Here is a 72,089-nt window from a genome sequence, read left to right as displayed (position 1 = left end):
TCTGAGTTATAGTAAACTTTAAATTGTTAATATTCTTTAGAAGTTATAAGGGCACTGGTTTAATTAATCAAATCTGTTTTAGGCAGATTTGTTAGTCTTTACATATTCCACTGTTTAAGTGAAAGTGATGATTTATACATATCAGCTACTTTGTTTCATTGAGTTGCCTCCCACATTTTTCTTTTCTTTTAATCATTGCTATACATATCTCCAGAGCCAGAATCTTTCAAGAGCAAGCCCGTATCCAGGTCTGCATCACACATTATTGACGAAAGGGTCAGCTAGGTACTAACAGCTGAATATTTACTATTGTCCATGGTGTCAAAGAAAGAAAGAGAAATTGGGTTTTCAAACCACCACTTGGGTGGACAGAGGGAGATTTAGATACATCATCTTTTTTTTCTGGGCACATCTGATAGAGTTTTTGGTCAGTTGAAAATATATTTTTCCTGTGAAGTCCTTAATGAAAAACTAGAAAAAGTTTTGATTAGTTAGCCCTTTCTGTTTAACTTAGATTTGCTCTGCAAAGGCAAACATTAAGTATGTTTACCAATTGGGGCAAAATAACATGATAGACTCCAGAGTAGAATTCATCCTCACCTTATAGCTTTACACCCATGGCTTGGGGCTGATCCCCTTGACTTTGGGTCTGACTCCGTTGGGACATGTGGATGGCAATGTTTGATTGGGTTGAGGTGTGGCAGTCTGGAGTAGTGTGGGTGGGATTCTGAACTAACCTGGGCTCTTAGATGTTCTTTTCTCCCATCGGATTTTTAAAAGGTCAGTGTGTGAACCACTTCAATGCCTCCCGCTGTTTTCCTTTGCATTTTACAATGCCTGTGTGAGCTCCAAGAGGGACCACGTTTATTGTGCATACCATTCAATTTAGATTCTACTAGAGCAAATGATTACAACAACTCAGAGGAAAACACTGGAAAATAAGTCCCTGATGTAAAATTGGTCATAGGGCCAAAACGGTAGTGCCAATTATGATTTTAGTGCCTTACACACGTTAGTTTGCCAACAGCCTTTTAAAAATATATAATTTATTGTTGGTTTGGGTGAGCATATTAAACAATATTTTTTTCTCAGGCAGCCGGTTGTCTTTGTATTAAAAGTTAATATTGAAAATTTCAATTCACTTGTGCTAATTTTACTAATTTTCACTAATTTCACTTTCAGTGAAGTGTGTTAATGGCAATAAATGGGGCAAAAGAGAAAGGATGTCTGGAGGGCTGACTCATCATGGGTGTGGCCTGGGGTATATATAGCACTTTCTATACTTTTCTGGCTAATGTTCCTTTCCTTGATTACGTGGATTAAAAGTGGTAAGCCAAGCACTAAAACAATAAAGCCTTATTACATTCTTCTCATGCTGAAGTCAGGGATCCAGGTCTCAGGAAAGCCGTGAAATAAAGAACATAATACCTGCTCCTACATCAAGAAGTTTTGGAAGAGATGAATCATAATCAAGTAAATGTTGTCATGATACAATACAAATACAATTGTCCATTATATAATGACGAAAATATTTTTGCAAAGCAGTGCCTGATTGTTAAATAAAATGCATGTGCAAATATTAGTATAAAATTGAAAGTATATGGAAGGTAAATAATTCTGTGAAAATGGTCCCTGTCGTTGGCTGTGTCAGAGAAGAACCAAAGTGAATTTATGGATGAATTACTTAATGCTGTGAAAATAAGCTCCAAAGTTGCAGGAAAACTTTAGCTTTTGTATAGTAGTTACCTATGAGCATTCATAAACTCTGAAATTTCTTCTTAAACCAGTGCATGAATTCTCTTTTTCTGTTTCCCAAACCATAAGAGGAATCTGCTGGAGTGACACAATCAGAGTCAAGAGAACACAGGGTCATTTCAACCACAGCTACTCATTAATACCCCAGCAACATAGCACTCATTTATTCATATCAAAATGTACCCATCACATAAACTTGGAACATTTTCCAAAGAGCTAATGACATGGGAGTTGTGGCCAAAGTTAATAACAGTAACAAAATAACCTGCCAGCCTTAGCCATCGCTTATCTACTCAAGTACAGAGATTAAATAACTCAAGCCTGAATGAAGTGCCGGTAAACACAGTCTTTGCCAAACCAAGAAAGATGAAATGTGGACAGGGTAGGCCTCTGCTTATTTGTTTACTGTAACTCTGCCTAGTGGGACCTGGGAAATGAATATCCCTTAAATGCCTCGTGTTTCAGGTCCGCTTGTGGTGTGCCACTTATACCTCCTTTGCTTGTGGTTTGTCGTTTATAGGCAATCCCTTTGAGAGCCTCTGATCCATCCATTCATGCTACCATTTATTCACTAAACATTTGTTCCCACTTTATAGATAAGGAAACAGACTCCTAGAGATTAAGCTTCAACAAGTTTGCCCAAGATCACCCAGTCTGCTAATAAACTGCAGAGAGGAGATTTGAAGCTAGATTGAATGTGCCATGTTCTTTCCATCATTCAGGGGCTCTCAAATAGGGGCTCCGTGAGAATCCTCTGGGGCCCGCACATATATTTCTAAACCTGACTCTAGATCATTTAAACTGAATTTCTGTGGGAGGACCCAGGAATCTATTTTAACCAGGGTCCCATGTGATCTTGATGTGTAGCCAGGTTTAGAAACAACTAAAACACAACGCATCAACTTCTAATACAGTAACTCACCCAAAAAACTTAATAAATTTCACTCAACAATTCATTTGGCAAATATTTACTGAGCACCTACTCTGTCCCTGGCATTGTTCTAGGTATGGCAATGAGCAAACATTCCTGACCTCACAAAGCTTACGTTCTAGCATAGAGGTGGAGGCAGGGTGCGGGGGACAGACGAAAATATGATAAATAAGCAAGTTATGTATTATATTAGGAGATCGTAAGTGCTAAGGAGAACCACAGAGAAGTATAAGGGGTCAGAGGGGGTAGATATTAAATAGGATCGTCAGGATTGTCTTCCCTGTGAAAGTAACATTTAAAGGAGGTGAGGAATGAGCCGTGTGCATATCTGGAACAAATAACCAGGCAGATGGGACAGGTAACATGGAGGCCCTAAGGCACGTATGCGCCTGGTGAATCAAAGAACTAACAAGGAGGCCAATGTGGGTGGAGGAAGGGAGCAAGAAAAAGGAGGAAAAGTGAAGTCAAAAAGATGAGAAAGGGAAGGGCAGGTGAGCTCATGTTAGGTCTTATAGGCTACTATAAGTACTTCATTTATTCTAAATGAAACAGGAAACAATTGTCAGGTTTTGAGCAAGAAAGTTATATGAACTGATAAATAAACACCAAAGAATTCCATTTACAAAGGCCAGAAGAAGATTTTGAAAAAGTTCCAGTCTAGGCTCCTATGAAAATGCAAGTGATTTTCTACATTACTCCAGGAAAACTTACAATTTTATGTGAAAGAGGCTTCGTTATTCTTTAGTCACCCATCTACTTCATTCAACCATTCATTAACCAAATATTTATTAAATCCACAGCCCATCCTTTGCTAAGTGCTATGCTAAGTGCAGGGGGCTTTATAGGATTTATGGCATGGCCCCCAAAGTGCTCATGGGCCTCAGTAGCAGTGTATGTGGTCCAGGTTGCCTGTGAAGTAATTGTTTATTCCCAACCTGGTTACTTCCATTGTAATTAAACCTCCTTTCCTTTGGCTGATTGTCAATAGATGACGTAGTCCCAGTGATCACCAGCTCGATGTCTGTGACAAGCTATGGCTGGCAGTCTCTTCCAAAGGTTTATTGGCTGGGAAAGGTGTTGTGTGCCCAGGTGTATCTGAATGGGAAGACTGGAGATTATTGGCAGAGAAGAAAGAATATCAGAAACTGGAGGGCATGGGCTGTAGAAGCTGAGAAATTTCTCTTGTTTCCTGGGTGAGAGGGAGAAGGTGTGCTTAGGGCTTTGGGGAGTAGGAGAGAAACTTAAGTCAAACTAGCTGCTTTCACTTATGTAGTACATATTTTGAACGTATTTTATTGCCATTGAATAGGAAAATGCTTTACAGCAAGAGCAAAACATGGAATGGAAACATGCCAAAGAAAGAAATCTCAACATAGTGACTAATTCTTTTAAAATGATTCAGCTTGCAGACTTCACAGGTAGTGGAAAGAGTGCAGTAATGCACAACATAACATAATAATAGTCACCTCAGTTTTCTTACTCAGAAGGGATAAATAGGCAGGGACTAAAAATCTGATTAATATCTTAACTATGCTTTAATGCAAGGACATTTTAGTGGCCACATTTGAAATATTTTTCTTAGTGCTTTACCTCCAGGCCGACCAATTTATGCTAACTTTATGGCACGATGATTTTGTTTTATAAATATGTCAGCCTAAGGGATAATTGGAGCACATCCTATCTCCCCCATTCAGCTTTTTATTCCTAAAGATTTAAGCTGATAAACTGAATTTTTACTTTTTATAAGGCATCTTTATTATAAACAGATCATAAACCATAATTATAAATGTGTCATACTATGAAGAAGCAGAAAATCTCTTTGGGAGAGAAACCATCATTTTCTAAATATGGTCTTGCCATTTCATTTTCAAAAATAAAGAAAAATAGAAATGCAACTAGAAATCATAAAGGCACCAAACTATTATCTCCCCAAAGTGGCAAAGGTATATATTATTTTTTTAAAAATATTATTTAGATGGGATATAATGCTTGGTTGAGGATTCAAGTCCAATAGAGTATAAATCAAACTTAGATATTGCTGATGGGAAAGGGAAGATAAAGGCTAAATTCAGACCTCCTTCAAGTCACCTGCAAAGTCCAGATGGAAGGGCGGCAGCGGAAAAGCAAAGTAGGCACTTCCCTCAGCCGGAGATGCTGAGCAGTACTATGATAAGGGAAAAGAGATAAGAAAAGAAAAGCTTACCTGTCTTGTAGACACTTGGTGCTGCTTTTTTTCACTTATTAGGTACTTTTAAACAACATTTTACAAAGATTCTGTTGGTTTTTAAAAAAACCAGTGGGACCAGAGGAGTTTTCTCTTGGGAGCTAACCTGTGCTAATCCCTTCAGCACAAGCGGAGTTGAACGTGTGTTCTGTTCGCTGATTCATGCTTGTTAAAGTGTCTCTTTTCTGAAGGCATTTTTTTACAGGTATTTTCTATATTCCTAACTAGGAGTCCAGCTCCATGAGATTAAAAGATTGTGGTTTTTTTTCTTTCTGACTCTCTGTGCATAGAAAAGCATTTGAAAAATAGTGTCAATTAAAAGACCATACAGGTAATTTAGAAATACGGAATTGATTAGCTAATGTTCATCTTTAACATTTTGTAAAACTAAAATGCCTAGTCCTTTTCTTCCCTTACTAGACTCATGGTAAGATAATACTGGCCTGTTATCCGACCATTTTCCCCAGTGCAGTAACAGGTGTCACCTGCCGAGTAACAATGCCCAGTACCACAAGTAAACCAAAGGTAAACCTTTAAAATCTCTTGAAAAGAGCAGGATTCTAGTGTTAAGAAGGAGGTGGAACTTCAGATATAGAGGAATGAAGAGATCTGCAAATCCTCTCTCCCTAAAACAACTATAAAACTGGACAGATTTGACAAAAACAATCTTTCTAGTGATCTGGAAATCTACCAACGCAGTCTGTGAGAACCAGCAGCTTTGCTGTTGGAGGGGGTTGACTTAATATGGAGTGGAAGGAGGAAAACCCACACCCAGAAGCAAATGAGAACAGCCTGCAGCTCTTCTACTCTGAGGTTGCAGTCCCTGTTGGGATGTGAGTTGAATACCAGAGAACCAGACAGGGAGATCCTGGAAATGAGATAGCCATTGAGGGCCTTGATAAGCGTCCCATACATCCCTGGCTGTCTGCAAGCCTGTACTCATAAAGTGGAGATCTGAGAGGGCCCAGCAGAAAGGAAGAACTGGAGCAGACTTGAAAACTGCCCAGACTTGGAAAGCATTCCCCAAACCAAACACAGATCCACAGATTCCACCCAGAGAGTGGAAGCCTTATAGACTGGAGGTGTTTGAGCACAACCTGCCATCAATTATTGACTGACCACTAAGCTATGTAGACGTAGGGTTTCCCTCTAGGAAGCCAGGCCAAAAAATGAAAATCAGAATTTTTTTAAAAATCTGAGCAGAGACATCAGTAGTCACATATTACAGGAGTGATAGGTTCTGCCAATTAAGTCTGGGATAGCTAATTTTTAAGAACGAAATAAGGAAAAAAGAAGTAAACAAAACAACAACAACAACAAAAGCCCTCAGAAGAAAATGAAAAAGAAAATTAGAACAAGAGTGGTTATCATGTATTATCTAGAATGTCAATTTTCAATAAAAAGTTATGAGACATGCAAAAAAGCAGAAAAATATGAGCCATACTCAGGGGGACAAAAACAGTCCATGAAAACAAACTCTGAGAGACCCTATAAGTTGGATTTACTGGATAAAGACTTCAAAGCACCTATTATTAAGATGTCCAAAGAACACTTTAAAGAATCAACAGAGAATATACTGGCAATGACTCAAAACATGGGAAACATCAATAAGGAAACCAAATTTATTAAAAAGTACCAGATGAAAATTCCAGAGTAGAAAAATATAATAATGAAAATAAAATAGTCGCTAGATGGGCCCAAGAGCAGATCTGAGATCAATGAAGAAAGAATCAGTAAACTTGAAGATGGAACAATAGAATTTATCCAGCCTGAAGAACAGAAAGAAAACAATGGCAGACAAATTAAACAAAGTCTCTGAGACCCATGTGCCACCATCAAGCATATCAACATATGTGTCCTGGGGATTCCCAGTGGGAGAGGAGAGATAGAATGGAACAGAATAAATATTTGAAGAAATAATTGCTAAAAACATGCCAAACACTATGAAAAACATTTATCAATAAATCTAAGAAGTGTAATGAATTCCAAATATGATAAACATAAAGAGATCCTCACCTAGAGACACCATAGTCAAATTGTTGAAAGCCAAAGAAAAAGAGAACATCTTGAAAGCATCAAGAGAAAAATAAGTCCAGTATCGGAGCTTAGATGCCTAGCAGACGCATCATTGATCAAGGAGGCTGGAATGGATCTTACTCTATGAAGCTGTTTATCTGGATTCCTAGATCTTGCACTAAATACAAATGAAGACTTGGAGTCCTATCTTTCATCCTGTTGCTTTAATGCATATCTCTGAGTAAGAAATTCTATTTACCTTCTTAGATATGTTTGAAAAATAAATGAATAAAAGGATCCATAAATGAAAGAGTCTATATCCAACTTGACCTCGATCGAGTAATCTGATCAATAACAGCATTACTGATTATTTTGGCAATGCTCCAAGGAGTGGAAATTCTACCAAGAGCTGTGATAGAATCCTAGGGAGAATATCTTGATAATCACAGCCATTCCATTCTCCCAGGAATGATAACAGACAGACAAAAATTGATTCTGGATGGTCTAAACAGGTGAGAACAGTATAGCCACGCCTTTTCCCACCTTGGCAGGGTTTGATGACCCCAGCATTTGAACACCTGCATTTAAATGGGTGGATGGATTATGAGAGCAAAGTGTACAGCTGGTTTCAAATAAAAAGAGAAACTTTATAATTAACAAAATGCTCAAGTTCAAGTCTGTACCTCTTTATTCAACATGAACAAGCAAACAAACAAAAAACAAAGTTTCTCTGATTTTTAATATTATGTGTTCAGATTCTTTAGTATATTTTTCTCTCCACATGAGCTCACTTTCTGTATGACTGGAAAGTTGAGTAATTGCCTAGGAAAGGTAAACATTTGTTAAAGTCCTTAAGAGGAGGCTTAATGTATTTGATAGAACTGCAATAAAATAGTAGTTTGTATCAACATAAAATCCTTCTTGTATCTATCTTATGATGTCATGTGGAACTGCCAACACACACTTTTTGATGTAAGACTTTTTCAATATACTTCATTCATAATCAGAACACAGGTTGTGATATCATTTTTTCCTTAAACTCTGAATAAATAAATAAAAGTGTGTTGACTTTGATTTATTTGTGTTTTTCTTAGGCACCTGATGACGACAGCTTAGGAAGATTCAATTTACTGGTGTGATAGAATTAAATGACTAATGACTAAAGGGGTGACGTATTTTTGATTCTAAACGAAGCAGCTTAATTTCTTCAGTATTTATGCTCTTTCTTTGGGCTCATGATGCGCCACTGAACATGTATTCCAAAGTATTCTTCCCTTTGTATGTTCTTTCTTCTCAAAGAGAACTTTTTCTCTGTGAGCTACAGCTGTACATTTTTCTCCCTTTCTGTATCTCCTACCATGCTTTTAAAATGTGTTTTGTAAGTGTTGCTGACTCGCTGAAAGGGAATGGAGAGGAGCTTGGGTGTAGAATTTGAGCCAGATCTTGAAAATGGAAGGACTTTGAAGGAAATGCAATGAAGTGGCATGGTGGAGTCAGTCATTTCAGGCACTGAAAACAGCATGCCCAAATAGCCGAAAGAAGGAAAGCACACAGCTTCCGTAGGGGACCAGCAGCCTGTCTAATTCATCAGAGGGTGAGAGTTGGGTACAGGAGACCCAGAAATTACAAAATGGACAACGTGGCCCTCACCATTTACCAGAGGAAATCTTGAAGCATGAAAGACTTGCTATTTTATTTTTTAGACTGTAAGTGGAATTAATTGGCACATCTCTATCTCCTATGTTGAGTTTCAAGGCTTCATAGTCTTCAAGAGCAGGCAAAGGGATGGATTTTCCTGATATTATCATATGATAATGATCCATAACAACCCTCGAAAGTTCACATGTCCTTTTCTATCAGGCTTTAAAAAATGATTTTAATTGTTATCCTGAGTTTTATATACTATTCTTCAAAGGGTAACTCTCTTTTCTTCAGTATTGTCCCATTGATAAGTTATTTTTCGTAAATCATTCTTTTTGCCCCTTCAGTCTCATGAAAACCTTTGCATAAATCGAAAGGCAAATATTGGGATTTCCAGAGATGGTTTTCAACATGGATTCTCTATTCTCCTCTCCTTCCCTTCCTACAGTTGGACCTCAACACTATTCCCTGCCTTCACCTACTCTTCTCTTCTTTATTTTGGAAAATTTCTTAGGAAAAGAAATGGAAGACTTTCCTGACTGCTCTTGCCCCACAGCAAGCTATCCCTCATTTCAAGTGCCCTTAACTCCAATGTCTGCAACTCTACCATGCTGACTTTGCTGCCTGATAATTATTCTCCAAATGCTTCAGGAACAATCTTCTAGTCTCCCCACTGGTGTCCCCAGTTTCTCAAGGGCAAGGACTGTGTCCTCCATCTCTTGTGAATATCCAGTGTAATCTCATATGGTTTAGACATGATTATTAACTAAATGAACAACAAGGGAATAGCATCCATAATTTTCTATATATTCAGAAACAAGACTATATCATATTAACTCTATTTTCCTCATCATATTTTAAGTAGATTTTCTTTTATTGAATGAAAACAGCAAAGTCCTTTTCAGCCAGTATTTTCTTCCAAAAGCAAAATATAAATCTGTCATAAATCTTAAGGACATTTCCATAGAGTATGTCAAGAATATACTATCTACTAAGGTGAGTTATAGGTAAATAAAACTGTATGTTTCTTCTCAAGTTATTAACCATCATAAATATTAAAACATGAATATAACATTGAATATTAATTTAAAACAACATTAAAAATATTAAAATTATCTTAAGACTCAGGATTCCAGACTCTAGCTTTCCTCTTCGCCCTCAAGACACTTCTCCAACTAAAACAGAATTTTGTACCGTTGAACTTTACCTTTCTGCTGTTACTTTGTGCTACTTTTTAAAAACGCAAGTTAAGTCTTTTTTCCCCCAAGGATTGGAGTAAGCAAAATCAAAGACATCATCGGTGATATTTCATCTTGACTAATAGAAAAGGGTAATCCTGATGTAACTTCTTGAAGCATTTATGATATGGAATATATAAAATGAAAATAATGTTTACTACAGCCTGCCCCCCCCACCCCCGCCCAACCTTTGGAGCTGGGTAATTTCCAATTTGCCTCTCACTCAGTCAATTCGTCTTTCAGCTGGGCCCTCTTGAAGAAACAGAACATTAATTGGACTTGCCATTGTGTCTTGGACTATTTTGGTGACAATTTTCTGTGACAGGGAAAAAGAGTTGCTAATTCATTGCTTCAGGAAATGGAGGCCTAATAGCCTCACATCTGGTAAATTATGGCCTTCCTGCTCCTTCAGGCAGCAGTAGTACACACAGCATTATTTGGAATTAAGCAAAAGCAGCGAAGGAAATCAATTTTTACATTTGCAGTGGACTCAAAAAAAAATAACGATTTACAAGCCAAGAACATTTTCTTTATAAAAGCATCCATTGTCTAAGACATAGAATTGAGTCAGCCACAGGATAAATTGAGCGAAACCCTTCCAGTATCTTAATGGAAACTCTGAGAGGTCACTGTGGACTTAGATCACGTGGCATAGCTCCTTGCCCCTGGAGGTGGGACCATGTGTAAATTACCATATTTACACAAATGTAATGATACAGTTTTCAAAGCCTCTGGGGGACGTGACAAATAAAGATTGATTTTGCTTTGAGTGGGGATCATGTTTCATATTGGATGGGAAATTCAGTTCAGACTCCCTTTTTGTAACACTCAGACAGATCAGTTTGCAAAGGGAGTAAAGACAGGACGGGGCAGGGGGTTTTGGGGGGCAATCCACCAAAGGACGTGTACAGGACATGGTAGACTTTGCCATGAAGAATTACAAGAGTTCAGGTATAGAAAATGAGATGTCTCACCCCAGTTATTGTCCTGGTGGTGGGGTTGGTGGTGAATGACTTTTATCACATCAATACCAAGTTGTCCCATGGACTTGTGAAATCACCACAATGACTATCATATTTGTTCCTATCCAGTTCCCAAGGGAAAATGAACTGTGATGACCAAACAGGCAAGCTGGGGGATTTCAATGGTGCATGTAAGAGATCTGGTGAAAATAAACCTAACATCTGAGAAGGGCACTCGTCCTTGGAGGAGGGGCTCTTTCTGTCCTGGCAGAACACTCACAACATAGCACAGCATAAGATTTACCCCTACCTAATCCTCTGTAATCCCCAATTGGAACAATTAATTTTACACGGGGTCGTGCTCCTTTTCTCTGGAATTTCTATTGAGAGTTTTATGAGGTGGACATGTGTCCATTATGATGCATTTCGACAGCTCCTTTCACCTAGAGCTGAGACTATTCATTGATTTTGGTCAGTAAATTTTGGTGTTCTAAATGGAGTGGAGCTGAAGTGTTCCCTTGATCACAGATCACAGAAAACAGCATGTGCTTAGGGAGGGAGAGAGAAAGGGAGAGCGAGGCTGCGGATTTAGAAATCTTTCTGCTTGTCTAAACCTGGGCCTTGTTCCATGCAGATAACACAAACAGGAAGTGAGGTTAGAAGCACAGCAGGTTCAAGTCAGGATGTCACACGAAGATCAGCCAGTTCCAGTCAGGACCCGGAGATTTAGGGGAAGTGCCACATTTTAGGCTCAGAAACTGGAAAACCAAAGGGCACAGCCTGCCTGGGGCTTCACATGCCTGCTGTGTCTGAGGCCATTCCTTACTTGGTTTCACTGTCACTCACTAAATGACTCGTGTTCGGATGTCCACTCACCTGAAGGCATTTAACAAATTGGCTTAAATAGTTGATATATCTTACCTCACCTTTTAAAACCAGAAAATTATCATCATGATTTTTAAAATATCCTAGCAAAGCTTTGAAAATTTATTCAGCTCACTGGCCTAAGTCCTGAAACAAATTTTAGGACTTCAAATACGTTAAATTTTTCCAGTTTGACTGTTTTCAAGGAGATGGATAATTTTTTTTTTAAGCTTTGGAAGAGATTTGGGAATGCAGGAAGATGTAAAATATATAATAAGAAATATTATCCTAAAATTTCAAATCTGCAATAATTTTTCAAATTGTTTTCACATTATCTCATTTTATTTTCCTGGTGACCTTATGATTTGCCAAGCGCCAACACCCCCGTTTTGCACATAAGGAAATAGAGGTCTGGACTGCGTAAGTCGTTTTGCCAAGGCTCCTAATAATGTCACCACTGCAACATCACCTAACTCTGAGCTCTTTTCAATAGACTACATTGCCGCCAGGTCTCATCATCTTGTAGGGGATCCAGCCATCTTCTTTTCTGAGGGACTCCTAATGTGTCCCAGTCATCTTAAATGTTAGGAAGAAAGGGAGAAAAAAAGAGAGAGAACTTACTGTGTGGCAGGCCTGTTCAAAGTACCTTTATATATAATGATTCATTTAATTATCACAACAAGCTAATAAAGTACATATTATTATTTGGGGATATTTGGCAGGTGAGAAAATGGTGCTCAAAGAGGATATGGAACTTGCCGAATTTCGCACAGCTCTTAAGTGCCAGAGCTGGAGTTTGAACTTAGGGGGTCTGGTCCCTGAGTCGGTGCTCTCTCCCACCATCCTTTCTTCCCTCTCTAAATTCAGTGAAGTTCTTTTTTATCTCCTTTGATATTGAGCACAGTCTTTGCTGCATAAAAGCACTTAATAATGATTTGTGGATTGGGAAAGAAGAAATGATACCCCTCATTTTGTCTACCTGCCTCTGGGCCAAGGGCTAGGTTTTACATCCTCTGCACTACTGATGTTTGGGACCAGAAATTCCTTATCGTGGGGCTGTTCTGTACACTGTAGGATGTTTAACAGCATCTCTGGTCTCTACCCACTAGATGACAGTAGTGACCCCCATTTGTAATCATCAAGAATGTATCCAGACATTGCCAAATATCCTCAGACGTGGTGGGGAATGGGAAAACCACCCCCAGGTTGAGAAGTCCTGACCTAGGCATGAAAAGGAGACACAGTCTTGAAGGGGGTATGGCTCATAGGGACTTTCCAGTAATCCTTTGTCAAGAATGCTCTCACTTGACTGCCTTTTCTCAATGCAGCCTTGGGAAGGCAATGAAGAGCTTGTGCATCTTTGCCTCCTCTCCTGGCAGCTGGGAGATGGCACTAGTTGGGACGAGATCCTCACATCCAGGCGATATTCCATCTGTGGTAGGGAGAAGTCGGTGAGTGGGTGGGAGATCCCTAATAGGGAGAGGATTGTATGATGGTACTGATGCTCCTGTACGACTGCGTGCCGGTACTTTTAGCATATTCCTAAAAAGAAAAGAAAGAACTGAGACTCGTTGTGAGGTAAGGGATCTGATTCCCAGATAAATTGAGAGAGAGGCAATTTCCCCCAGTCAGGAGCCAACTTCAAGATGATGTTGCTTTGACGTATAGCTATAAAGGACGCAGGATGGAGAAAATCCAGAACCTGCTTATCTTTCAGAATGGGAGACGTTTGTGTGTTTTCTGAGTCATCTGACACACAGAGTGTAGGACTTTCCTGATGGATAAGGAAACCTGATGTACTCGTTTATTATAACAATGAGGTCATTGGAAGACCCATAAAACTGAAGTTTGCTATCCAAGTTCAGATCTAGTTTGTTATTCAGATAATGGCTCCAAGCTTATTTAACAAGCCAGTTTTGACAAGTTGAATTTCTTTATAGGATGTTTGTTTAATTGTAGCACAGCCATCCTGTCGTAAACAGTATTTTCAACTGTGTAGAGAAAATCAAAGTCATGAGGATTTTTCACAGTGAGATTTATGCTTCCTTCAAATGAAGACTTTCTGAGTCATCAGAGGTATAAGAAAAGACTCCAAAATCTCTACAGGCATTTCTGAAAATCACATCAAAAAAAGAAAAAAAAATGAGAGAGAAGAAATTACAAATACGCTTTCAGCTTTAAGAGAGCTCAAGATATTTGAAAATAGGATTACAAATATACTAGATATCTTAACTTATTTCCCTGAGGTGAGGTGGCAGAATAGAATGAACACTATGGAGACAGATAATTCCCAAGGAAAACTGCCAACTATTTTTTTTACAAGTTTATATATGAGTGTCATTTTCATCACTCTCTACAGCAATATCGAATACATGGGCTTTAGAAATGTTCAGACTGTCATCCAAATCCCTTCTGGAACTTTCCTGAGCTTCATAACTTTCCTGAGCCTCATTTCTACATGTAAACATGTAGATAATACCTATTACTTAAGGCTTTTTGATGCTTAAAAAAGATCATTTTAAAACTCAGCAAAATATTTGAGCTGTTCACGCATTAAATAGAAGCTATTATCATAATATTATTATGCCCACTGTCTTCATGACGCCTCGTTTAGACAAGGGATATCTGCTTTTCCAACATTTGAAACTGCATTTTATTCTTCCTGTCAAGTGAACTTTGCCTATTTTTCTGAGATGTATACAGACGGAAGAGAGAGGATGAAGGGAAGATGACTAATTTTTACAGTTATTGGAATCACATTAATGAGTGGCTTATTACTACATTACACATTCTGAACAACGCATATGTTTAATCTAGGAAAAGCACACAAGTTGATTTCCATCGCATCGAATAATTACCACAAATAAGTACTGAACAGAATCTACTCTCATATCCATCGATTTCTTGCCAACTTGACAAAACATCAGTTCACCACTTTGAGGACCCACCGCAAAGAGACTTCAACATTTAAAAAAGGCAAATAGTAAAGAAGTGAGTGAGACTTTATTAATTAGGTTTGTGGGAACTACCCATGGCGGTTGAGATGACATTACATTGGGATCCCCTTGATCAGGATGGGCCTAAAAGTTTGACTCACTTCCTGAAACCTCTTCAGAGTCATAAAGGTAAAAGGGATGTCTTATAATTCATAATAAGCCCCCTTCAGCACACTTGAGTTTATATTAATGTAGTGGCTTTTGGAAAGCCCCTAGGTAACCTAAGGATGGAGGCTGATTGCCAGGGGAACCCACCATGTGATTGGAGGGCTGGGAATTTCAACCCCACTCATCAACCTCCAGGGAGGGGAGAGGGACCAGAGATTGAGTTCAAGCACCAATTGCCATGATTTACTCAACAGGCCTACGTAATGAAACCTCCATAAAAACCCATGAACTACAGGTTTGAAGAGCTTCAAGGTTGGTGAGCACTGGAGATTTTGGGAGAGTGGCTTGCCCAGAGAGAGCTTAGAAACTCTGCACCCCTTCCCTCATACCTTGCCTTATGCATCTCTTCCATCTGGCTGTTTCTGAGTTGCATCCTTTTATAATAAACCAATAATCTAGTAAGTAAATTGTTTCTCTCTGAGTTCTGTGAGCCACTCTAGCAAATTAAGCAAACTCGAAGAAGAAGGTCACGGAAACTTCTGATTTGTCCGCTCAAGTGGTCGGAAGTACAGGTGACGACCTGGACTTGCCATTGGTATCTGAAGAGGGAGTTGGGACAGTCTTGTGGGACTGAGTCCTTAACCAGTAGGATATGACACTATCTTTAGGTAAATAGTGTCAGAATTGGGTTAAATTTGTGGGATAGCTGGTCAGTGGCAGAAGTGAGAATTGCTTGGTGGTATTGGAAAAACACACATACTAGACAGAGACATTCGAGAAAAATGTGTAATAGGGACATAGAGACCAAAACCAACAAAATGAGACAACAACAAACACATACAAATCCAATACACAAAGAAGACGCCATCCCCCTTGCCAAGTGGTTAAGCTGGCATGTTCCACTTTGCTGGCCCAGGGTTTCACCGGTTTGGATGCTGGGGGTGGACATGGCACCCCGTGTCAGGTCATGCTGAGGTGGCGTCCCACATAGCAGAACTAGAAGGACCTACAACTAAAATATACAATTATGTACTGGGGGGCTTTGGTCAGAAGAAGAAGGAAAAAAAGTCGGGCAGCAGATGTTGGTGCAGGGCCAATCTTAAAAAAAAAAAAAAAAAAGAGACAAGATCTAGAGGAATCAGGGTCAATGCAGAAATCAGAAATACACATTTTTTATGCTTTTGTTTTTGAGGAAGAGTGGCCCTGAGCTAACATCTGCTGCCAATCCTTCTCTTTTTGCTAAGGAAGATTGGCCCTGAGCTGACATCCGTGCCCATCTTCCTCTACTTTATATATGGGACATCTGCCACAGCATGGCTTGATGAGCAGTGCATAGGTCCACACCCAGGATCCGAACTGGTGAACCCTGGGCCGAAGCGGAGTGCCCGAACTTAACTGCTATGCTACCAGGTCGGCCCCAATAAGCTTTTTTAAAAAATTATAATATATCCTCAAAGATACACAAAAAAATACTGAGTCTACAATATATATACAGGTCACCACAAAAAAAGATCAAAGAACAAGGAAGAATTCTTATCCATTAAAAATTAAAGAACTAAATTTAAAAAGAAATCTTTCTGCTTGTCTAAACCTGGGCCTGGTTCCATGCAGGTGACACAAACAGGAAGTGAGGTTAGAAGCACAGCAGGTTCAAGTCAGGATGTCACATGAAGATCAGCCAATTCCAGTCAGGATCCGGAGATTTAGAGGAAGCGCCACATTTTAGGTTCAGAAACTGGAAAACCAAAGGGCACAGCCTGCCTGGGGCTTCACATGCCTGCTGTGTCTGAGGCCGTTCCTTAGTTGGTTTCACTGCCACTCACTAAATGACTCATGTTCAGATGTCCGCTCACCTGAAGGCATTTAACAAATTGGCTTAAATAGTTGATATATCTTACCTCACCTTTTAAAACCAGAAAATCATCATTGTCATTTAAAAAATATCCTAGCAAAGCTTTGAAAATTTATTCAACTCACTGGCCTAAGTCCAGAAACAAATTAAAATTAAAAGATTAATAGATGGTTGTAAGATAAGGCCAAGGAACTCTCAAAAGCAGAACAAAATTAAAACAAAAGGGAAATGGGAGGGAAAAGATAAGAAAAGCCAAAGAATCAGTCTCCAGAGTGCAGCATCTAACAATTAGGAGTTCCAGAAAGAGAAGAGAGAAAATGGAGGGAAGATATTATCAAAGAAGCAATTTTCTAAATTTCCAGAACTGAAACTCATATATCTCCTTATTGAAAGGGCACATGGATTACCTAGCACAATGAGTGAAAAAAGACAAAACCCCAGGTAGGTCATGGTAAAATTGAGAACATTTGAGATCAAGAAAAGATTCTAGAAGCTTCCAAAAGAGAGGGGAAAAACACAGTCAAATGCAGAAGAACGGTCTTGAGTTTCCCAATAGCAACTGAACCTTAGAAGACGGTGGAACAAAGCCTGGAAAATTCTGAGTGACAATGATTTTCAACTTAGAATTCTATTTCCTTCCAAACTATCAATCAAGTATGAGGATAAAACGTTTGCTATTTAAAATAATTGTATCATGCAGGAAATTTTTTAAAAAATCCCCTGTGTTCTTTCGTAGGAAGCTACTAGTGAAAGTGCTCCAGTCAAATAGAGTAAACCAAGAAAGAAGATGCAGAAATTGTTACCTAACATAGGAGAGAGATGGAGGGAAGTTCCACAATGACTGCAGAAAATGATACTCCTGTAAAGGAGTAAGAGGAAGTGGGGCTCCAAGAAAGAGGTAAGTTAGGGGGAAGCTAGGACTGATCTGTTTGAGTGAATAGATTATTGATAAGTCTGTGTTAGAGATGTTGGAATGTGGAAAACAATTAGTAATAGGTCACAAAGAGTGAGTAATTTGTCCAATGCTACCTTTCTAGTAAATGACAGAGCTGGGATTATAACCCAGGAGTCTGGTTCCAGAGTTGGTGCTCTTAATTGTACCCAGTGTGACCTCACAAAGAAGTGACGACAGTGCATGCTCTTTGCCATGTCATTTGTGATATAATTCTGACTATTGATATGATATAAATCCTGGTATAACTTGGCTGAGCGATAGTGTTGAGGAGAGTTAGGAAAGAGATCTAAATTCTGATAATTTATACTTAAAATTACCAATGGAAAAACAGCAGTGCAGGCATATTATTTAAAAACATGGAGTCAAAGGCACGGGAGAAACAGATCAGTTGAGGTATTTGCCTCTTGGAAGCAAGACTCAGATGTGGGAAGGGATGGAAAGTGGAAAAATCCCTTTTTCACCATCAGCTGTTTAGTGCTATTTGAATTTTAAATTCTACACCTATTACTCTGGTTAAAATAAGCTAACGATACAATAGGTCAAAATCAAAATGGAACTTTTTACAGAGAACTTTGTAGTGACTGACAATTGCCTGTACATCATTTGGGCGGAGGAGAGGCAATGTTCGTTAGGAACTGTAGGATAGTTTAACTGTCGAGTTACCTTGTATACTGCTGTACATTTTCAACTAAAAATTTATATTGCTGCATTTGTGATCTGTGAGTACTGCCTTACTCATTGAGTACTGGGAGTCAAGGTCTCATACAGATCAGTTTTTCCAGAAGACCGAAGATACAGTGGGTAAAATACATGCTCTGTGCCTGGGCACTAGTCAGACAATGGAGACTCAGAATCAAATTGCTCCCCTGGCTTAGAGAGCAGAAGCCTGGTTATCCAAACCACTAGAGATTAGATATCCCCAAAGGACCACTCTGCCTCTTTCATCCTATTCACAGAATGAGTAATAAGAGAAAACCATTATGCATGTCCTAAATATACATCCGGCACTTTTCTTAATGCTTTTTATATATTAACTAATTTAATTTCACAACATCCTCATGAGAGAGGATCTACTTTTATTTCCATTTTACAGATGAGGAAACTGATATCAAAAAGACCTTGAGGACTTTGCCTTGGGCCACAGTATGTAAGGGAGCAGGTGTTAGAATCCAGACAGTTTGGTCTAGATGGGAAACCAGACATCTTGGCTGATGGATTTATTCAGCAGCAAAAAGGAATTAACTGCTAATACCTGCTACAACATGGATGAACCTTGAAAAACATTATGCTAAGTGAAAGAAGCCAGACACAAAAGGCTGCATATTGTATGATTCCATTTATATGAAATATCTAGAATAAGCAAGTCCATAGGGTCAGAAAGTGGGTTGGTGGTTTCCAGGAAATGGGGAGAGAGGAATGAGAAGTAACTACTTTTTGGGTACAATAGGGTAGGAGTTTGCTTTTGGGGTGAGAAATTGTGTTAGAGTGGTTGTACAACGTTGTGAGTAAATGTACTAAATATCACTGAATTATGGACTTTCAAACGGTCAATTTTATCATGTGAATTTCATCTCTCTTTCGATAGGTAGATAGATAGAGCTAGAGATAGATAAACACATACATGCAGACCAGCCAGCACAGTGTACTTGGAAGACTACAGTTCCCACAAAATTCCAGGTTGCTGAGGCTTATGTAGACCAGATGTCCACTGGAGATTTGCCCACCAGTGTATCTATATTGCTGCCAGGGGAGCTGTCTCCTGCACCGAGGAGCAGAGAAGGGGGGCTGGTGTATGAGAGCTTCAGGAGGCTGGCAAACGGCCTCCCCTGAAGTGATAAATGGGGTTCCTGGGGCCTGGAGATCATTTGAGGAGCTAGAGGCAGGAGCTATATACCGATAGGCAGATAAATATTTTAATATTTAACAACAAACATAATACCAGCTGAATTTCAGCTCTGATTGAAACCAAACTCAGTTTAAATTTTCAAAACAAGCAACATGTCCTCCCTGCTCTTATGAATATAAACCATCACAATTTCATAAGGATGGCTATCCCTGGCTTGCTAGGGCTGGTCGAGGTCACTAAGAAAAAAAAATCAAAGGTATTTTTCCTTAAAACTCCTTCTCGCCGAACCTTTTGTCTTCCTTCTGCATAATGTGCCTAATTGAAGAGTTTCCCTCTTCCCTGAGGGAAAACAGCCTCACGCCTTCTTACAGCATAGACAGGGACAGTGTAGTCTCTGCTGCATTCTGTTGGTCAGAACAAGTCACGTGACACTCCTCCCATCAGGAAGTGCAGCTCCATCTTGAATTTTGAAAAATGTACTCTACTTTCTCTGCTCAGCCAACTTTCAACTCCGGGAAAGCAGCTAATGGCTTTTGCTCCATAAAGCTTTGCCTGTCCTTTGTGGTAACTGTTCCGGCTACTCATCGTAGATTTTCATGGGTCACCACCTGTGCTTTTTGACACTTCCCAGCAGTGGTTTTCTTCCACTCACCTTCTGTGTTGACTAAATTTGCAAAAGAATTGAAGCCAGGAGATAGTGAGAAAGGAGGACACAAAATGAACGAAAAACACACTTTATCATCTTTTCAGTTGAATGACAGGCTGTAACAGCAAAACACATCTACCAAGCATTTGCTCAGCTAGGCTAGTTCATCATTTTGCTCTCTGAGGAGTAAGATTTGGATTTCTTACCTTGGAATTTCTATAGAGAAGCTATTGGACCCACCTTTTTTTACCTGAGAACATCACAATAATCCTTTCTGTCTCATGGATGCAGGAACAGAGATCAGGAAGAACAAGGACTTGCTCCCCACACCTCCCAATCTCCCCTATATGAAAATAACTTAACTATTTTAAGATGGAGTTAACCAATCTACAAAAAATTCTTTCAGAATTATTTCCATTGCAGTCCCAGGTTACACAGATGCTAGTGAAATTGGTTGCCAGATAAGATTTAAAAAATCTTCGTCTTTCATTTGTGAGAATTTTAGTAGACTTAAGCTTTAAAATCAACTTATGCTTTTAAATTATTGCATTTGTTGTAAAATACCATTAGGCAGGTTCTCAGTGAAACCATTTTGCTTAAATTGGGTCAGTTAATGTCTTAAAGAATCTAGATGATAAAGTTAGGCTGTTTTCCTTCGAGGGAGGGAGTGTAAGACTGTGCTGGCACGTGTTCTCTCTTGGTTTTCTTTGGCTCTTTGAACCTTCTTTTGGAGGTACAAGACCCGAGGGTGTGTAATTGAGATGCATTTCTGAGGGCGCAAGGTTAGAGAGAAGAATAAGGTGGCAAAGAAAAATTTGATAAGTATCAGAGAACATGATTAATGCTGAAACCTGATCATTACTTAGTCTGTCGACCGCCCAATCACAGTGATCTGAGAACCAAGAAAGCTCACGAGAGGTGTGGCGAGATCAAATGAGGTGATGCATGTGAAATTGTTCTGTAAGTTGTAAAGCTCAATATATAGTGCTGTAAACGGTAAATCCCATATATTTGTATTCTTATCACAGAATGCAGGCTCTGTGGAGAGATTTTATTGATTCTATGGGAAGAGAATATAAAAGAAATAGAATTCACAGTTCTTGTGCTTAAGGGTCTTACAGATTAATAGCAGAGAAAACATGTTAAGAAAACTAGTTCAAGAAAATAATATATCGAATGTGTATAAGCCAATAGGCTGTAGACCATAGGAGTGGTCAGAAAGAAGTACTTTGTGGAGTGAAGAGTCTTTGGTTCAAGTAAAGAATCACCCTCAGTTCTGTTGCCCACATTCTGGTCGAGCTGTTTTTCTTTCTCTCGAGCTCCTGGTCTTGCCAAACGCTTTCAAGTCCATTGTTTTCCTTAATGCCCATAATAACTCATGTCATCCCCATTTTACAAATAAAAAACTGCGGTTCAGAAAAGTTACATAAACATTCCCAAGATGACACAATTGAGTGACCAAACTTGGGTTTAAATTCAAGCGAGTCACTCTGATACTGAAGCCACTTGGCCACCCTCCTTTATTTCAGAGGAACGTGTCTATTCATCAACTCTTCTTTAATTGAATGAGAAATAGCATCTTGTGGCCAATCCTACTGATCCAAAATCCTCCATGGCCAGATAACTCTGTGACTCAGTGAGAGCTGCAGGTCAGCAGCAAGATCCTGGAGGCTTGGCTCTGTTTTGCTAGTGCCAAATGGTGGAGAAGTGTCTGCCTAGGACAAACAACAGGTCGCCTCGGTTTTCTTGTTAGCATTCATCAGAATGCTGAAGTGTGGTGCTTTGGTTCTCCTGCTGCAAAATATTAAATAAACAATTGGGCGTGTCTGTGGCTCTGTTGTGCTGTGTCATCTGTACGTGTTGTATATTTTCCCTTCTAGAATGTGTGCCTCTAGAGCTTACATCTTACCTGTGACCACACCTGCATGAGACATCTTTGTATCCTCCATAGCACCTTGCACGTGGTAGGTACTCACAAAGTTTTGTTGGATTCACTCTATTTACAGGCAATATTATGTAGGAATTAAGCACACAATCTATGGTGACAGAAAACCTGGCGTCAGATCCCACATCTGCTTCTTCTTGGCTGTAAAATCTCAATCAAGTTGCTAAATATCCTTTTCTTTGCTTCCTTATTTGTAATATGGGGAATTCATAGCACCTACTTCATACAGTTGTTGATCAACTAAGTAAACTTGTATGAAGTGCTTAAAATCTCACTTGATGTATAGTAACTTGCTAAATAACTGTACTTAATACTTTATTTAATACAACGGTGTTTGATGTCAGAAAAAACCAATACACAAGAAAGAGGAAAATACTCAAATACTCTTTGCATGTTTAATAAATTCTCAGTACCTTATATGATACAAGACCAAATGATCTCTAATCCATGTATTGATGTTTTTTGTTTCAGTCTTCTGAATTCTATTAGATGTGGAAGAAAATATTTATTTTTGTGTATATGCTTGGATGATTTGGAGGTACAAGAAGTAAACAGCATACAAAGATGCGAAAATAAGTACCAGCTCTCAATCTTCTCTACGTTCTACTGTCCTTTGTTCTGTTGGGAACATCCATCTTTTGAGTTCCCTAATGATTTTTCTCTAAGAATAATAACAATGCTTATTCTGTTTCATGGGATAAGCATTAACCGACCTTTCCCCAAATATTCAGGTTTCACCACGTCCTCTGACCCTTGGTGGGACTAGAGCTGGTGAGGATTCATTTATATGTCACCAACTCATCTTACTTCCACTCAAAGATAAAAGCTCCGCCCCAGCCCCTGAGCTCTCTGTTTAGGTTTTAAGTTAACCCGAGTCTTTTTCTTTTAGATAGCTAGATTATAAATTAAAATGATCTGTTGCAAGGTTACAAATTTCCTCATACACCATTTACATGTGCGGGGAAAATGCAGCTTCTATATTTTGTTGCGAAATGTTCTCATTGTCATCACAAGTTCCACCCTCTGACAGTAGGGTTGGAGAGTAAAGCCAAAATAAAAAGTTTGCTTGGTTTTTTCCAGGAACTGGTTATAGTTTAATAAAATAATTGAAATAGTCTACATATCCCAGGCACTTGCGAGTACATTTCTCTCGTTCTCCTTGCTCTTTGTGAGAAGGTGCCGGGGTGTGTGGCAGAGGCTGGTGTGGGCTCGTGGACAGGCTTCTCACTCCTTTGCTACTGCAGCAATGCCTTGTCTCTGCTGCCTGTGATCCCCAGGTCTGAGCTAATCAGGGTCCAGTGTCCTCCCATCTCTCCTGGGAGTGTGGACGCCTTGAGGTCTCAAGTGTGACTCCAGTTTGGTCCCCAGCCCAGACAGTCTGCCCTAAAGTCGTCCACTACAGAACACTTTTCTGCCAACCATGGTAATTCCCTCTGATAATCTTAGATTCTCAGCAATGTCACATTCCCCACTGGGAACAAGTAAGAATTGCCGAGTCCTACCCACACAACCTGAGAGCCAATCAAGGGGTTTAGGAAGAGCTGATCTCTAGCACTCTGCTGGTCTGAGCAACCTTTTGGGCACTGAAGCTACCCTCCCTTGCTGGTGCCCTGTGAGCCTGCAGTGCACTCTTCTCTCATAGTCCTAAGCCTGAAATTGGGACCCATACCCCTTGGCCCTCTTCATTTCCCCAGCACAGTCTGTCTTTTATACCCTCTAAACTCTCTTCTAGCTGCATCCAGCTAGATTTAAAAAATGAAGTCATCATTGGGATATTCACTGAGCACTGATGCATACTATGGCAGACACTGTGGCTACAACACTGAATAAGGTACATCCTCTGCTCCTCATCTACTCAGAGGGTGTGGGGAGGGGGCGTAAGGAGGTTATTATTATAAAAATGTGTGTATTATAATTAGTGTGTTGAGAGAGAGAGGAAAGTGTTCCTGGGCACTCATAGAAAGACTATTCCCCTAGATGGGTGGATGGGGTGCCCTAGACACCCAGTCTTCTCTGACTCCTCTCAAAAGGCCTGGGTTGATAATGTCTTGTTACTATCCCCTACTGCATGGGGACCTCTTGAGAGCTCTGCCATCTTGGAGCTCTGCCTCAAAATAATTTCTGTATGACAAACTCGGTTTTGAGGAAACTTAGGGCCATTGCCTCTGACCATTTCTTTCACAGACTATAAAAAAATGAGTCTCCTGGTTTACATCTGGAGTGGGACATCTCAAAGTAGACATGCACCTTTCAGAGATTCTGAGGCTTCCTCAGCAGAGTAGCTGGAAATAAGAACACCTGTTCTCCACTGAGTTTTGACACCTCTGATCTGAGCAAACTATACAAAAGTTGGAGAGAAAAAAACAGAAGAGGTGAGAGAGACAGCAAAAATAGAAAGGTATAGGGTATTTTCCCAAAACAATGAGTTGATTATGATATTATATAAAAGAGATTGGAACAAAACAGTCCTGTTATTCAAACTTGTAATTTTAATTATTACACCTCTGGCTCACAGTTGAAAATATAGCCTCTCTTCCCTCAACCCTCTTTTCTCCCCTAATTCTGCAATTTAGTGCAATCACATCATTGGAGTCATTGTTTTCCTCATCTGTCACATTTTCTGTCATTTTATTTAAATATGGAATCAGGAAATTCACATTGAAATAAAACATCTTGTTTCCTATGGCTGGAAGCCAGAAAGAACTCGCCTTTGGAAGGCTGATTACAAAACACAAAACAGTATTTTTGTGTAATGTCTTTCTTACTTGATTTCACCAAGTGATTAGTAACTGATTATGACCAAGCCACTAGACATGTGCATATACAGAAATTAATAGCTTGAGTATGTTAATACACAATATATCCGGAATAAGATTAGTATCTACTGAAGCAGCTTGCATTTCAAATATGGCATCTGAGGTTAATAATAATCTAAGGTTTAAAGTAGAGAAAAGATGCCCTTGGATAAGAGGATGAAAACTTCCCTTGTATTACAGATATAATCTCTCTGTCTTGTCCTCTGTGTTTGCTCAGTCTCCATGTGTCACATGCGTAATACAGAGCAGTGTGTTCTGTGGCCCTGAAATATGCTCCCAAATCTTGGAAAAATACTCAAACTTCAGATTATCCCCAAAGAAACTCAACAATTTTCTCATTGTCTTCTTCTCAAGGCCACCATTGAAATGGAGAATTTCCTGGAGAACGTTATTCAAGTAATATTTCATGAAAGAGGAGAATTTTGATTAACTATTTGATAGGAGGGCAATGATCTTGAACTCAGCCATTTATATCCATACTAACTCTACCACAAAGATGCCCCTGGGAGGGCAGATACCTAATGTCTCTCTGGAAGGGCACTTGTTTTTCTCTTTTTCACCCAGACTCAAAGCTTTCAAGTCTCCATGACTCCTACTTTTTCATGGTTTCTCTTATTCAATTAGCCAACAATTCTTGTAGATTCTTAGCACAAAATGTCACTCATGTCTGTCCCTCTCATTCTATTCCATCCTGTCCAGAGAGGCCTTATTTAATTTTGTAAAATACTTTTTACATCATATAGATCTTCTGCTCTTCACTGAGAAGAGAGCAAGAAAGAAGCTCTTGACGCTGGCATCCAAGAAGCAGCCTGCACACAACCCTTCATTACTTACCTCTGATAACTACATGAACCCCCTGCTCTCGTCAGATTCTTTGAATCCTTGTTCCCCAAGTGTACTTTCTTTTCTTTCCATTATTCTTTGTGCCTGAAGCACCTAATGTTCGTCTTTCAAAATCAGCCGTTCTTTCATGACTGGTTCAAATTCTTTGTGATGACTCTTCTACTATACAACTTGGTAGCTAAGCACACAAGCTTTCTCACAGTTCAGGTTCCCAGAGCACAAGGAGGTTTCTTGAAGACTGCTGCTGAGATCAATATCTTTGGGGGAGGGAAAGAAGTAATACTGTGCAGCGGGAGAATGCAGTTGTCACAGAGGTTCCAGCCAATCCTTCTGGAAGCTCTGGAGCTGGGATGATCCTTTCAGAGTTTTCCAACTGAGGCCATTGTACGTCACCCCTGCCCCCCTGGCCCCAGGCTAAATCTTAGATGAAGCAGCTTCTTTCTCCCAAGGATGATTCCTGGAGAGACCAAGAATCATGAGCAGTCAACACTCCTTCCCTGCTCTTGGAGGAATAAGTACCTTCCTTGGCCCTGAAAAAAGGTCTGGGCAGCACACCACAGCATCCACTACAGAACTTGTGATTCCACAGTGGCCTTCTCACTTACAGCTGTGTGATTGCAGGGAAGTTTTTTAATTTTCCTGTGCCCCTGTAGCTTATTTCACAAGAGTGGAGAAAATTGTGCCTTTTCATTTGTTTCCTAAGGATTATATGAGATAATCTATGCAATGCATGACTCAAAGAAACAGCTCAAAAAATGTTAACTATCATTATAACATTTATCATCACTGCTATTAGACACTTACATATACTGCCCTATATTGTCATTTAAAAAATTTAATTTTGAGCCACCTATTGGCACACTGGTTAAGTTTGTGTGTGTCACTTTGGCAGCCCAGGGGTCACGGGTTCAGATCCCATCCCGGGTGCAGACCTACACTCCACTCATCAAGCCATGCTGTGGCGGCATCCCACATGCAAAATAGAGGAAGACTGGCACAGATGTTAGCTCAGGGCCAGTCATCCTCACCAAAAAGAAAAAAAAATTAATTATGGCTCACCTCACAATTGTTCACAACACATAAGCATTGAGAACTGTCGAACTAGTCTATGAAATGTCTAAGGGCAGAGATTTCATCTTTGATGAAATCTTTCGTCTTTCAAAGATTTTCATCTTTGTACCACCGTCTCTTACCACACAAGAACATCATTGTGAATTTGTTTGATTTGATATGATTTGGACTTAATTTTGAAGTCATGCATTACTGAAGAGAGATACCAGACAAATCCCCTGCCACAGTTACAAATTCAGTATTTAAAAGAGATTCTCAACCCCCAGCTTTGAGACCTTCTGTTTTAGGCCACATTCATTATCAGAAAATAAGTCTATACCAAAAGAGGTATGTCATCAGGTCACATCAGGTCATGTTGATTTTATCTCCCTTAAGTTCCCGAGCAGATCCTCTTTAATTTCTCTTCACTGCCTTGTTTCAGGGCCTCCACACTGCCAGAACCTCTCTACTGGCTTACTCTATTCATTCTCCAAATGGCAGCTAACACTATCGTTCCACGTCACAAATCTCACCACGTGCTTCCTTCGGTTCTCTTTTGGTTTACAGGATTGGGTCCAAAATCCATGGCGTTTGGAAGATCTTTGCCATGGCTCTTTTCAGCACCTCCCCGAAACCCCCTCAGCTTTCCATTCCCCAGCTGATCCCTTTTTTCTCCAATAAATGGATGCTAAGCTCCAGACACATTGACCTATTCATTTTGTGCACTATGTCATGTAAACATTTTTGCCTCTGAAATTGTTTTTTCTCTTTTTTTTTTTAGTGGTCCTTTCCCTCATTTCTTCAGTTGGTGTATAGGTGGTGAAATCAATACCTGATAAGTCATAGATTAACACACACATGGTGAAAATTTTCTAAATTCTAAAGTAGTTTTGTGTTCATGGGATACAACAAAAGTGGCATCTGGCATTCTGAAAATACATGAATGAATAAATGAATCAATCAGAAAGAAGTAATAACTTTAAAAAATATAGTCCATACAGATAGCTGTTTCCAGATCAACTCAGCTCCTGCAGCCTTGGCCAGGAAGGTGCCTTCTGGGGCTAAGGGACATGTAAGTTTCTGGTTCACGTCCCAGTCATGACCCTGTGAAGGGGCCCTGGAGTCTGCACTTGGTTAAATGGTAGTCTTCAATCTTGGTGTGGTTGGGCATCTAGCTGACAGTCATGACCGAGGCAAACAGTAAGGAAGGTGAGTGCCTTGGTGCTTGGTGGTTGGTTTGCTTGGGCATTTAACCAAATGGGTACTCAGGGTCTTGGAGACACCACAGAGGGAATTATTCATCAAGCAGGCACATAAGTGAAGGGGACAAGCTCATGAAAGAAAAACATCACTCTGAAGACGGGTAGCCTGGAGGAGGTGAGGGAAGCAAACCAAACACCCTTCCTTTATGAGTCACTTTTTAAGGTCTTGCTTAAATTTTTTGTTTTAAAAAATTATGATTTAAAAGGTTCAAACAGCCTAGGGAAGTAAATCCATGCATATTTCCAACATTAGTTAATATTTACTAAGAAATCATAGGTTACAACAAATTAAACTTTTTGGCTCTCTTATTGAGTATTTCTGGCCAACCATGTTAGTGACTGTTGCTACAGATAGTTTATAACTCTACTTTTTACCCCTCTAGAGCAACGAAAGTGCAAGAAGTCAGTAGAACTCTGGGTTCACGTGGTTCTTAAGCCAGGGTCTTAGGAAAATGGATTTCAGGTTGGGGAAAGGATCAATGTGAACAAGCAGACACTAGACGTGCCTACTAATAAGTGGGAAAAGTGAGTTAGATTTCTCCTTGTTTGAGGTGGAATTCCTTCATATAAACCTAGGCACCCTCCGAGAGAAATGCTTTATAGTCCAAACTGATGTTTATTTTGGACTCTGTTTCTCTTTCAGCTTTCAGTTGTGACCTTAGGAATGAGCTCACAATTGGAAGCAAATCTGTCTTCTGTTTCTACTGTTAAAGAATTACCTACCCACTGAAAAAACCACATAGGATTAACAATGGCCTTGTCCCAAATATATGCTTTTTGGAATCGTACAAATTGTATTTATGAGGCTAGCAGATTTCAGTTCAACTGCTGAAATATTTCAATAAGAGTGATTGAATTCTTAGTAAATGGAATGCTTCCTCTGTTCAGTTTTGGTCTGTTGAATGCTGGAAGTTTGGTGGGTCTGACCCATTTATTATACATATCTGGGATGATAGAAAAGGCAGGCCTTTTGGTTTTGATACCATGTATGTTTTTGGCAGTAACTCAGACTGAAATTCTATGAATAAAAAATGGCCTTTGAAAGTTATTCTCAACCTCCTAGGTGTGCGCTCTTGGTCGTGAGAAATGGGTAGGGCTCTAGTCGTACAAATCATGATTTGGCATATCTCTTTTGTGGATTTTAGTTGGTATTGATTCAAAAATATCTGGTGGCTTCAATTTTCAGAGTCACCAAAGAGAGTGCTAGTGTTTTTTCTACTTCATTGATTGGATCCTTGAATAGACTTCAAATTTTCCACATTGGATTAATATCCCAAATTCTCTGAATGGGATGGAGAGAGTAGAAGGAACTAATATTTATTTACTCATTTGTTTTTCCAACAAACTTTTATGTGGTACTAACCAAATGCTGAGCTGAATGGTTTACATATAACATCAAGTTGACTCCTAATAACTCTATGAAATCCACTTTATAGATATGGAGACTGAGACTCAGAAAGACTAAGTAACTTGGAAATGGAAGAGGTAGTAAATGGAGGACCTGAAGTTTAAATTTAGATCTGTCATTAAAAATAGCCAAGGCTTTTCCATTAAGCATGCTCCCTCATGAATGTGTCACGCATATGAAAACACAAACACAGCTAAAGGAAGGGCGAAGGGTCTGACTTGGGAACAACCAATCCTTCTAGCCACTAAGGGAATGAGAATATATTGCTGTGTAAAAAACGTCTTCCTCCTCTTAGTCCAATTGCTGAAACTCTCCCCCGTATTTCCTCCTTCTGTCCTCCTTTTTCCCACCACCCAAGATGTGTCATGAACTCCCACAGCAGGCACATTAGGGAACATCATTTTGAGAGTTCTCCTCAGGCATACCTCTGTCATCCTCCTCCTTAGAACAGACTCAAAGCATTTCAAAAGAGAGGATTAGAAAAGGAGTTTTAAAAAGAAGCAGACCTGGAGTTGCACAGAGGCAGCAAAGACATCTTTGAGGTCATTCTTTCTTTTTTCTACACTGATGTATTCTCTCCAGAGTGATAATAATCTTTTTTGAAATGCAGGTCTAAGACGGAAGGAATTTTTATCTGGAAGAGTAATATAAATTAGCTTTGACTGCCAGTTTCCACTGATTATTACTTTCCAGGCGGAATTCCTACAAATTCTTGAGGCATGACCTCCAATGAAAAAATAAAACCCCTTTAAAAACTTGTTGAGAAATTCCAGATAACTTTCACAAGAGATTTAATTTTAGAGCATTAACACAATCTTGGTTGGAAAGATAAAACTACAATGCAGTTATTTGGTAAAAGTCATTACTTCACAATGAAGTCATGGCAGATTATTTTACTGTGCTTATCTAGTCCCTTTTTTTTTCTTTTAAACTTGGTTCCTTTCTCCCAAAACTAATTTTATTATGCATTACTCAGTGCACTCTGGATTCACCCTTATAAGAGGATAAAGTGTTTCAACAGATAGCCAGTTGGAGGCAGCCAACTTGAGGTTCAGCCTACGAGGATGAGCAGACACTGTTATAGGTTATTACATCTTAGTAATATGTTCTATGCCTTGTTACATATGTGTAGTATTGGAAACCATAAAGGAAGGCTTAAAAAAAAGGCATCATATGAAGTAATGGATTCAAAGAGATTTCTATATATTTTTGAAAGAGATTTAGGTGTGGGGATGTGAGAGCATGCATACTAATATTTACTGAGAACTTAATAGGTGACAGGTGTGGAGGCGGGTATGGGAGAGTATCATCCCCATTAACAGACAGCAAAAGTATGAGTAAGAAAAGTGAAGTGATTTGTCCAAGGACTCGCAATCTCTGAATAATGGAGCAGAGCAATTCAAGTCCAGAAATATCTGACTGTAAAGTTGGTTCTCTTCCCACTGCAGTGTGTTGCTGTTTCTTGAGCTGGCCTAAATGTAGATGGGAAAACACGAAGACTGCAGCCACATGTGCAAAATGTATCAATGGTTCAGAATGGAAGGGAAAATGTTGTCACTAGCCAACATTTTTCTAGAAATTTGCGTTTACTTCAATTTAAATTTTCATTTAAATATTGTATATGTATAATCAAGATAAAGCAGCTTCAAGTAAAAAAACCATATCTATATAACTACATAGATATAGATATACTATATGTTATATATATACATATATTTTTATCCTCTAGTATGTATATAAATATAGTCATTGGGGAAAATGTGAATTATTCTTATCTTTCAGGACACTTACATGAAGGATTATGATTATCTGGTGAATATAATGGTTACTTTTAACATAAAATTTTCCTTTCATATTTAAACATCTTTTAAAAATTTTTACTTATTACCCATGAACAGATAGAAAAGAGATTTGTAAAATAGGAAAGAAAAGAAAGGACTTTGTGAACCTATGAAAGTCTTTATCCTGAAATGTTCTAATTTCAGTGAGAATAAGCCAGTGGTGGAAATTACATTTTAGATATTTAAATGTTTGTTTCCTCTTTTCAATAATATTCATATTTTACTGGTTGATATACATCAAATCAAAAAGAGTTGTCTTTCCAAGAGTAATTGAGCATTATTAATTCTTAAGCAACGAAATGTCACAGCATGATTTACATTATATATCATTCATTAACTTCATTTATTAAGCATCTTGTTTGCTTGAGCCACCAAGGATACAAAAATAAATAAACACATCCTCTTCCCCAAGGCATTCACATTAGTCTAGGAAAACCCGTACAAAAACACCTAATTATGATACAGAATGGTGAAGATTATGTCTGATATATAAACAGATGAGTGAGTACTAATGGACAAATGTCCAGAAATAAAAACTATATTGAATGAAAATTGTATTAGAATATATAGGGAAGTTGTGATGATAGGTGTGAAGAAAATGCAAGTTTATTTTTATTCCACTTAGACCATGCTCCTTTCTTTTAAAAGGTGCTTCAATAAATATTTCTCCCCCAAAAATCTAAAGTAGGAGCTGGTGCAGTGGCGTAGCGGTTAAGTTTGCACGCTGTGCTTTGGCAGCCCGGGGTTTGCCGGTTCAGATCCCAGGCACGGACCTACACACCATTCGTCAAGCCATGCTGTGACAGGCATCCCACATGTAAAATAGAGGAAGATGGGTGCAGATGTTAGCTCAGGGCCAATCTTCCTCAGCAAAAGGAAGAGGATTGGCGCAAATGGTAGCTCAGGGCTAATCTTCCTCAAAAAGAAAAAATCTAAAGTAGTTTCACATGCATTATACCTCTTAATCTTGTAGTGTTTCAGGGATGTGGAGGCAGGTACGTTTATTATTTCTAATGTATATGTAAATGTCTATCATAACTTCAGCTACTTCCCAGTCAAGATAGTATAACTCTTCACTAAAATTCCTTAAAGTTTCCTAACTCTTCAAAAATTTCTGTGTACCCTTCTCTTTTTATCTAACAGAACTCTTTATTTATTTATCTTGAGATATGCAATTCACCTTTTCCCTCATGTTCTGTTCTTGATGTATTGCAAATGCCTCTGTTCACTTTTTTATCATTTGCAAAACGTGGCCAGTAACTAATTCTCTCTTTTAAATTTTCTTTTTATTTCACAATAATTTGTATTTATTTTGGAGAAAAAACTACAAGTACAGATAAGCAAAAGGAAAGGACCACAAGTGTGTGTGTGCATGTTGAGGATAGGGACTCTAATCAGAAGAAGAGACCACAGATAGGATGAAAGGGAGGTGGCCATGGCAAAAGGGAATGACCAGCAGTGTTTAGGCTGCGTGTTGCTTCTGACTCTGTCCCCGTGATGAGCCAATAATTCTCCCATTCTTAAACTCAGGTCCACCTTTGTTCCTTTTCCTTCTGATTTCATCTGCATTTGCTTCAACTCAGAGATGTTACGATAGCTCTTAACTAATCTCCATGTTTCTATCTCTGACTTTCAATCCATTCAGATTAAATGTTCCAAATTAACACTTTCAAAGAGTCACTCCCCTGGGTAAGAATTTTCAATATCTTTGCTTGCCTTATAGTCTAGAATATCATCATATTCTAACAACAGATTGATTTCAGCCTTATTGTTTTACCATTCTCCTACACACACCTTTGCTTCCCACAGATCAGAGACTCCTTCCTGTGAGTGGTGAGGTGTAGGAAGAACGTGGCATCACTGGGCACCAAAGGGATCTGTGTACAAATCCCGACTCCACCACTAATGTTTGGGAATCTAGGCAAGTTTTCCTACATCTCTGAGTCTCAGTATATTCATCTATAGAATAGAAGATAACATTATCTGCCTTTCAGGATTGTGGTGGAGATAAATGAGAAGAGTGTCTGAAAATACATTGCCCAGAGCCTGGCATACAGTAGATTATCAAGAGTTAATTTCCTCTTTTCACCAATCAGATTGTCCCTTGCTCTTTCCCCCCTGGAATCTTTGCCTGGGATGCTCACTTATTCGTGTCCTTCTATTCTGAGTTGACATTTTTCTCTTCTTTGAAGATCTTCTAGGTCACTCCAGCTCACAGGAATTCCTCCCCTTCCTCTGAATGCCTAATTCATTATATGGTTTCCTGCTAAACAATTCACTATTTGTTGATGAGATCTCTGAGATTCTTTTTTATTTTTTTGGTGAGTAAGATTGGCTCTGAGCTAACATTTGTTGTCAACCTTCCTCTTTTTGCTTGAGGAAGATTGTCCCCGAGCTAACATCTGTGCCAGTCTTCCTCTCTTTTATGTGGTATGCTGCCATGGCATGGCTTGACCGGTCACGCTAGGTCTGTGCCTGGGATCTGAACCTGTCAATCCCAGCCTTCCAAAGTGAAGTTCATGAAGTTAATCACTATCCCACCGGGCCAGCACCTCTGGGATCTCCCTTGATATGCTGTCTAATTTTTCTCCTGTGTACAGTGTTCCATGCATTCCTGCTTTGCATTTCATTTCTCCAAATAGAATAATGAGTTCACTGAAGATAGGTCCATTCGCTCTGTGTTCTCAGTGCCTCACACAATGCCAAGGCATAGAAAGTGCTGAACTATATCTTTACTAAATGTCTATTTTATCATCTTCCTTAGGTCTGCTTCTAAAGCGTTATCCATGAATCCTTATCTATATCACTCATTTGCTTTCCACAAAAATGTATTGAGTGTCTGCTGTGTGCCTGACACTGATCTAGTCACTCCAGCTACAGCTGTAAACAAGATAGACAAATTTTGCTTTCATGGGTCATCTTAGATTCTAGTGGGGAAAACACACAACTCAAAAGTAAACACTCTGAGGGAAGTACAATAGGGTGACGGGGGACACAGTGACAGAGAAGCAGGGCTGTGCCTGAAGTCTTGGCTTCCCAAGGACTTTTTGGTCATGGAACAGATGATCTGCAGCTGGTAATTAGTTATTTCCTGTCACTTAATGGCAATGCTCCTCATCTGCTGTGCAGAGTGTAGAATGTGGGAGCTGGAAGGGGACTCAGCAGTTATGTAGTCCAGCAATTCTCAAATAGTATTTTATTGCCATATACTTATTCAAGTGAAATCTCATAGGGAAGTCCATGACCTCTGGATATTCTCACAGTTCCATTGAAAAATTTGATCTGGTTTACGTTATTTACTTTTACAAATGAGGAAATTGAGCTACAGACGGGGCATACAGATGGATGGTCAAAAGTTAGATGCCAGGCAAGTGTCACTGACATTGTAGGCATGTTTTGATACTTGACTGGCTCATTTGGTCATCACTTTCTTCTGTTTGAAGAAACAGCTGTTTTCAAAACCATTTCTTAACCTAGGGCTATGGTTTATTGCTCCACTTCAATTTTAGAAGATGGCATTATGCAGTATACTCACCTAGTTTATTCCCTACACTTAGTTCCAAAAAGCTGGTAGTTGCTCCTAAGACCAAACCAGTTATAGAATAAGGATTTACAGCCACTGAAGTTCAGAGAACCCTGCAGGCTCAGCTCTAAATGACCTCTTCTTTTCTTTCTGTTCTCCCATAATCCTTTGCACCTCCCTTATGCTACTTGACACATTTTGCCTTGTATCATTGCTGTTTACACTCTTGTCTTCTACATAAGAATGCAAACTGTCTGTGAGCAGGAATTTTACCTTAATAATCTTTGGGGTACCCACTGAAAAAAGTGTCTTGCATTATAGTAGGTGCTAAATATCAAACATTAAATAAGTGTCACAGATTCTGACACACATTCAAACAGAGAGAGGTACTGAAAAACTATTTTGACCATTGATAACATCATTGGCATGGGTACCTCCTCAGGTGGCAGTCTTGCCAAGGAAAGCATTCATTTGAATGTGTAAGATCTGGTATGTCATCAAAAGCAATTAGTATGATTTCATCATCATGGCACCTATTTAGTGAGTGACTGTTAGGCTATTCAGACAGGATACTAGATGCTTTGAGAAGGATTCAGAAGAAACATAAAATACAGCCCATACCTTTAGGAAATTAGGAGTTTAGACTGAAAAACAAGAGTCCAAAAATATAAAGTCATATATAATTAAATTCTAAATTGTGTAGTGAAAGTAAGTGAGGCAGAAATCCAAGGAGAGATCACTAAGTGATGGCCAAGGAGTGTATGGAAGGTACCAGACCCTGGATTGCCATGAAAGCACCAAGCACTACATTGAGATGCCAAATCATCTACACAGACCTCTAAGAGAATTAAAGGCTGGCCTACACAAGGTCACAACATAATGGGCCAGTCAGAATAATGAAGAGCAAAGTTGACTTGCATTTTTCCTATCAGGGAAGAGGGTTGGCTTGATATGGTACTGCAGGTTTCAGAAATTCCAGTTTCAGATGTTGTTCCTAAAGGAGAAACATTCTGAGAACTGGTGAGAACGCAAAATTGTCCTTGAACAAGAGGAAGTCAGCCAAAGAGTTCCCAGGCATTACTCACTAGTTCGGCATATCCCACAACCTACAAGGCTGACTTGTGCCATGTCACTGAGGGGACCGTGGATTGTTCTTTTGTGGATGCTGGCTCAACAAATTAGGAATGAGAAAGGGCAGAATTTCTGATCTGGAGATGCAAGGTACGTGCCTTATAAGGAGAGATTACTAAAGAAAAAGTGTTAGAGGACCAGGAATGCCAGGTGGTATGATTTGACATGAATCACAAGTAATTAAACAAACCATTAGGAACTCTAGATGCAAATATGCTCCCTCTCTCCCAGGGTGTAGAGTGGTCTCTAACTGGGATGGGAAGAATATAAGGTATTGTTCTCATGGGCCTTTAGCCTGAGGCAGAAAATTATGCAGAAGTGAAAAAAGACACACTCATGAAACAAAATAGCTAAAGACACTTCTTCCCCAAGCCTCTCTATTTTTCTAGAAAAGATGTTTGGGCACAAAATTGGGTGGTACCTCCAAGGACTTCCCAGAATTATTGTGAAGGCCATAATTGCTGATGGGAAACACTAAAATAACTGCATAGCTTAAACTGATACACACAACTTGATTATGCAGAATAATGGCACAATACAGAATATGGTGTTCAGTGGATTAGGTATTTGTTGAAAAGCTCAAGTTTGAAACCTGAAGTTTATTGACCACTTGCTATGAGTTGGATTCTGTACCAGATGCTGTGAGAATATGAAAGAAACACAAGACTGATTCCTCAGGTGAGAGGAATCTATAATTGGGATTGAAATGAGGATCTCTACGTGTTCTCGGTAGTAATAACCCCTTACCTTCAACACCACCACTATCATCATCACTTCTGTCACTGCACTTCCATAATTCCTCTTTGTTTAGATAGTATTTTCTGACTTAACCTGGGGTTGTTGATGGTATCTTCCTCCCATCTCCACATTAGAGATACCGCATTGGGTGGATTTATCTGCATACAGGAAGTGTAACCTAATCTTTGGATGTTCTGATAGTCCTAGCTATTGCTAGTGCTTTCTGGAAGACAAAAAGCTCTACATATGTAGCTGAATTCATAGAGTCATGCAGAACATATAAATATGTAGACATGAATGTTATCTTCTTCAACATAGACCTTGAGAGTCCAAAGTCCAAAAATCTCTTTGGAAATTGATTTCAGCAAGTGCATTACATTCTTTGGATTCTTTAGTTCTGGCAAATATTTATCTTGTACAAAGATAAAATAACTCCATGAGTAGCTAAAAAGTGGAGGAGGAAGGACTGTGATAGGTAATTTTGCATGTTAATTCGACTAGGCCACAAAGTGCTCAGATATTTGGTCAAATACTTTTCTGGGTGTGTCTGTGAAGGTGTCTCTGGATGAGAGTAACATTTGAGTTGGTGGGCTGAGTAAAGCAGATTGCTCTCCCTAATGTGGGTGGGCCTCATCCAGTCAGTTGAAGGACTGAATAGAACAAAAAGGCTGAGCAAGAGAGAATTCCTTCTGCCTGACTGCCTTCAAGCTGAGACATGGGTTTTTCTCTTTCTTTGGACTTGAATAGAAACATTTGCTCTTCCTGGATCTTGACTTGGATTGGAAATACAACATCAGCTTTCCTAGTTCTCAGGCCTTTGAACTAGGACTGAAAGTACAGCATCAACTCTGCTAGGTCTCCAGCTGCTAACTGTGGATCTTGGGACTTCTCATCCTCCTTAATTGCATGAGCCAATTCCTTATAATAAATCTTTCTCTCTTTATATATATAAATATGTGCACACATGCATATATATCTTATCTTATATATACCTCTTCATATATAGGAGAGAGATAGATAGGTAAGACAGACAGATAGATCGATCCTATTGGTTCTGATTCTCTGGAGAACCCTTACTAATATGAGGGCCAAGCTCAGAAAATACATTAGTTGATAAGCTAGAAATAAAGTTTTTGGTCATAGACACTCTAAAAGATGTATATATAAAATATTGCTTATTTTTCTTACAGGATCCAAAACTGCCTTGAAAGTAATTTTAAAATGCAAATTCCAACTAGATCTTGAACAATGCAAGTATGTGGCAGAGACCGCTACCTGATCACCAAATTCATTTCTTCTTCTTCCTGAGAATACAGCTTGACTGGTTTTCCCAACTGCCCTGCACGTGACTGAGTTCTGATGTACACTACTATTATTTATGGCCCATGACGACCTCCCACACAAGATTCCTCATGCTCTTTTCTGTTCAGTGATGACTTTGGTGAAGATGGTAGAACATGAGATGGAAGGAACCTGAGTCCCTCCTCACAACCAGAGGAGAGCTGATGAGGAACAACAATTTTGGATTTTACATGAATGAAAAATCAACATCTCTTTTGTGAAGCCACTGAGATTTTGGGAGTGTGGCTGTTCTGTAACCTTAGCTAGTAGCCAGTGTTACCTAAGTAATACACAGCATCATTGGCATAAGAGCATAGATGATAATGTTGGGGGACGTGTGAATTTGTAACTTCTGGTATGTGTTTCTAAAATACCCGTCTAAAAACTTGGGAATTATACCTTAACTTATTAGACTCTAGCTACTCTCATTTGTTGCTTGTCATATAGACAAGCAATTAGGAGCCAAATACACACACACATATGCTAGATGATTTGGTTTGGTGTCTTAGTCTTAGATTTGATCCACTTAAGTTGCCCTGCTAACACTAAGCCAGTTACATGGCCTATTTCATTCAGACAAAATTGAATTTTTAAATGGTAGTTATAGTGTGTTCTATGGGAAAGAATATTTTTCAGGGTCAGAATACCTGAAGTTAAGTCCCAGGTTTACCATTGACCTGTGCAGGAGACTCTCCAAGTCTGTCATCTCATCTGTAAACCAAAGTGCGATTATACCCCCAGTCACTGCATTGTTGAGAAGATCAGAGTGCTGCCCTTTGGAAAGGAGTCATTATGTTTGACTGTTTTCAGGGTAAACAAATATCATGCTTATTTAAGAAGATGCTCAGTAGTAAATCCAACAGTTTTCACTCACTCATTTCCTCACACACAGCTAGGCTGCTCCCTACCTGGGGTTCCAGTGCTTTCCAAGACCTGTGACTCTTAACTCATAAGGGCCCAAATAGATGCTTATAGGTCTGAATAGCTGATATGAGTTGGAAGACTTGTCATAAGCAAGCACTCAAGTATCCTGGAAGCAGGAACAAAGAGACCAAAAGACCAAGGCCTAGGAATAAAGTAAACAAAACAGGAATGCTTTGAGCGTGGTGGAGCCTGCCCTTATCTTGCTTTGTCCAAGCCTGGACTTCAAAGCACACTTTGTAACTCAGATCGAGTAAATGACTAAGATCAAAGGCCAGGTTATGAATTATGGAGTGGAGAAAAAAGAAAACAATGACAAAATCTTTAGAAAAAAGCAAAGCAAAATGAAACTCATCGCCATGATTTTCATATTTCTTTGCCCCCATCACAAAACCTAATGACAATATAGGAGGTGGTTAAGAGACTGGATTTTGGTGTCAGAAAAGGCTGAGTTAGCATCTCGGTCCAGCCACCTAATCTCTATGTTCCCTAGGGAAAGCTATTTAACTCTTAGTAGCTTCCATTTCCTCATTAAAGGGAAAATCATAGTTCTTATGGCTAAGGATTGCTGAGAAGTAAATTTGTTGATGCAGGTAAAGCAGTTAGCATAGTCCCTGGCACATAGACAGAGCGAGTAAACATTAGCTTTGATTGGTTTTGGCTTCTCCTCTAATATCATTTTTTTTTTTTTTAAGATTTTATTTTCTCCTTTTTCTCCCCAAAGCCCCCAGTACATAGTTGTATATTCTTCGTTGTGGGTTCTTCTAGTTGTGGTATGTGGGACGCTGCCTCAGTGTGGTTTGATGAGCAGTGCCATGTCCGCGCCCAGGATTCGAACCAACGAAACACTGGGCCGCCTGCAGCGGAGCGCGCGAACTTAACCACTCGGCCACGGGGCCAGCCCCTCCTCTAATATCATTTTGGCTTATCCTTTGTATATTAACCATCCTATAGTTTTGTCCTTCAGATCAAATCATTGCAGCGAATACTCTTTCCTTAGTTTTGTAGCCTGAGTTGTTTCTTCTTCCTTGGCCTGGGCATGGATCTGCCACTTAGGTTTTTGTGCTTAACCGCAGTCTTCCTCCATCAGTCATAGATGATGACTCCATAATGGAAGAGAGGGAGTGGGAAGAGCAATCTATTTCCTTGAGTTTTAAAAAATTGTGACAAGCAGTATTGTTATCTGAAAAAATGGTAAAATGTGAACATGCTGTAATCTATAGATCCCAGATTGACCGTCAATCTACTATTCTGAAATAACATTTGTCACCAATGTTCTAGTTGGGAATTGGGAGTCTGGCACATTCCAAATTCAGCACAATGTCAGTACTCTTGTCCTCACCCCCACACCAGTCCTGATCTTTGGTCTCATTTACACATGGGTTTGCCTTCCCTACTGTGTCATAAGGTCTTTTAAGTTTGGGTGCCGTGTCTTTTTCATCTTTCTATCAATCTCTTTCCCTCAGAACCTAGTATAGTATTTTGGATATGGTAGACAATACAGATTTTAAATAGGATAAAATGCTTAAATAAATTTAATCTGACTCATAGTTAAAGAGATGCATCATTATTATACTGCCAAGCCATTAGACATCAATGGTGAGAGTTTGAATAAATAGACAAACCAGTAACCATTTCTTGAGCACTTGCTTTGTGCCTGGTACTGTGCATTTTCCTTTCCCATATTTCATCTAACCCTCAACTAAAAATAGAATTGGCTAAATAAATATTTAATAATAGGCAATTTTACTGCTTAGAAAGAAACTTCCTCCAACAATATTTTGAATCTTATACATTAAAAATTATATTTTTCAAACCAGGAAAACCTCTTGGAAGGTTATGGTGGAATTGATTGTTCTTACTTTGGTGCAAATTAGGGTAATCATTTTGCTTTCTGAACACTTGCCAAGCTGCTGTAAAAGGAAGAGGCTTGTGATGAAAGAGAAGGATTAAGGATTAATGCTGGTGCATTGGAAAGTTGAGGAAAGGTACCTTCCCAAGTTTTGTGCCTTGGGGAGTTGAGGAGAAGGACACATTGCAGTGTTCTTGGGAGTAGAAAGACACTAGTCTTCTCTGGGTGGCAGGCAAGGGCTGTTGAGTGATGGGAAAGAGTCAGGGCGTACAGGAGAATGAGTGAGAGGACAGCATGGATACACTTCACTTTGAAATTTTTCCAGGGGCCCAAAGTATTCCTTTCTCTGTGTCTTTATCACCCTTCATCCCAAGCTGTCCATGACTCTCCTTTCCTCATCCCACCTCAAAACAAAAACCAAACAGTTATCACATCACTTTTGGAGTTGGAGAAGTGGTGAGGTCTCAGTGAAGGCTGTTTCCAATGAGCAGGTGCATGGTATTGTAGTCAGACCCCTGGAGGAGGCCACACCCAGGCAGACCTCAGACCGAGTGTGTGAAGCAGAACCTGGGCACAGAGAGTATGCTGTGGCGTGTTTCCTGTCCACATCTTCAAGAGAACTGTCATAAAGGAGAAGAAACAAGGGGCTTTCTACCTCTTTCTTCTAAAGCATTTTTGCTGGTACCTTCTCCATCTTTTCTAGAACTCCTGGGGCTTTTAGTCCTGCATCTAAAAGCAGACAAAGTGCATGATGTCAGGTGGTGTTGGGTTAAATTTGTATCTGAAAGGAATAGGCTGGGTTGAGGAAGAGAACAATTCTTCTTCTTGTGGTTTACTCTGTCCCCTTCAGACCTCTAGAGAGGAAGCCCTGATGTGACAGTGTACTAAATGGAAATCTTATCACTATGACTACAACAGCTGATCATAGTCTTTAAAATGACTATTAAGGACAATAATAATACAATCACACTTAACTGGTCTCTCTCTTCCCTTCCAGCATCTCTTCTTTCATTTAGTATTGCAGGTTATTGTAGACATGCCTCATTTTGCCTGCCTATCTGTACATTTTTGGCAGAGCTCCTTGCCCTGTCTCATTTGTATTTACAACCCTTCTTATGATCTAACTAAAGGCCTTGCACACTGACCCTTGGAAAATGGTGGCATACAAAAAAAAATCTTAAGTGAAAGAGCATAGGCTTTGGATAAATGGAAAGAAGTTTACTTTCTACCTCCATGACTAAGTTGTGGGTCACCAAGGAAAAACTACTTAAACTCAGTGTATCAGTTAGGACTGTGTTGGGCTTTATCTTTAACAAATAAGGCATTTTATTCTTCTCACTTGAAAAAAGCCACCCTTAAAGTATGGATTCCATCCTCATGTTGGTTGCCGTGCAATCACAAGATGGCTACTCTACTTCTAAATTCAAGCAAGAAGAGGACAGGTAAGTGAAAAAGGCTAAGACTAAAGAGAAATGCCTTCTCTTAACCAGCTTTCCTAGAAGCCACACCCAGGGTCTCCTTGCAGCCATCATCAAATTGGCCAGCACTGTGTAACAGGGCCATGCTAACCAATGAGGAAGGCTAGAAAATATTGCCATTGTAGGGGGTACATCACCACTGCAGAGAAAATCTGTACTCTGTTCATCAAGAAGAAAGAGAGGCTAGATACTGAGTAGGCTGGTAATTCTCTTGGCCACACGCTTTCCCCATTTGTAAAATCAAAAAAAGAATATCTACCCTACAATGGTTTGGGAAGTTTAATGAAGTAACGTATTTGTGTAATGCTTGGCTTATAGTAAGCACTCAGAAACATTTGTTTCCTCTATTTCCTTGCATATAGTAGGTATTCAATAAATGTTAGTTAAAGGAATGAATTTTTATAGCATCTTATGGTTTTCAGATGCATTATTTCATTTGATGATATATTGTCAACCTTGGCCTAGCATGTTTTTGTTGATCTCTGAAAGCAGAGATTTTGCCTCCATAGGTCTGGAAAGAAGTCTTTGACTCTTCACTTTTAACAAAATACTATAGGTAATTCTGATGTAAGTGATTCACTGAGAGCTGTCTAAAAAATAGTGCCTTAATAGAGGTATATGAGTAATAGAAAGAATAGTTATTACATTTTTGATAACTTGTGTTTTTTGTTTTTTAAGAGGGGTGGATCCTATGAGCTTCAATGGTAATATAAGCAAATCTTAGAATAAATGAGAAATATAGAAATTTTGAATATTATTGGGAATCTCAAATTTACATTAAGATGGAATGATTTTTTCAGTTTAAAAAGTGTGACAATATTATTATAGAAATTAGTACCTTGCAAGAATAGTTAAGATAGTTAAGATGACGTGCGAAAGCAAAGAAAAAAATATTAATGTTTACATCACCAGGATTCATATAAATTTAGATGTCATAATGTTGTGTGAAATTCAGGTCTTTTTGCTGATTAGGCAATTTACAGTTGGCAAAAGGTGCACTTGAGTCAGTCCTCCCCTAGAAAATTTGACTTCCTGTTTCTCAGAAAAAAATTCCTCTTAAAAAAAAATCTCATAAAATAACTCCCAAGGCTTTTTGCACATCAAATAGCTCTTACAGAACCAAATTTTGATGAGGTAAGTGTAAGGAATTTAGCAACATATGGATTAAATTTCCCTTAAAATAGACATCATTTTAAAATTGAGGAGGAAAGAAAGTTCTTGGTAAAATATGAAAATATGTTTTGGTTTTCCTTGAACCCCAAACACAATTTGAAAAATAGTTCAAGATGTTCACCAAACCCCCAATACAGCTGGTTTCACCCAACTCTATTCCAAGATATGAACTATTGGGAGTTCTGGTAATTACAAATATTATAAAAGTATTAGAAGATATTGGCAAAATGTCAGAGAGAAATGAAGAAAGAGAAAAATTTAGGAATAAACAAATTCAGACAGCGTTTCTGTGTTCGAAAGCTTAGGAATGGGCAATTCTGATCCCAAATAGCTGGTGAAATAACTGAAATTCATTCTTATATTTCAGATGAACGTGTTCAATAACAAATATGGTTGGATAAACATTTTAAGAAAACTTCTGATAATAGTAGAATAAAATTAAAAAATTGCATTACAAGTGACAATTTGGGGATAAACTATATCCAAAATACCCGTAAGGACAGGACTATCTCAAGGATCCAATATGATCATCCTTTAGGGGCATATGCTCTTGCAAGCTTGATCATGACCAGTTAGCTCAGTTGATAAAGTGTCGTGCTAACAAATTAAGGTCATGATCCAATTTATTCTTAAAATTTACAAGCTTGCCCTCTACAGTCAGTCCTTCTCACTAGGGCTAGAGCCACCTTTCCAAAATTCAACTACTTCTTGTCGCTTCATGGATTCTCCACTTGAGAAGAAAGTCCAAACTCACGGCACTAAGGACCTTCTTGTGTACCTGTATGTCTCATTTTTCACTATCTAATGTTTTACTCTTCCCCCCAAAATAACTCTGTATTCTATTCACGTGAACTATTTACAATCCTTACAACGTTTCTGTAGAGGAATGTCCTGCTAATGATTTAACTTAGATTTTTTCTTTGCTGAAAGGGGTAATGGCAAGTCACTTTGATCATCTTTAGAAGAGTCAAGAATCTTTAGACATCAAGTATAGTGCTCCCAATCCAAAGATATATGTGTGGCTATATATACATGCTCTGGAGAAGATGAGGTGGCCATGAGGAAGTATGCAGCTGTCCTGATTGTCCAGGAAAGGATGGGTAAAAAGAACCTATTTACAGGATTGAAAAAGAAAATCTGCCTGACCCTTCTTGGTATGAGTGCTTAGGAAGGAAGAGGGATCAGAAATCCTAGGTCTGCAGGGGATAAATGCTTGGTTCACTCCTGACATCATGCTCCTGCAGTAGCTGTCATCTCAAAGAAAAACTCTACAGGACCCAAAGACCCAAAGATTAAGAGCTTTAAGCTTAGGTACCCCTCACTCCACTGAGGCTGGTTCTGAGGGGTGGATCCTCCAATTTCTAAGATCTATAGGAACAGGTTTCTGGTTCATCATCGTCTTTTGTGGACTGTGTAGGTCCACTTGTCAGCAGCGTCACCAAGTGGCTGCAAGAAGCACAAGCAATAACGGACTGACCAAACCTCAGGCTCTTCACTCTTGGGTGTTAAAGTCAGAGCAATGACCTCCTGTTGGACTGTGGAAGCCTTTGGAGTTTTAGCAAACTCAGAAAGAGGAGCTGCAAGATGGAGATACTAAAAGCTTGGCTAATCTGCTGTGTATGGACTGTTTTCTTTTGAGTAAAAAATAAATGTAAATCCCCTCTCCCTTTGCCCAATTTTGTGGAGCAATTAATATCAGCTATATTTCTTTGACTTTTCATCATCTGGAATGTTCCTCATTCCCCTTGTCTTACTGTCACCTCAAGTGCCACTTCACTCAGAAGTCCTCCCTGCCTCACTGAGACTGAAGCATCCCCTTAGCACCTCGTGCTGACATCAGTGTTACCTTCCTCCCTCCCCCAAACTGTGGTTTCTCCTTCACATTATCACCAGAGCGAAGATAAATGTCCAATTTGCTCATTTTTCTTCCATCCTACCCACTTCCCAATCATTTGTGAGATTGTCTAAAACAAGGACTGCATATTATTCACTGATACATTTCCATTACCCAGCCTACACTTAATAAGTACTAATAATAAGAGAACCAAGGTCTTTGGTTAAGAAAGAGAAACGTCCATGCCAAATTCCAGGCTCAAAGACTGTGACCCACAATAGCTCCGGTTTTGCTTACTAGCCCTTGAAGTGAGTGAATAAAATAGATTGAAATTTGCCCAAGGTCATCAGGGAATTGTGTGTTTAGAGAAAGACAAAGCTAATGAAGGAAGTTCTGAGATTGCTCATTCCCTAATGAAATCACCATGTCCTCAAACACTCACCAAGAGGAAGCGGAGAACTCCCAAGCATCCCTGGGAAAGTGGACAAGGAAATATTCCCAGAATGGCAGATGTGAAGGCTAACAGGTGGGGTGGCCAAGGAGCTCACTCCAGTACCAGTGTGGGGAGCCCTGTTTTCCTTCCCAGGGGAATATATGCTCCAGACTCGTGACGTTTTCGAGTTTGCTTCCCACTCTGTCCTTTTTCAAATGGAAGATTTTACAGTAGTTCTCTTTTTTCTTCCAGGCAGGATCCAATCAGAAAAATAGAATCCATATTTCAGCAGAGATAATGTAATATAGGGAACTGGTTAAACAGGTGTTGGAGAACTCAACCAGGAACACTGAGGTATCACAGAGATAGTAACTGTGGGAAGCAGAGCCTGGGGAACAAAGGAAGAGTTTAGCAGTTAGATCCTAAGAAGCTCAGAGGAGGTCTCTGTGGAGCTGGACTCAGACCTGAGGAGGGTTTGTGTAGACCCTTCAGGAACTCAGAGGAAAGACCTCACGAAGCTGGGACACAGACACCTGAAGAGGGAGTGCCACTCATCTGGTGCTTGGGGGAGGGTCCCTGTGGAGCCGGAACTCAGACCTGTGATATGCGAATGGGAATGGGGGCTCCATTGGGACTGTTGATGGGACTCACTGAGACTGGTTCTGAAAGAAGCTGGAGACTGCAACCAACCATGCAGCCTGGGGCAAAGGGCCAATTCTGGGAGATGCTGCAGGAACATCAAGGAGCAAATGTTTTCTCCCTATTCCTGTCTTCTAATCTCCCTCTGGTATCCTTTACTGGCAGAAGCCAGGTGACAAAGGAGAAACGCATTTTACAGAGTCCCAGCCCCAGCATCATGGAGCAGAGCATAGAATGGTAGATTGGAGAGAGAGGCAGGAGTTTAATAAGCAGCATGATCCAATCTTTGTTTACTGACATTGACACATAACCTTCTACACATAGTTGAGCCTTCAAGAAGGAAGAACATCTTTATACTTTTCTCTAATAAGTTTCAACCATCCTTCATACAAATGAAAACTCTGTTGCCCTCTCCCCAAAAAGAGGAGACGCAAAATTTCATTAGTCAACGTCTCCATCCCTAGGAAACAGGGACAGTATCCATCGCTGAGGGGTGTTCACTATTCTATAATCCAGTTACAGTCCCATCAGAATATTCTGTAACCTAAACTCTAAACTTTAAAATGATCCAACATTACAACAATCTTTACACAAAGTAATAGGAAGGGAAAAGAGAGGAAAATAACTAGGATATATGCCACACATTACAATAAGCAAGGAAGAAAATATGCATGCCTGCTACAGTCCTTGTTTCTATAGGTGGTCATGAGGCCATAGTAGACATATATAATTTCTTCCCTCTACTCCCTATTCCATGTTTTCTTTTCCTTCATCTCCTCAGCTAATTTGGTTCTTTTCCTGCTAAGGTGACACAAACTTTCAGTCCTCACTGGTGCTGCTGCCTTCTTTTGGTTGCTGTCATTTTCCATTAACTTTTGCTATTGGGTGTGAAAGCACGAAAAGGTTCCCTGAGAATCCCCTAACATCTACGCATAATCCTTCCTGTCCTCATTGTACAGCAGCAATCTGACTTCCCCCAGATTGTCAGGATCAATCACCCAAGCAAATAGTAATCCTCTTTTCTGCATGTTGGTTCAGTAGCATGAGGAGCCCCAAATGGCCAGTGGTACCATCAGAATACTAAGGTAGTGGGAGCATAAGCCAGACTCATTCAACAAGTTCTGGAGATTGATTCTTGGGCTACTCCTTGGAGTTTCCTAGTGGTAAAAGTTAGGTTTCATTTAAAGAGATGAGGAAGAGGGAGAGTAAAAGAGAAAATCACAATGTGAGTGAGAATTGCATCATTCGTTGTCACTGGGTAGTAGACCCAAACCAAAGTAGTGGTTCTCAAAATATTTGAAATTTTGGAAACTAGAAGTGCCGTTTCTTGCTGAACTGGAGTCCCAAGCCCTTGAATAAAATTGGACAAAATCTGAATAGAAACGCAGTTAAATCCATTCATCACACCTAAGTAGTATTTTGTGGAATAACAAGGAGAACTGGCCTGGAAATATTTGTGAAGAAGGTATTTTCCAGAGTTTCTCACTCAACTTTGAGTGTTAGAAATCTCCTCACTCTTTAGGATGACTTTCCTTGTTGCCATTACGACCAAGTTTACTTTCACTCGTGTTTATATTCATTGGGAAACCTCCTACAGCCCCAAGATTACAGAGCTTACCAATAAGATGCTAGTCACTTAGCACACCTATCTAAAACCCAACCTCTTAGCTCCATTATTAGCCCAGTTGATAAGTTTATCCAGCATGATTAAAAAAGGACAAGGTGGGGAGGCTGACTCGGTGGGGCAGTGGTTACGTTTGCACGCTCCACTTCGGCAGCCTGGGTTTCGCAAGTTTGGATCCTGGGCGTGGACCTCGCACCACTCGTCATGCTACGCTGTGGCGGTATCCCACATAAAATAGAGGAAGATTGGCACAGCTGTTAGTTCAGGGCCAATGTTCCTCACAGAAAATAAATTAATAAATAAATAAAAAGGACAAGGGGCTGCAGCAGTGTGATGATTATACTGGCCTCAATAAATAAACAAATATTTATAGTAATAGAAAGCAAATTCTTGAAGACAATGAGGTGAATCACTCAGTAAGGTATGAAAAACCTCAGGCAGCGATTTTGGAATCAGATAACATTAGAACATTAATAATGGGATGTATTTTTCCTTTCTTGGGCATTAGTTTTGTCTTTCATGCTTTTAAGCATTCTTCCAAAAGTCAAGCAAAACAAAGAAAAGTGTTTACTTGAAACTTCTAAGTAACAAAGATGATGGCTTACACAGTCTTCTCCAAGCTTAACTTGTGTTGTATCTGCAAAGAAACCAAATCAGGAGGCTTACGTTTCCTGTGTATTATTTTCCCCTTCCTCACTGAGCGTTTTCTGTCCCAAATATTCAGAATTCTGTTGTTTCTGATCTCTTATGTGCATGGATGTTTGTTCAAATTAAAAATCAAATGCATAAATACTGCAGCAAAGGAAAAAATAGAAAAGCTGAAGTTAGCCTCAGTTTTAGATTTTAACGCTACATTCTAAATGCTAGTTTGTTTAAGTAATACTTTGTTCTTCAGTCCTAGGTGTTAAATTAAGAAAGTTCTGCGAGAAATTGGCTTCCTGGTGTGAAATGCAAGAGTTGAAGATCAAAGATACTTGTGAAATCTAGACCTTATTTTATTCATGGATTCCTAATGAATAAATAAAGCAAGCACAACTATTTACTTAAACAATCTGAGACCTAGCTTGACTGTTTAATGTATAAACAGAAGGTTGATTGTCCTTTCTTGAGATGCAGCAACATTTTGGGAAAAGCGACAAAGTGCACTGTCAAAAGCTGCATGTGAAAACACATGGATTATGGTTAGGTCAGTCATGGAACTTGGGGTATGCTGGAAAAAAAAAATCTAGGGTAGAAGACCTAGTGGGGAGGGAGGAAAATAGGAGAGAGGTGAGTGGGACTCAGACCCTTGTACAGACTGACTGACAATAGCCCTGCTCCCTGGGGAAGTCAGTCTCTTCTACCGAATAGGTGGCTTTAGGAGAGGTGAGGAAGAAAGGGACTGAGCCAAATAGACAAGAAGGCAGAGGAACATCTTCTTCCCATCTGCCTGTGCCCAGCAAGGTTGATCATGGTTGAAATGGGCAGCGTACCTCGCCTGTGATGTGTGCTATAATGAAATTCCTATCCATCTCTCTCATGAGTTCACTACTGTGACTCTGGGCTCTGTTACTACTGCTCCAAACAAAACAGGTACCAAAGTGACCAGTGGACAGGGAGAACCGTGGTTCCCTTGGGATTGGCGTTTGTTCAACAATGCATAATACAAGCATCAATAATAACCAAGGCGATTTAGAAAGGATGAGAGCAAAGGCAAAAACAATAATCAGAACCTAGAGAAAAGTACAGTAAATTCCTCAAGTCACTTTTACCAATCCCATATAACAATATTTATGGAAGTATGTTTTCATCTTTGGGGAAGAAATATACACACATACGTGCACACACAAACACACCCACATACGTTCACATGATAATTTTAAAAAGGCTCTCACTTAAGCCTCCTCACCTTTCTGAACATCTGTCATGTTTTGACAAATCAACTCCCAAGAACTCCCAAGAACACAGTAACTGGCCAGTGAAGCCTTGCTCTCTTTACCACCAACTCTTAATGTGTGTTTCTCTGGGAATATACATTCATTCTTTACCCTGCCAGAGAACAGAACATAGCCATATGGTTGTTACTAGGAGATTATTATCCTGCAAGGGAAATGGATGCCAGTTTCTAATACTCAGTCCTCGTTCTGTAACTTATGGGTTAAAGGCCCTGAATTCTAAGTTTCTTTCTCTCTGAGAGGGATGAGTGTTACCATGGTTTCTCCTTCTTCCCCAAGACAAATGTGTAGTTCTTTGATTGGACGTTCCGAGATGCCTAGAGAAACTGGGTCAGCTCACCAAACAGAGCTTACTATTGTTTCATTCTGCAGAAAACCTGCCTGTCCTTATCAATCCCACAATCCCAAATAAAAAGAACAAAAGGTAAAGCCTCAGACCCTCTCTGTCATCCCTTCCCCCTCCAACTCCTGTTTCCTGCATTTAATAAAGGCAGCAGCAAAAATTTAATAGCATTTGGAAAACCATGAAGCCATCTCCTGGAGTTCCATGGCATGTTTCATATTATAGCGCTAGGATTAAGAAAGAAAGAGGCTACAACCTGCCTTTTGCTCCAAAAACTGGTTTCTTGACATCAGACTGATATACATGGTGACTGAAATACAGGGTGAGGCCGAAAAGGATGTGTGTGTGTGTGCATGTGTGTGTGTGCGCTCACAGGTGTGTGTTTGGGGGCAGATTGAAGAGTTGCAAAGCAAAAAAGTCACTAAATAGAATTTTTTTTATTGTGGGAAAATTATTGGTTTAACTGACGTTTTACCGAGTTATCTAGAGGTGCACGTACTAACCCCCATAAATATAAGAGAATTCATTCCAGCAAAAGTGCTTATAGCAAAGCTCCTTGGCTTTTTCCAAATGAGGTGTTTTGGAGCCGACATGTTGTTCATTGGGTTTGTTGGTATACACAGGAGATCTGTTCCTGAATACACCAACCTTATTAACCATCGCTGGACTCGGGCTATTTCCTATGGGAAATACAAAATTTTTGTTTTCAATAAAACATATGGGTCAAATTAGAAGGTAAATAAATGAGTACTTCTCAAGAATCCATGATAACACTTGCTGAGCAGTGGGTCAGGCCAGATTTAATCTAAAATCTTTCTGCTGCGTGTAAATGATTACGTCATAGCATTTGTCTTTAATTACTCACCTCTTTCCAAAGGCTTGACTCATAATGTGTTTCTCGGTTAACCACAAACACTTGTACTACAAGATTTGTCATATAGATTCACTCACCCCCTATCCCCACCCCTCCGTTTTTGCTCTTTGCAACAACATTGTTAAGTCATAGCTCCTGAAAAAGAAATTTTGAGACGTTGTCTAAACCACCCCCTCCTTGATATTTTGAAGATTTCCATGCTAAGAAAAATAGCCCCATCTTCTCTTGACTCATGAAGACAGTTATAGCAGGCTTAATAATAATAGAAATAGCAATATGGTATCATCATGGTTTTGTACTTATATGGCATTGTTCCTCTGAGAATTTCTAAGAGTTCAAGAACATATGAAAAGAATAAAAACAATGGATTGTAGCTTGTAAATGAGGACAAGTCAATTAACCAACCACATACATATTTTTTCCTTCATCACTTTGCTTCTCACTTCACCTTGCCCTATGAGAAACAGCAAGAATTCTAATTTAATTTCGAGTGAATTAAATCAGCCATCCCCTCAGCTTGCTTAGCGCATGTTGTTAATCCATGCAGTTTTAGCAGAGGTGTTGGCTCCCAGTGGTGATCATCGCCATCTCTTCGGACTAATCCCGTGTGAAGTTTGGGATTATAGAATTGGGAGGAAATGTGCGGAGTGATGCAATCCTAAAGATATGTCAATCCAGGATTGGTTTTCTTGTACGTAAAGTAAGAAACACCCAAATGATGTAGTTTCAGAGTTTTAAAGGCTTTCTGACTCCAAATCTCAATCCTGCTGACCTGAAATCCCTACTTTGTTAGTTTTGTTTTGTTTTGTTTTGGGGAGGAGGGATTGTTAAAATGAGAAAGTCCCTGTTAAAGACAGAAATAGGCATGTGAAGTTTTCTTAGGGTTAAAGTGAAAATTCCCCAGTTAAAATGCCAATCCGGGCAGGGATTGGTGACATATTAGTTATGACTCCAGGAAGAAGGTAGAGAGATGGCTGGGACCCTGGATATTCAAATCCTTTTTCAGTTGACTATTATAATCCCAGTAGTGGTTATTACCATAGGATATGGTCCCCAACTCCTTTCCAGGGTTCTTGATGAAGGTCAGTGGCCTAGGCCCTGTGTTAGCTGGAGAATTCCTTTTGCCTATTTGATTCAAAGCAGATTATGTAGCTTCTTTGGCCCCTTTCCTTTAGCCTGGGCCCACGAAGCTTGGACACCCAAGGTCTTACCACTTTGACAAAAGCAAAAGGAAGATGAGTCTTTACAAATATGTCAAGGGGAAAAAAAATCCTTTGCGCGCCCCCCCCCACCCCAACCCTTCCACTCTAAGTCTGCTTTCCTCTGGGCCCCACTCTGGCTCTCCCCTGGGACTGTAATAGCATTATGGGGAAGAATAAAAGCAGAGAATCAGCACAGAACATGTAAAAAGAGAACCAAAGCCAAAAGAGGAAAATGCTAAGTCCCCAGTCAAGCAAGCATTGCAAACAACAACACAAGTTTTTCATAATCCAACACCTTGGGTTGAGTGCCATTAGTTAGCCTTACCTTGACCTACATCATTGCTTCCCTTCCCCATTCCTAGGTGGAATGGGATTATTATTTAGAGGTGGAGAAAGGCTTTAACTCCCCAAAGGTCTTAAAGAATGTAACTGATACTATACCACTCACTATTATCAAAAGTTAATTTATTCTGTATGCTGTCTCATGGCTGCAAGTGAATTAAGAAACACTGATTAGGCAAGCTGAGAGAAGAAGGATTTGAAAGTGTGAAGCAATTGAGGTCTTGAAGAAGTGAGTCACAAGAAGATTGGGGAGAAGTTCAAACCATCAGGAGGAAATGTGGTGCACTGGGTGCTTGGAGGGGTATGAGGCACTGACAATGGATTTCATCCGATTAATAAATTTACTAGACTTGGTGTCACAAATGGGTCCAGGGCTCCCAAACAAAGAAAATATTCTGTTGTTGATGACCTCTACACCCATTCCTCCATGGATAGTGAAAATCGGTTTTTAATCTAGAGATTCTGCTTTCAAGACTAGTATCTTTATCCTATACTTCCTCTGGTCTGTATCCATCTGTAGATAGGTATTTTAAAGGTCTTCTCCTCACTTCTCCACCCAGACCAGCTTGAGCTCTTGCTGTATATTTCTTTGATAAACTGAGGAGACATACCTCTTCTTGTTGGCTTCTTTCTTATTTCCACTCCAGCCCCTGACATCAGGGCTGGCAATAATTCTGATTCCTCCTTCATGGACATCTCTCTCATCCAGTCAGTCTTTTGTAGGCACTTTTTGCCTGCCTGGAAAAATTTTCATAAGCCGTTATCTCCACAGTCAAGTGTTCCTAGAAGATCTATCTCCGAGGAAAGGTTTTCTTTCTAGCTGATGATAGTCCTCCAATCTAGTCCTCCTCCATTCTCATTCTGAGCTTCAATAGCGTTCTTTTCTCTTTATGCTTATTTAATAGAGTCGTCATTCAGAACATAACACACATCTGAAAAATCCTATTTCATATTTGATAAGAAAATATATTATGATATAATATACACATCCTCATAAATGGAACCAGCTGTAAATTGGGGCACAATTCCTATGGAAATAAACCACATTAAGAAAACTCAATCAAAATTGTACCCAACACAGACTAAGGGTACTAACGTCATTATTTACCAACAGCAACAGTATTCTGTTGTTTGTCATTCCCTTCTTCTCTCCACCATCCCAAGTTTGAGTACCTGGGATTGATGAGAAACGCAAAATTATTTCTATTTGCATGTTTTTACTCATCAATAAGCATCTTCTTTTCTATCCTATATGTAACAACTGATTGTTTTCTTACTACGAACACATTTTATGTCTTTATACCATATGCATTTTCGTGTCACCTTAAATCCTTTTGGGAACAGAGCAGAAGTTATTTGAGTGAACTTTAGTGCAAACATTCTTCTAGTCTCCTTGTTCCTTCTCAGTATTTAGGGTTCAACATTTCCTTAGTTAGTCTTGATTTCTTGATCTGACCATTACCATAACCTATAACGGGAGTAAAACAATCTAGGTGCCAGTCTCAACTCTACACTTAGCAGCTGTAACCCCAGCAAGTTCCTTAACTATACTTACTTAAATGAATACCATCCCTACAATGGGGACAATGTGACAAGTAGATAAAATCATGTATATGAAAGGTCCTAGCATTATACCTGATCCATACTCTATCCTCAATAAATACTCCTTGATTCATGAATTGTAAAATATGATTGTCACCATCATGATTTGATTTTTGTCAACCGTGTAGCAATGACAGTACATATCTTACAAAGTAGAATTTCTGAGAAACCTCTTCTTTCTAGCTTAAACATTTTCCCATGGTTCCAAGTGTAATGTCATTAATCAAATAGATACGTAAAAAGTTTTATATGGGGACAAATGATGATATAATTAAAATAAACAAACAAGCAAATACATAGATAAGGAGAACCGACTGGTGGTTACCAGAGGAAAAGGGGTGAGAGGAGAGTGAAAGGGGTAAAGGAGCACACGTGTATAGTGACAGATAAAATCTAGACTACTGATGGTGAACACGATGCAGTCTATACAGAAACTGAAATATAATAGTGTACAACTGAAATTTACACAATGTTATAAGCCAATATGACCTCAATAAAATAATTTTTAAAAAATCCTTTTCTTCTCGAGTGAATGAAGCATTCTAAAGAGCCACCTCTATTTTGCCTTTTTATTATGTATTTCCCCCAAGGATGTGACTTGGTTTTCTCTGGAACATTCAGTCAGCCTTCAACTGAAGTTAGCATGCCACCCATTTTTCCCCAACCAACTCTGATAAAGATTAATGGGAGTGGGAGGAAGGGATTGCCATCAAAGGGGAAGTCAATGTCCAATTTTCTCCCTCTTGGTCAGCGATGCTAGTGCATAATAAGAACTTGAGCTTCAAGGTTTTGACTGTCACGGGAAACTACAGGACCTGTGGCGTTCAAGTGGCTTAACTGTCTCCCCCAAAAGCATTCCGGTAATCTCCTCTTCACCCTCAGTCCTCTGATTTATCACAGTATCTTTGGCCTTCTTTCTCTCTTCATAAAAAGCATCAAGTTGCCATTTATATAGCAGAGGCCAGGAGATAAATGTTAAAATTTACTGTAGGCTCCCACTTGGGAATGGACTTACAGATCTCTCGGGCACGAAATGCCACGAAAGCATGTGGGGTTTGATATCCTTCAGTTGTGTGAAGAGGAATAATAAAAGGACCAAGTCCTAAGAGGAAAATTAAACTTTCCATAGACAGAACATAGCTGCATTTTAAGTAACCACTTTAAAGACACGACTGCTGTTTTGGCAAAAGCTAGTAAGCCACACAAAATTAATTTCATGTTTCATTGACATTACTTTCAGGAATTTCATGTTGACATAACCTATAGAGTAAGGGTGAGATACTGCAGACAATATATTTAATGCTGCTACACCAACACAAAATATTTTAAATCTGAACAGAGACCTGGCTTTGTAAAATAATCATGTTCTGTGTTAAAAAAGAATGACTGTAATTTTCACATCAATGCTAATTGTTTCTATTGCAAAAGTTAAATCCAGTTGTGAACTCTTTTCATGGCTCTTGTGTTGAACATAAGATACATTTCAACCTATTTCTGATTTTATCTTCCAAGTAGATAGTGATGCTTTTATATGATTGATGTGTTAAAAATATCAACTAATGTGTCATTAATTTGTATGCTAAGCTAAGAAGAAGACACCTATGAACACACACTTCTAAATACATTACATGAAATAGTTACTTTTCTGTAAAACAAAATGTTTTTGCTTACTCACCAGTTGAGGAGAAGGGAGGTTGTTGGCTTTGGCCACTGACATGTCTATGTGTCACTTAACAGCTGTATGTCCCCATTTTTTGCATTAGCATCTGTCACCATGGATCCATGGTCCAAGTGCTGAGAAGGCCATTGCCTGGCCAAGGCTCTCTTTGGCTCTGAGGCAACAGGCATTGTTTTTATAATGCACAGTTTCTGTTTCTACCTCTTGGCTTCCAAACCTGCTCAAAGTCACATATTAGCAATTGGCAGGAGTCAGGCCAGCATTACTGCTATTGTAAAGACTTCTCAGCTAGTTTCCATCATCTAAAGGTATGCATCAGCACACCCGTTAAGAGTTATTTTCATCCTCTTGGCTTATAATTTGTACCCTTTCAAATATGCCATAAAGCTGGGAATTCATTTAGTCTGGCAGAATTTGGAGACCACTTGATAATACAGGAATCTCAGCATTGGCTAGTTGGTTGAATTTCTTTGACTTTATATTTCCAAATTTCATAGTGACATTCATTGCTTGAAGCCATGGGAAAATTTTCCTCTTGTGACTTAGTCTTGCCATGTGTATTTGCCAATTATTGCCAAAGTAAAGCTGCATAATAAGCCATTCCAAATTCAGTGTCTTTATACAACAGTGATTACTCTCACTCACACATCTGCTGATCAGCTGGGGGTCAGCTAATCTAAGTAGGTCTCCACTAGGCACAGCTCCAATTTTCAGATTGGATCTGTGTCTGCTCCACATATTTCTCCCATCTTTGGAATGGTGGACTATCCAGGACATGTTTATCTTATGGCAATGGCAGAGGCATAAAGAGGAGAAAGTGGAAACACACAATGTATCTTAAGGCCTGTTCTCAGAACTGGCAAATGTCACTTCTGCCCATATTCCATTGGCCAAATCATGTCAACTGGCCAAACCCAGTGTCAAGGTCTGCAAAAGTACATTCTGATTCTAGTGAGGAGAACTACAGAGTCATATGCCAAAGGACAAGACACAGCAAGGGGTTAGGTCTGGGGGCCAACAATTCGATCTACCACATTGTTAACATCAAGGAAGTCATACAAGTCAGTCTGTAGCCACAATTCAAGGAATTAATGGTGGTACATTCGAGAGATACAATTCCATCAGCAATGAAGAAGGCCATGCAACATCTTTCACCTAAATTTTACCTTTAGCTTGCTGTCATTTAGATTTCTGCATAGATCCTTCAGCTCATTCTCAAGCCTGGCTGTTCTTCTCACAGTATCCTGAATGCCTTCTAGCAAAGCTCACCAAATTATCTCTCACTGTCCAGCTGAGTTAGCCTTTCTCACGTGTCACCAGCTACTACCTAACCCAGGAGACAACTACCATCTTGTCTTCTTTCAGTTTATGCTAACATTACTCCTGATTATTAATTACCTCACAATCTAATTACAAATCCATGCACTTGACTTGAGGAAGATTGATTCAGTGCAATGTTTCTCAGTTTTATTTATGGTGTGGAGGATGGTTTTCAAAGATATCTAATGTGAAAAGCCCATGATTTCAGCAGCTCACGTGGAGTTTCATGGTTGTTAATTCAGATTCCCCTTTGCCTGCTTTTGTGACTCCTGAAACTCTATCATGGAATCCTAAGGCTTCTTTGAGCACACTTTTGAAAATGTTAGTACAATGGAAAGAGCATTGGAGTGGGAGAGAGAAAATGTTCTTCAATGTTTTCCGGCCTTGTGACTTTGAGCCACCCTCGTAACTCTGAGTTTCTCTTCTCATCTATGTGAGGTTAATATCTTCTCCTACCAATTCATAGGACAGTTAGAAGCATCAGTCTTGTAGCCTGCTGCATTTCTGCTCCCCATTTATACCCCAATAGTCTAATGATGTAGGATTATTTGCTCTTCCCTAACACCCTACCTATTTTCATGACTCTAGGCCATTGACCAAATTTTCTTTCATATCTATAATGAATTTTCCTTTTCTCTTTCAGTGAAATTTCTACTCTTCTGGCACAAATGACAGCTCATCTGTGAAGCATTCTGGCCCAGCCATAGAGCTTTTTTGTGTGTGTTCTTTTTAACCTGTATTCACATGGTATTTTGTATAAAAACTGATTATGCCATGTCTGGATTTCCATAAACTCAAAGAAATGTGAACTTTTTATCTTTTATGTCTGGTATCTAATATAGTCCTTAGCACAAAATAGGTTCCCAGTAATTGCTTTTTGGATGGATGAATCAAAAACTAAACATGCAAGATATTTATTATTGTTATGTTGGCTCTCTGTGTGTGAAGACTATATTTTCTCCCCCTAAAGAGCTTGCGTTAAGCCCCCCAAACCTTTTGTCACATTAACCTACCCATGCTTCACTCCTACCAAAAGCATAGGTGGTAATGTGGAAGGCACAGAAAAATTGATGAGAGAAAAGGTGAATTTGCACATTTCATAGAAACTTTTCAAAATTCCCACTACCCTTGTCTGTTCTTCCAAATCCCCTCTTTCTCATACTTTCACTAGTGGTTCTGCTGTAACATGTTTCCTCGTCATCCAAACCCACTTAGCAAAATATTTCTTCTGGATATAAAAAACTGTCATATGTCAAGTCTAATTTTCTCCGTCAAACTATATTTTTACATTAAAAGAATACTAATCACAGTAATATTTTTGATTAGTTTAGTTCTTGTATTTTGTTTCTTCTTCAGCTCTATTTTCAATTACCACCTATGTCTATATTTGTGTATGTGTATCTTAGAATATTCTGAGTTGATTCCATTGATACTATCCCCTCCTGTTCCTACCCATTGGCTCAAGTTACTGGTCTTGTGTACATCATAGTTCTCAGAGTAAGAACTGCTGAATTACCTATTAAGGTAACTACAAAAGTGACAGATCCAGGGCACACGTTACAAAGACATGATATTCCATATCTTAGAGCACAATATTTTCTCATTTACATAGAAGTAATTTTTCCCGGGTAGAGCTTTCCTTTTAACTGGTCTGAGGAAAAACGCTAGAATTAATAATAAATACAAAGTGTAATATTTAATTTGAAGCAGTAATTTTGGTGATAGAAACAAATTTATTTGTATTGTATTCCAACTGATTTTTTGGTATCTAGTTATACATTGGTGGTTTTCTTATTATGCTTTGAGCACAACTAAGGTATTTAGACACTTGTTCTGTAGCATAGAATTTTAAAATAAATTGCACTAAGAGCTAAAAACTCTTAACTTATCTCTGGAATGAGAACTGCCCCTCCTCCACATAAAATAATTCACTAATTTATGAATTTACATATTTGCTCATTCACTTGTACTTTTACCAATAAATATCCATTGAACATTTTTCTGTGCCCAGAATACAGTTGGATATATAGTTGCCAATAAGAAGATTTCTTGATATCAGAAAGCTTATATCTTAATGAGGGAAACAGGTGCATACCAAAGCACAACCAAGTAAAATGTGGACCCTGCTACAGAAGAATAGTCAGCCTATAATAGGGGCACAAAAGAGTGAATGGTGAAATCAAGAGGTGGTGATGCCAAGAAAGGCTTCACAGAGAAGGGAATGCTTGATCATAACCTTGAAAGATGCCTGGGAGTTCACTAGGTGGGCAACAGAAGGATATTCTTAGCAGAGGGAACAACGTCAACAAAGGAATGTGAGTTCTTAGCACAGGAGGAACATCAGTAAAGTGTGTCTTTGGTGTCCCATGATATCTTCTTTCATAGAGAATCCAATTCCTCTCAGCCCAGGTCCTACAGGCTTCAATGACTAATTTTGGAGGCATACGAAGGATTTCTCCAAATTCAAGTTGTTGTAAAATCCCTGGATTTTATCAATAAACGTACCAGGGTTTAATTCTACTGCTACTACTTACTAATAATAATGTATTGGGCAAACAATGTAATTTCCAAAAGTTCATTGTCTTAGTCTGCTCAGGCTGCTATAACAGAAAACCATCAATGAGTGGTGTATAAACAGCAGAAATTCATTTCTCACAGTTATGGAAGCTGGGAAGTCCAAGATGAAGGCACCGGCAGATTTGGTGTCTAGTGAGAGCCTGCTGCTGGTTCATAGATGATGGTCTTCCAGCTGTGTCTTCACATGGTGGAAGAGATAAAAGAGCTCTCTGGGGTTTCTTTTGTAAGGGCACTAATTCCATTCATGAGAGCCTCACCCTCATGACCTAATCACCTCCCAAAGGTCCAACCTCCTGATACTATCACATTGGAGGTTAGGATTTTGACATACAAATTTGGAGGAGGGCACAAATGTTCAGTTCACTTTCATCATTCACAAACTGAGAGTAATGATACTTACTTCATTGTACTACATGAGGATGAAAATAGGTAATTCATAGAAAATATTTAGGACAGTATCTAGTAATGGTATGTACTCAAGAAATGGTTAATTCTACTACTAGTACTGATACCAATACCAATACTATTACTGTTATTAATGACACAACTACTGATAATAATAATAGCTACCATTTTTCAGTCCTACGGGCCAGTACTATGTCCTTCATAGGCATTAGCTAATTTGCTTGCCTTTTTTACTATTATTATTCCTACCTCTGCTACTGCCATAAAATCATTACAATATCAAAGTGTCCATGAATGTTCGTTTCTCATCACAATGCACAACCTACACAATTTATTCTCTTACAGTTCTGGAGGTCAGAATTTCAAAATGAGTTTTATGGAGTTAGACTCAAGGTGTCAGCAGGGCTGGTTCCTTCTGGAGGCTCCAGGAGAGAATCCATTCCTTTCCACTCTCATCTTCTAGAGGCTGCTATCATTCCTTGACTTGTGGTTACATTGCTCCAATCTCTGCTTCCATCATCTCATTGCCTTCTCTATCCTTAATTGCCTCTCTCTTAAGGCATCCTGTGTTTGTATTTTGCCCACTCAGATAATCCAGAATAATCTCCCCATTTTTAAAACTTTTTCTTAGAGTTCACTTGCCTTTAATCTTTTATGTCACATTTTTTCCTAGAAAATTCTGTATTTTATTCTTTACACATTTCAATACTTTAGAAATTTACAACAGTGAATTTTTATGACTTCTATAAAGGGGGAGAGCACAATATGTGTGTGTATATAAATATATACACATTCCCAATTCCATTAACTATTCACTTACAATCATTTAATTCTTTGGCAAAACTAAATACATTCAACAGATACAGTAGCTTGCTAATAGTAAATTCTGCAATTTTATGCTTTCTTACATTAAAGATTTGTATTACTACACTTAAGATTTCCTTTTAAGTTTCTTAAACCTGATTTACAAAGAGTTATTCAGAATTTACAAACTAATTTTGCAAATTCTACTCAATGGTAATTTTAAATCAATAACTCATCTTTTTTTAAAATCTCTCCATTTTAAGATCCTTAGCTTAATCACACCTGCAAAGTCCCTTTTATCATATAAGGTGACGTATTCAGAGGTTCTGGGGATTAGGACATGGACGTCTGCGGGAATCCATTATTTTGTGTACCACAAAGATTGTCAGAAATGATATTAAATTATTCAGGGAATAAGAACACTTGAGGAAAGCTTGTGGTAAAATTGTGATCTAGAAAATAACTGTATAGTATAGAATATTGTCTAACCCATGAAATGTTTTCTACAAATGATTCTGTTTCTTGTAATTTATTTGATTGGATCAGGAACCTACGGGGGATTACTCAGAAAGTGGATCATAAGCACTTGGGGCGCTCACCTTAACTAGCTGTTAGCTATGTGACTGTTCCCTTTATCTAGGCAATATACTCACCTATTCCCATCACAAAGGCTGTTCCAGTTCTGTTCTGTATGTGGGGGCTTTGGCTGATCGAGATCATGAAAAGTGGGGTATAGGCACTAGCAAACCATCGCACACAGGCCAAGTCTGGCCCTTCACCTCTTCTTGTAAAGCTTTATGAACACAACCATGCCCATTTGTTTCTATGTTGTCATGGCTGCCTTTACACAACAAACGCCAAGTTGGGTAGTTGCAACAGACATTGTATGGCCCACAAAACCTAAAATATTTATTAACTCGCTGTTTACAGAAAAAAATTCACCAACCCCTGGGTTAGCAAATGGACTTTGGAATGAAAAAGACATGAATGTGAATTCCGCTCTGCCACACTCCACCTGTTTGACCTTGGGCATGCCACTAGTAGTGAACATTTGTAGTTAGTTCGCATCCTAGCATCTTCTTGCTCTTATTGTTATTTTGGTAATAGTCAACCGAAATCTTCTTGAGGGACCACTTCTTCCTCATTCTCATTCTATGTGGTTTGGATAGAACATGCTGTACCCCCAATTTCAAGGGTAAGCATGAAACCCAGACCTAAACCAGAGGGACCCTTTACGAATTTTATCAGGGAGGAACATGTGATTCAACATGGACAAATATCACCCAGGGACAAGTGCATACTATTGAGGCAAGAAAAGATCTAGAGCTGATGGTTACCATCTTGACTTCATGTGGGTCTGGGGATTAAGACCAACTATAGAGAAAAGAAAAAATAAGAAATAGAGAAAAATCTGAGGTCTGATGGTGTTATTTGCAACCCAGAATGAAACTACACATGAAGCCAGCCTTACCCATGGAGTTTTCAGTTATATGGATCAAAACATTCTGGTTTTGCTTAAGTCAGTTTGCATTTGGTTATCTGTCACTTACAAAGAATAGAGTCCTAAGTGATATAATACCTAACTTTGCTGAGCTTGTTTCTTCAACTTTAAAAACTAGGGTGAAAATATCTACCTTAATATCTTTTGTGACAACTAATTGAGATCATGTACCAGACACATGATAAAAACCCAGTGGTAATTACCATCATCATCTTCATCATCATTAATATTGAAGATTGACCTGATGTTGCTTCCTCTCAGTAAAGTGTGGGAAATGTAATACATCTGAACTCTGCTCTTAATGTAGAAAGTTTAGTAACTCCATATCTTAGATTCTTTATTTGTAAAATAGAGACAATTACTGGTCTTTCTTTCAGACAGTGTTTTGAAAATCAAGTGATATCTTGGATGTAATCATTTTTAATAGTATAAAGGGGCATATTAATCTTTGCTGTAATCTTTGTAATAAATTTGTGCATAAAGTGATTAGACCAAATCGGATTAGACCAAATCTTTAAGCGTAAATACCTATCTATTAACTTTACTCAGTTGTCATAAGGCTGCCTGACCCCATATGAAGATCAGAGGTGTCCTGGAAAAAGGGGCTTGTATCTCGTCTGGTTCTGTTACTAACAGGACCTCTTAGTGATACTCATATTGAGTTTTATGCACTGGGTCACTCATGCTACCCTGAATCAGGATATTGTCTCACCCTCTGTGAACCATGGAGAGACATGGACATTACTATTTGTCCAAAGAACCAAGAGTTTAGAGCCAGGAGGACTGGGTTTCAAGTCTTCTGCCACAACATCCCTATGTCATATAGGGAAAGTTACTTAATCTCCTTGGGCCTCAGTCTCCTCAAGGGTACAATGGAGATGGGTAGCTTGCCTATCTCATAGGATTATGGTGGGAAGCAAAGATGGTAATAACTATGAGCAAGTTTTAGGAAAAAATTAAATGCAATGTTGTTTTATTAGTTGTTATTAAGAACTGAATCCTTTCCCATAGATTTTTAGGAAAGAAAAATCTTTTTACCTCCACAATTTACACAAATAACAGTGAGTTGTTGTTTTACTCTGCTTGAGTCAGCAGCTGAATAGTGTTTATGGTTTGCCAAGTTTAAAAATAGATGCTAGTCTTCTACTTAACACGGGGTTCAAGAAAATTTAGGTTTGGCAATGGGTACCACTTGTATCTCTTCCCATTTCTAGTTTAGAGGCCTTCTTAAGACTGTTTGGAAAAACTTGGGGCAGAGAATAGTCTTACAAAACAACATTTGATGAGTTGGAGTAAATGAATTAGAAACATATGGATCAAATTTCCCTGCAAATACATCAGGGTTGAAAAATTAAGGAGAAAAAAGCACTTAACTTTATCCAAATATGTAAAGGCAAGCTTGGGAAACCTGACCAACCCAATACCCCACTGCATTTTTGCACCATGTATTGGCAGGGTCTTGGGCTTCCTCACCATTGATTTTTTTGTGTTGTTAACCAATTTCTCCTTTTACAATGCAGGAATTTACAATTATAACATTCTTCTCCAGAATTCTTAGATTCTTTCTCCAGGAATCTCAAAAGTGCATACATGGGAAACCTAACCCACCTATCTCGAATATTATGCATGTTGAAAAAATACATAGCATGAGCTATTGATCTTACAATAAAAATTAATATAATTCAGTGGACAAAATGCACAGTTTACAACAATTTGTACAGAATATCCCGTAACTAATAACTATACTTTGGGGTATCAACAAAGTGATAGAAAATAGTTAGTGTTGAGTTCAGTTAAATCTCTCTGTGACAGTTTTAGTAGCTCACTATTTATTTGAAAGTTCTAGAAATGGGTCAATTCAATATTCCAGTGCCAGAATCTCTTCTGGATTTAACCTAAGACTTAAACCACTTTAACTTACTTAGATCTCTTCTCTGTTTTCACACAACAATCAATAAGTATTTCCCTAATTGTTTATATCCAATATGAGCAATGAACACAACCAGCCAATTAAAAGGGGGATGCCAATGGGTGTGTGTCGGGGGAGGAGGTGACATTAACTTATATTCCAGTTCTTTTTTCCCATTCTCCCCACTCAAGTTCACAATTTCTTCCTTTCATCTAAATTCATCCTTGCTCTTGGAGTTGAGTCAATGACCTTTTTTTTTTCTTTAAATCTATTACTTTCAGTAACTTTAATGAGTTTCCCACTTAAACTAAGAGTAAACTTGTGATATTGGGATGATTCAGCTGAGATGAAGGTATAAAGAGGATCACTTGCCTGAAAATCATCAGCGAAACTATAACTAGAACTTAGGTCTTTCTGCCTTCATCTATACTCATATAAACTAGGAAACTATGTTTTATAACAGAATGGGGCAATGAGTTATTCACCTGACCTTCTGCCTGTTAAAGCTTACATTTCTCTACCCACTCTGGATCCCGGGGCTTCCTCTGAAATGCACTAACCCTTGTCTGAACTCATTTAGCATTTACCTTAACCAGTAGGATACTAAGGCTCCATGAGCTTGTGTCTGCCCAATCTACCCATCCAAGCTGAATGTTCCAAAGAGAGGCACTGTGTATGCACCACAAAACCCACAGACAAACAACACACATGGTGTGGATTCAAGATACAGCTTTTTAAATTATTATTATTATTTCTTCGGTTTTTGTCTTGTTAATAATAGATATCCAGCTTGTCTGATATATTTTTCACCGTATAGACTCAAACACTTCATATAGAGTATAGGGTTAATAATTTGAATATGCATTCCCAGATTCCACTACTTTTAATAGCATATTATATATGCTAGTTCTAGAATACATGTACCTGAGGTATGCCCATATTCAGAAATTCCTTCAGCTTTGAACTTTTACAAATTTTCTTCCCACTTACGTTGTTTTGATGTGGGGTGTCCCATAAGCAACATGGCTCTCTTTTAAGAAAGGGCCCAATTTTATTTTACTTTTTTCTCAAAGTAGGGTTTATTATTTTGGTTTAACTTGATAAATTGTCAGATTCAGTGTTAGACAGTTGGGTAATATATATTTTATTTTGTTTTAATGTGCTGCATTTATTATAACCCTCTGTCCTGAACCAAGTGGCCTTTTTATTATTAAAATCTAATGAAAACATAGTTCACAAAGAACCATTGTTAAAGAATGCACTTATCATTTCTTTTTTTTTCTACTAGGTGGACTTACAAGAGGCTGTTTTTATAGGTCTGAGCATGAATGACAAGCTGTTTGCTTTAGATTTATGTATAATTTATAATAAAAATGAATCAAATTTATTTTAAAACAAAATCTAAATTAAATGGATTCATAAGCCATTGTAATAAAAAGTTGATTGAAATCTAAACCTTGACAATTTCTCTATAAGGAACATTTGACATCTTTTGAGTAGATTTGTTTTACTGAAACAAAGTTTTAAATTAAGTTCAGGCAGGTGAAAAATAACAAGGCTATTTTTAATACTTTTTGTTAGAAAATTCTTTATACCTGCATTACATGTGTTCCAATTTAACTCCATGCATTTTTGTCTTAAACCCACCAACAATCATAACTGATCCATAGCCTTCTTCAAGTTAACGAATCTGGAGATATTTAGTAGGTCTCGCCCTTCTCTGTGAGTCTGGATATCAATAATGAATCATCTTAAACTCTCGCTTCTCTCCTATTTATAGAGTTCCCTCATCTTCCTTCTGTCTGAACTTTGTCTCATTATAACTACCTATTAGTTAGCCATTCCCTCCTTCCTTCATTTATGATGGGAAAAAAACCAATCACTCTTCTTTTTTTCTTTTTCTTTTTTGCTAAGGAAGATTTGCCCTGAGCTAATATCTGTTACCTATCATCTTCCTTCTTTTTTGCTTGAGGAAGACTAGTCCTGAGCTAACATCTGTGCCAGTCTCCCTCTATTTTCTATGTGGATCACCATCACAGCATGGTTGATGAGTGGTAGGTCCCTTGCCAGGTTCCGAACCTGCCAACCCAGGCCACTGAAGCAGTGTGCTGAACCCAGCCACTATGCCACGAGGCCGGCCCCCACTCTTCTTTTCTGATGGTAAAATCTCCACAGGTAATTTTGTTTCCAATCACATTTGCCTTCCTATGCTTTCTCTTTATCAGAGATTTCCGGTAAATTCTATAGAGTCTTAAATTCTGTCTTCCTGTGGAAAGCTTCCCCTTTACCTACGGTTTGCTCAGGTCAGTCCTTAGCCAAAGCAGTTTTTCTGAAATCGGCTACCCTCTCAAAATACACACCATCTTTTTCCTTCTCCTAATTATCAAAGTTCTAAAGGAATACTGTTCCTGGCTGCTGCTCTTCCTTACTCATGAGTTCAGCCACTGTCCTTGGTCTTGCCCTCTACTGCTTGCTTGAAGCTGTTCACTCAAAGGGAACCAGTAGAGACCTAGTTTTTTCTCAGTCCACATCGTTTTACCTCTTTATAGTACTTGGCACTGTAAACTATCCCCCTTTCTAAAAATGGCTCCTCTTTCAACTTCTGTGCAATGACACTACTCTGGTTCCTTGTCTCTTTTCATCCTCTTTACTCTCTCCTTCACTAGCTGTCTATCCTCTATCATTCACTAACAGGGAGTCTTCCCCCAGGCTTTGTCCTTTTATACCTTACATATATTTTTAATGTCCTTGGCCAGAATTCTTATTGTTATGGCTTTAGATAGGTCCATCGCACAGATGGCTCCCTGCTTTATATCAATAGCCTTAACATCTTCTCGGCATCAGTCCCAAATTTCCATTGTGTCCCGAGTATTAATGCCAACCTGTCCCATCCTACTCTGCACTTTATATGCCTAGGACCAAATTTATCACATTTCTCCCCTACTCCAGCTCTCCTTTTGTCTTTCCCAGACCTTGTAATGGTATCAGAGGTTCCAGAATAAAATCTTTGGGATTCTCCTTGACTCCTTCTATTTTACCTGCTATGAGGAGTTAATTACTAAATCCGCTCAATCTTTCCTTTGACATGTTTCTGAAAGTCTCCCGTTTCAAACCCACGGTATCCTTTATACACATGAAAACTTCCCCCTTCAGTGTCTTTATTACAGGGCTGTTTTCCTAAGATGCACCTTTCTTAACATTTCTACCCATCAAAATCTTACCCATATGTATCCTATATGTGCTTCAAAGCTCTACTAACACTTGATCTTTTCCACAGTATTTTTCTTAACCACAATAGTCAGAAGTGACAACCTTCTTTATAGCACTTAGTTGTAAAACACAAACTTCAATTCACAAATAGGAATATTTCTTTTTATATTTAGAACAGTATAGATTACAGAGTGTCTTCACATGCACTCCATCAGCTAACCCTTACTTTATTTGTGGGTATGCATATTTGCATGTATATTTAATCACCTCTAATGTAAACACTCATGAGAATACCTTGTATTTCTCCCCACAGTACCATACAGTGTCTTCCATGAAGTAGGTGTCCTATAAGATTAATCTGACGTGTAAGTGAATGAAGAAAATGGCAGTGTTCCTGAGCATGCACCTGGAAGAAGGCGGTGGGAACTTGGCTCCATCTGTTCCTCTCCTTTACCCAGGCAGGTTCTGCTGCCCGTGACTCCTATTTATTTGTTTGTTTGTTTGTTTTGTTTTTAATTCATAAATCAACTCACATTCTAAAATATAATTAAAGAACTCTAAACTCTAATTAACTATCAAGAGAAAGTGTATACACATGTGCTGCTGAAAACACATTTCTAAGGTAAGTGTAGATGAGAACACCCACAGAGACTTTAGCTTGAGGTCCTGTGCTGGATGAGCCCTCATTAGGTTAGGAGGGGCAACCGGGTGGGATGGAATGAAGAGCAGTCCCATTCATATCCCTTCACCTGCCATCTTCTGTTTCCTCCAAACACATAGGGTGATAACTGGCATTCAGAGGAACAAAAAAAGGGAAACTGAAAGAAACGCAACATTGAAGCAACATGGCTATAGTGTGCCTCAAAGACAAATTTTGATTACTTCTTGACAACACTGTCCCTGCCTTCCAAACCCCTCAACTTTGTTCTCACACTCATTATTTGTTCTGCTTCATCACTATGAAGGTTTATCTATCCTGGTCTGTATTTGTCAGTTCCTCTGGCCCATGGGACCAGGGAGAAAGGAGGAAGCTTAGTGAGCCAAGTCTGGGACATGGGGTTGTACACAGCAAGGCTGTCCCCTGGGGAAATCAACAGAAGAAGGTCCAGGAAGGGTTTGGTGCTCAGCAGCCATGTGATACACACACATGCACACAAGAAATAAATAGGAAATGATAAGGTTGACGTCAGAGAAAGACCTCTGATGGACCCAACCCCTCAGAAGATCCTGTGTGAGTAGGAGGAGAAGAACCTGTAAAAGCAGGTGGTGGAGAATTCAGAGATTAATGTGTATATGACCATATTGGTACACCTAGACTGGTAGTCACATAAGTGGAAGGCCAGAAAAGAGAGGAGAAGTTGTAAACTAGGAAATAAAGGTGGACCAAAAGCTGGAGGCCCAGGATCAACCTCTAAGCTCCTGGAGAGAAAGGAAACAGAGATTTACCCTTTCCTTTTTTTTTTTTTTTTTTTTTTTGCAAAAGGGTCCAGCTTCCCCTTGATGCATAGTGAAAAAATCACCAGGCCCTTGAACCTCCCGCCCAGGAACAGCCAAAAGAAAATGCTAAAATATGTCCTTTGGCAAAGAAGTGTTCTTATTCCCATGGAAAAGAAAAAAATAAAATGAGAAATCTGGAGCATGGCTCATCTGAGGGCCATGTGGGTCTCCCAAGAGACTTTGTAGCAAATATGAGCTTCCTGTGTCCAGGGGTGACCACTGTCAGACAGGCCAAGTCAGCAAAGAGGGGAAAATCAAATTTTGCACGGGAGGCCTGTCCGTAAAACAAACTTGGCTCTGCTCACATTGTGTGTATTGCTGAGCCGTTGCGTTGATGTACAAGTCGAGCACATCCCACCTCCACGGGGCCAGCCACGCCCTCTAGGCCATGGTCCAGGGGTAATTTCCAGCAGCAGAAGAACGGGGGCAGGAGGGGTTTGGAAGTAGCTGCCACAGAGAATGAAGTGAGAAGGTTGGCCAAAGTGAGGGGAAAGCATCAAGCCAAGGCTAGGTTGGGGTCAATTCACGTGGGTCTGTAAATCTCCTTCATGGATCGTTAGTGCTGAAAGCAGCCTCTGGAAGTCATTCACTATATCCCTCTACTTTCCCTGGGTCACTCCGATACAGGGCTTCCATCTAGGATAGATTTTCAAGAAAGAATATGCCTTTTGCCTTCTTTTTGTATCTCCTCCGTTCTCCATTTCATTCTCCTTGAGTACTGATATACTCTACTAATCAAGTCAATAAACCACCAATTTCAGGGAATAAAATCATCAAATTTGGTTACTGTACAATTCACGATATCATGTTAAACATCCAGCAAGCTGTCTTCAAAATGTTCAGAAGAGCCAGAGTGTGCATTAAGCTGTACCATTCATCAGCACTCCTGGGAAAGCAACCAGTACTCACCTATTTATTCAACAAATATTGACTGAGGGTCTGCTATATGCCGGGTCCTTCCTAGGCACTGTCTCTAATAACTTGGAATGAAAAAAGACAAAAAGCCTCAGTTTTTAAAATTTGGATAGCCTGGTGTTGGAGTGAAAACATCATTTTTAAAAATACAGGCAATCTCTCCTATTACCGTCTCAGCTAATGTTGAATGCTGCTGTCCTTTACATAAATTATTTCATTTTAGCCTCACAAGAATTTATTTGGTAGATAACATTTCATAAATGAGAAAGCTGGTGTTTAGAGAGGTTAAGTAACTTGTCTAAGACTGTAGAAAGGTAAAAAGAGGTGACACTGTCACTAGACTGAATGCACAAAAATCATTTACCTAGAGAGTCCCGCAGTTTTGACCCTTAGTTCTCTTGAAAGCGTTCCCAGAGAAGTCCTTAGAATGATTGTACTTTTATAGTTCATCCAGTTCAGCATTTCCTGACAATCTACTCTGTGTTAGGAGTTAAGCTACGAGTTGATAATGCAGTAAGATGTGGTCCCTGGCTTTACAAAGCTTTTAATACAGGGAGGAGAGGCAATATGAGCGCATCAATGCTATGAGAGAGGCTTGAACAGAACATTAAGGAAGCGCAAAATAAGGGCAGCTAAGCTCATCCTGTGATAGACAGGATGACAACATCAGTGAAGACCAAAAGTGTGTGTGTCTGTGTGTCTATGTGTGTATGTGTGTGATGATGGAGGGGGCAGCATGACAACAAAGTGGGGAGAATGGGAAACATGCCAGGAACAGCACAGAGTACTGGAACAATGTGGTATGTCTGAGGAAACTCAAGTAGCATCTGTTAAACCTAGATTAGGAAAAGCCCTCTATATATGTTCTTATTCATCCTACTGTTTTTATTTAAACCTCTTACTGTGTAGATTTGTTGTGATTCAATCTCTAAAATAACACAGAAAAAAATGGTAACGTGACCTTAGAAACACCTTTACCTCCACTCTGTTCACACAACAATTGGGTTTTCTTTGGAGGAGAATAAAATTGGTCATTATATTATCTAGTGATGCCTTCAATGTCACTGCATGACCCCCGAGACTAGAGTTAGAATGAGCCTCCACTGCATATTAAAAATGAATAATTTTCCATAGCAGAATTTTCACATGTAAACTGACATTCTTTCAGACTAATTTGTGTGCCTAAAGATGGCTTCTACATGCTGCCATACAGGAATTAAAGGAGGTGTCTATTTTTTAAACAAATTTTTTATAGCACCAGATGCTGATGTTTTCTGTTCAAATCGATGAAGCCACAAGCTGAGATCCACATGCATGCTCTGCCACACTGTATATGTTTTCAATCAGTTCTACAAGGTTGTTATTTTTTTTTCAATGTCAAAACTTAACCCACACACGGTCTCACGAGGCAGGGAGATGCCTGAGCCACAATGCTGGGTTGTAGGACCTAATATCCGTGTAATGATGGGATTGGCTGCAGGGCACATTTGGAAATAATCTTCAGCCTTTGGGATTGAGACCGAGGGCAGGAAATAATAAAACTGTGTGAAGCTACACTGCCTCCTCCTTCTACTCCCAGCATTCTGCATTTTGGGTAGAGAATATTGACATTCCACTGGACTCAAGGAAGTGTTGCGAGTTGCCAAAAGATAACAAAGTGGAGAGTTGAGCAGAGCAAGTAAGCACCTTAGAGAATGAAGTGGAGCCAAGAGAAGGGCATTTGGTAACGGTGGAATAGGGTAAGACAGGCTGCAACTGAAATGCAGATGTTGGAGGTCTCCAAACATCTCATCGAACAAATAGACAAAGGGAAATGCTTTTCTAAGTAGCATGCACTTAACCCAGGGAACTTGATGACACATGATTTTTATTGAGCCAAGGAACTCTGTAGCTTTTGTCAAAGGGCTAGACACTGTGATGAGTATGAATAACATCTGTAGCTCGGCTAAGTGGGGTGAAAGGGATGAGTCTGACCCATCTTCTGGCATTTTCTGTGGAAACTGACTCCTGGCAGGGCTTCTTCAAGAAGGTGAAGAGCCCAGTGGGTCAGGGGTCATTTTCTGAAGTGTTTGTTCATCTTGCTCTTAAAT

General features: G+C 39.2%; 1 long non-coding RNA gene across 1 annotated transcript; it reads left to right on the top strand.

Annotated features, from left to right (window-relative positions):
• The first annotated feature begins 23,263 nt into the window (after positions 1–23,263).
• LOC138921604 (uncharacterized) lies at positions 23,264–42,590 on the top strand. Its single transcript, XR_011434300.1, has 4 exons — positions 23,264–23,402; positions 23,712–23,810; positions 24,164–24,351; positions 37,782–42,590. It is a non-coding gene; the product is annotated as an uncharacterized lncRNA (long non-coding RNA).
• Positions 42,591–72,089: the final 29,499 nt, after the last annotated feature.

The sequence above is a fragment of the Equus caballus genome, chromosome 30 (assembly GCF_041296265.1).
Source record: "Equus caballus isolate H_3958 breed thoroughbred chromosome 30, TB-T2T, whole genome shotgun sequence".
Lineage (NCBI taxonomy): Eukaryota > Metazoa > Chordata > Mammalia > Perissodactyla > Equidae > Equus > Equus caballus.
Note: the sequence above shows the minus strand (reverse complement) of the source record. Positions and strands in the feature narration are given on the sequence as shown.